The sequence below is a fragment of the Mixophyes fleayi genome, unplaced genomic scaffold, assembly GCF_038048845.1.
Source record: "Mixophyes fleayi isolate aMixFle1 unplaced genomic scaffold, aMixFle1.hap1 Scaffold_1599, whole genome shotgun sequence".
In the NCBI taxonomy this organism is placed as follows: domain Eukaryota; kingdom Metazoa; phylum Chordata; class Amphibia; order Anura; family Limnodynastidae; genus Mixophyes; species Mixophyes fleayi.
Genome location: NW_027445990.1, coordinates 12881 through 84969, shown reverse-complemented (window position 1 = coordinate 84969; position 72089 = coordinate 12881). Strand labels below are relative to the sequence as shown.

Below are 72089 nucleotides of genomic sequence, written 5' to 3'. Positions count from 1 at the left end.
GAGCCACTTAGTTATCACTTTTGCCTTATGGCAAGGTGCTCCATAATGCTGGAAAAGGCATTGTTCATCACCAAACTGTTCTTGGATGGTTGGGAGAAGTTGCTCTTGGAGGATGTTTGGTACCATTCTTTATTCATGGCTGTGTTCTTAGGCAAAATTGTGAGTGAGCCCTCTCCCTTGGCTGAGAAGCACCCCACACATGAATGGTCTCAGGATGCTTTACTGTTGGCATGACACAGGACTGATGGTAGCACTCACCTTTCCTTCTCCGGACAAGTGTTATTCCAGAAGCCCCAAATAATCTGAAAGGGGATTCATCAGAGTAAAAGACTTTACCCCAGTCCTCAGCAGTCCAATCCCTGTACCTTTTGCACAGAATATCAGTCTGTTCCTGATCTTTTTCTTGGAGAGAAGTGTCTTCTTTGCTGGCCTTCTTGACACCAGGCCATTCCAAAAGTCTTCACCTCGCTGTGCTTGCAGTTGCACTTACATCTGCCTGCTGCCATTTCTGAGCCCGATCCTACAGCTGAATCCACCTTCATCATCATCATCATCAACATTTATTTATATAGCGCCAGAAAATTCCGTAGCGCTTTACAATTGGGAACAGACATTAATAAGACAATACTGGGTAATACATACAGACAGAGAGGTAAGAGAACCCTGCTCGAAAGCTTACAATCTATGGGACAATGGGAGTTAGAAACACAAGGGCATGTGCTACATCATATTGCACAATGGCTAAGCTAGAATGCAAAGGTAAAAGTACTGAGTGGGCTGTGTGTGTTGCAATGTTTCTCGGAGGATTGCTGTCTTGTGTTAGCTGTGTAGAGGAAGGTAATAGGGTAATCTAGGGAAATTAAGATGATGGTTGAGGAATATCATAACCTTGTCTGAAGAGGTGGGTTTTCAGTGAACGCTTGAAGGTTTGAAGACTAGAGGAAAGTCTTACTGTGCATGGGAGGGAATTCCACAAAGTGGGTGCAGCCCGGAAAAAATCCTGTAACCAAGAATGGGAGGATGTGATGAGAGTGGATGAGAGACGTAGATCTTGTGCAGAATGGAGGTGTCGAGGAGACTGTCCTGGCGCTTGCTGGACGTTCTTGGGTGCCCTGAAGCCTTCTTCACAACTATTGAACCTCTCTCCTTGAAGTTCTTGATGATCCAATAAATGGTTGATTTAGGTGCAATCTTATTAGCAGCAATATCCTTGCCTGTGAACCTCTTTTTATGCAAAGCAATGATGAGTGCACGTGTTTCCTTGTAGGTAACCATGGTTAACAGACAAAGAACAATAATTTCAAGCACCACCCTCCTTTTAATGCTTCCAGTCTGTTATTCTAACTCAATCAGCATGACAGAGTGATCTCCAGCCTTGTCCCCATCAACACTCTCACCTGTGTTAATGAGAGAATCACTGACTTGATGTCAGCTGGTCCTTTTTTGGCAGGGCTGAAATGCAGTGGAAATGTTGTTTTGGGGATAAAATTAATTGTCATTGCATAGAGGGACTTTGAAATTAATTGCAATTCATCTGATCACTCTTCATGACATTTTGGAGTATATGCAAATTGCCATCTTAAAAACTGAGGCAGCAGACATTGTGAAAAGTAATATTTGTGTCATTCTCAAAATTTTTGCCCGTGACTGTAGATGTTTGCAGCAAGTGTATAGCGAAGCTATTGCCAGCGTCACCCCCTCCACCCTTTCCACTCCTCGGGCCCTATTTGGGGCCTATTCTTTATTGTACCAGGTACAATGAAGAATAGAAAATGTTAGATGACACATTTATAGGTGAAGTAATGTCCATCTTTGTTCTTTTTGAAAGCCTGAGATGGGCACATTGGGGTTTTGGGTTTTCAAAGGATAAAAGACCCCTTTCCTCCCTGGAGGCATAAAGAGGGCAAAGAGTTTTTGAAGTAAATGCATCAAGCTGAGAGTTTGCCGGCGAGTTTGAAAAACTAATCAGATTCTAGCTATCATTTATTTAGTACATTCTACAAAAATGACAGCTAGAATCTGATTGGTTGCTATAGGCAACATCTCCTCTTTTCAAACCCACCGGAAAACTCTCAGCTTGATACATTTACCCCCTTGGGCTCCTTGCTGCAAGGCTCTATAGTTTACAATGACTTTTGGGCACTTGTGTGCCCCAAGCTTTGGGGGACTGCCATATCATCAGAACAACATGACCCAGTAGCGGGCAATGGCCTTTGTACCCACCTTTGCTCCAAGGCTTGTGTAGGCCCCTTTTCCCTGAAGATGGCCAAGGATCTCCTCAGGGACCAGAATCTTCAGTTCCCCCTCAGAGAGCCTCCAATATCCCAGAGATAAGTAGTTGTGATTAGTGCAGGTAAGATAATAATAATTGGCTCATGCCCAGCGGTGTTGTGTTGTGTGATGGCGTACAGGAAAGGTGCCCTTTAGGGTACAATAAGGTGGGTTAGGAAGAGCCAGCACTATGATTAATGCAGTAAGCTCTTCAGTACTCCAGAAGGAGTTCACATCCAAAGAACCCAACAATCCCACAGAGGAATAAATGGTTAAAACCATATTTATCAAAGGGTGAAAACTGTGAGTATGTTTTTTTTTTAACTGGCGAATGGAGATGTCTTTGTTTTACCCCATATAGTAATGGGCATAGTGCTGGTACTAACAATCACCAAGAAGGTTCCCTCAATGTTATTTTATGGGGGAACTTATTTATTAAACATTACAGCAGTACTAGGACTATTACAGCCACTTTTCAGGACCTTATCCAATGTGAACCACAGAATATAATTATTTATTCTTGAAATCAATTTTCAGTGCAGGTCACTTTAAAAGGAATGGGGCCACTGTCCAGCACGCCAGGAAATGTAACTATAATTTATTTATCTCCCGCCTTATATTTCATGTATAAAATGTTTTTTTTTAAATAAAACTTTTTTTCTGCACTGGAAGTGAAAGCTAAAATCTGGTCTTCCAGTTCCGCGCTTGCGCCGGATCCCCGGGCATTGTCAGCAGGCTTCTCTGGATAACTTTTGCCATGACAATAAAATATTGTTAAATAGTAATACAAAATGGCCAAGTAATGTTAAATAGGCCTCTAGGAATTGTGGGAAAAGACATGCAAATTGCTCCTTACTGTGCCATATTGGCCAATGTTTGCGACTAGACATATGGATTTACTCCCATGCACACAACGTCTATCCAACCTGTTTCACTCATTTTAGATCTCATCATAGTAAGATATGTGTGTGACCTCGAGAGTAGTCACAGAGACCTACACTATGTGTAATGCAGCCAGACCTTCTGATGACGCGATCTTGTGCATGAATTCATGGCTAAATGGGATGGTAAAGAATACAAAATATTGTCTCAAATTTGGATATTATGCCCCTTTTTTTATACAGATTATTCTCAGATGAAATGTTTACCTGCCGATCAGATAAGTTACAGATCTAGGACAGATCCATAAATGACGTAGAAATACACCACAAACTGGAATTAAATATAGCAGGCCCGGTGAATTTGACACTCTTCTAAAGAGAGTATTAATAGTAATTTATTATTTCTGATATTGAAACCTTTGAGGATGCAGCAGTAGATTAGTTGGTATGAGTCATAGACAGGAGATGTTTCATTGGTTGAGTTTGTTTCTCTCTCGTTACAGCCAGTCTGCTGACCGTGGCCGTTCTGTGGAAGGGAAACCTGGACATGACCAAGTCCATTGTTTATTACTTAGTGTCATTAGCGGTGGCTAATTTCCTCCTCATCCTGGTGGTGACAGTTTTCCGGGATATCTTCTACTTCTATGTGGACATCACACTGTGGTGGCCCCAGCCATCCTGTGGTGTCAGTAACTGGATCTATTTCACGTGTGTCTACTCACTAACGTGGCTCACCGTTGCTTTCTCTGTTGATCGCTACGTCATTGTTTGTTGCATGAAGCTGAAGCTCAGGTACTGTAAGCCCTCCGTCACACGATGGATTATCATTGGTGTATATATAGCTGCTTTCCTGGTGGCCATGCCAACGTTCTGGATGTATGTTCCTGTCCGCACTACTCAACCAGATGGATCCATCTTCCACATTTGTACCCTCCATCGAAACCTGAGCTCAATTCCTTTTCTGTCGGTCTATGACCACATCCAGACAACTGTTTGGATAATCTTTCCTCTCGTCTCTTTGGTTCTGACCAATGGCTTGACCGTCTGGCACATCACTGTAACCACCAGAATACGGCAAAGCCTGAAGGGGGCGGCTGCTGGGAAACAATCCGATGACCCAGAGGTGGCTCGGAGAAAAAAGTCTGTAACTCTCCTTGCGATGATTTCCATCTCATTTCTGGCTCACTGGCTGCCGAAAATGGTCGTCAAGGTGATGGAGAGATTCACCTATCCACCGGTCAACCGCTACAACTTCTACCACCCAGTAAATGTGGTAAGAATGCTCTGCAACATGCTGATTGTCTTCAGCTCCTTCAGTAACGTCTGTATCTACTCACTCACCATCACTAAATTCAGACAGGAACTGCTTCGGGGAGTGAAGCTTGTCCTCTCCTCACTATGCCATAACCCTCGCTCACTCTTACCTTCTGACAAACCCATTAATGTTTTCACTATATGAGACACAGCTGATGGACAGTCACAACCTCCGACCACGGAGGAGACACCAGAAATATATGCACAGAGAGGAAGATCTTCTACTGAAATGAGATGTTACATTTTCTATGAGTAAAAAATGGTATTGTTTTCCCTTCTGTACTTATCTTTCAGTCCCTGCGATCTGCTACATATCAGTGACACAGTCACACGACGGTTGCTGCAGAACCCTTTGTGTCCAGGAGAGGACAGTGTAGATCTGTTTTGTTATTGGACCTGTGACTTGTACTCTACTGTCCTGTGTACAAAGCCGTAACTAACATAGTTGTAAGGGAGTCATTGCCTCTGTGTGTGATAGATACACCTTTCTGTGTATATTACGAGTTACTTTGAATAGAAGACGGCAGAAACAGAACTGATAGTTTTGTATACGTCATGAAACATGAGACAGACTCTTCTCTGTGGTAAAATGGGGATATTAATTATCATTTTAATTTTAATAAAGTGTTATTTCTTAGAAGCCTGTTTGACATGTGTTGTGTACAATCTGCCCAGCAGTGTATAATGTAACAGCCAGAAACCTCAGTGAAGTACAGACATAACTCTAATAACAATGATCTATCAGGTGCTCACATTATATAATATAAGGACCTATCATCGCTGCCTATCTTAGGGGGGCCAATCACTACATGGAAACAAAACCTGGAACAATAAGAAAAGTGTCCCAAGAGCTAGAAACAATCTTCAGAAATATGACGTATTTCTTGCGCTACTTTATATTAAAAAGAGTTTTTATTTCACCAATTAAATAATTATTAAAAATACTTGATATAAACAGATATCAATATCTGAAAAATAACTAATAATAAACAACTAGATTTAAATACTACTGAATAGATCTACAAGAATCAACAAACAGATTCAGAAACTACAACATACTCATTGCACCTTCAACAAAAATATATCTTAGTTGTCGGAACAATACTCTGTGTCTCTATTAATGAGCTTATCAAGGGATTATAATCATAACGGGTGGGTGGCCCGTCCACTCCTTTCTTAAAAACAATTAATGTCCACTGCATGCATGTCCTTTTTAAACACAATGACTTTATTCCATATTGATTGGCGCTCCACCTACTTCATCATAAGCTATTTATATAGCGCCACTAACTCCGTAGCGCTGTACAGAGAACTCACTCACATCAGTCCCTGCCCCATTGGAGCTTACAGTCTAAATTCGCTAACACACAGACACACACAGACTAGGGTCAATATGATAGCAGCCAATTAACCTACCAGTATGTTTTTGGAGTGTGGGAGGAAACCGGAGCACCCGGAGGAAACCCACGCAAACAAAGGGAGAACATACAAACTCCACACAGATAAGGCCATGGTTGGGAATCAAACTCATGACCCCAGCGCTGTGAGGCAGAAGTGCTAACCACTAAGCCAACATGCTGCCTCACTTGGATCTATACAAACAGCTTTATTTATGGAATTATTAGAAATAAAAAAAAACACAAAAAAGACGATCTCACCCAATGTAGCAGGTCGGCTGTTCGGGAAAGGAAATCCCCGCTTTTGATTTATAATACAGCCACAGATGTAATGATTCCAGAACGAAGGGTGTGATGATCCTCATACAAGTCCAATAGATCCTGTTACACTGTCTGGCATAGTAGCCAGAGCAGGCTCAGAGTAACCACCACAAGGAATAGTATATCAGAGTGATGAGCCACAGCTCAATCTATTATAGTCCACTGGTAGGTGGCTGCTGGGGAGAAGGAATCCCCTCTTCTGTTTTGTAATACAGCCAAAGATGTAATGATTCCAAAAAGGAGGGTGTAATGATCCTCATATGAGTCTAACAGATCCTGTTGTCTAACACGGTAGCTGTTAGGGAAAGGAAATCCCCTCTTTCGATCAGCAATACAGCCGTGATTGTAATGACTCCATAGCAGGGAATCCTCATACAAATACCGTGAATGCAGTTACACTATTCAAAAAAGACAAAAGAGGAATCCTAATTAGTCCTGGTTCATCTCAGTTATATAAATATCAGCAGTAAATGCTGGAAACAAAGTATTACTTACGCGTTTCGTCAGTCAGCAGCTGACTTGCTCAAAGATGCTCTACTTATACCAATGTTCACCTGCGGTGTCAATCAGTGCACCACTATGGTATCAACACAGGTAACAGTTTGTATTCATGATACTACTAAAAGGAAACTGTCACGAACGCCCGGTCTGTACCAGTTACAGCAATCTGAACAGCTGGTTATGTCTGGTGTTACCTTAGTTAATTAGCAATGAATACACCTTTTCTGCCAACCACTTATTAATGTTTCACACTTAAATCACATATACCTGTAGCATGAGCCTCTCTGGGCTTCGTAAGTTCACAAAGAATCATGGAGAGTGCGCTAGATAAAATATGTAATATTGGTTCTATTGTTCCTTGAGACCACACAGGTCTTACAGCTACAGATACACTACCTCTCTTTTTCAATACATATTTTTTGAAGTTTCACATTTCATTGCGCCAGGATTGTTTGGTATAGATAAAATATGTTTAATCTGAAAAATGTTTTCAAGGCTTATTTACAAAAATACAATAAGTTTTGCACAAAAGAGTTTCAGAAAATAAAATAGGAAATAAAACCAGAATCCCTACTTACAAGTTCAGGATTTGGCGTGTGAGGAATACACATTGAGAAGAGTGACACATTTCAGTCTTGACAGGCTCCCTCAAAGAAATGAACAATTTGATGTCTAAGAGCAGAAAAATTTAAACCCCTTTTTTCTCATAACCCCCATCCCCAACCATTAATCTCCCAAATGTCACAGGGCTTCAAAGTGAGCTAGGGATGTCTGGAGATCACAATGTTCACAAGACCTTGAGTTCTCACCTCTTCTCCTTCTTGCTGTGCTAGATAGTTTACAAACTCGCCCATGACCCTTATTATCCCAGGCCTGGCTAGTTTAAAAAGATTAATGGTACTTGCCTAAAAACAAACTAATGTCATCTAGCAAAGCACATGTTGAGATTACATTACAAGCTTACATACAATATACATTGTCATACATGAATTCAACAGAAAATAACAATCAGTCATTAGATACAGTCGCCACAGGAACTTTGTCTTCCTAAAACATAAAACCTTAAAAACTAGAGCAGTTGTGAACGATTAAAGAGGAGTATGTACACCCCTTCACAAGACCCAGTGTAACCCCAAAAACTACATATCTTATCCACAGGATTTCCGTAATATTTCTGAAGATTCTTTCTAGCTTCTGGCGCACCTTCCTTATTATTTCAGGTTTTATAGACATAAATCTGCATATTGGCCCATTGAGCTGTTATACATATTACATTAAAATATACTCGTTGTGTGAGGATGCAGAAGAAGTGGCCAACAGACTTCTACCCCAGACACCAGGAGACACTTACCTGGCCAACAGTCTTCTACCCCAGACACCAGGAGACACTTACCTGGCCAACAGACTTCTACCCCAGACACCAGGAGACACATGGCCAACAGACTTCTACCCCAGACACCAGGAGACACTTACCTGGCCAACAGTCTTCTACCCCAGACACCAGGAGACACTTACCTGGCCAACAGACTTCTACCCCAGACACCAGGAGAAACTTACATGGCCAACAGACTTCTACCCCAGACACCAGGAGACACTTACCTGGTCAACAGACTTCTACCTCAGACACCAGGAGACACTTACCTGGCCAACAGACGTCTACCCCCAGACACCAGGAGATACTTACATGGCCAACAGACTTCTACCCCAGACACCAGGAGACACTTACCTGGTCAACAGACTTCTACCTCAGACACCAGGAGACACTTACCTGGCCAACAGACTTCTACCCCAGACACCAGGAGATACTTACCTGGCCAACAGACTTCTACCTAACACCAGGAGACATTTACCTGGCCAACAGACTTCTACCCGACACCAGGAGACACTTACCTGGCCAACAGACTTCTACCCGACACCAGGAGACACTTACCTGGCCAACAGACTTCTACCCCAGACACCAGGAGACACTTACCTGGCCAACAGACTTCTACCCCAGACACCAGGAGACACTTACCTAGCCAACAGACTTCTACCCGACACCAGGAGACACTTACCTGGCCAACAGACTTCTACCCGACACCAGGAGACACTTACCTGGCCAACAGACTTCTACCCCAGACACCAGGAGACACTTACATTTACATGGCCAACAGACTTCTACCCCGGACACTGGAAGACACTTACGTGGCCAATAGACTTCTACCCCAGATACTGGGAGACACTTACGTGGCCAATAGACATCTACCCCAGACACTGATAATTAATGTTATAGTACCATGCACACTGCAAGCTAACTTGTGATCTGTTTCTGCCCTGTGTGATAGGACCCTGCTGTGGCCAGAGCAAGGTCGCGGGTACAAAGGAAATTGGTTTAAGCCGGGTGTCAGCTCTCGTCAGCCACTGCTACATCACTTTTGATTAATGTATTAAGTTATTGACTTATGTTACACAGCATTATTCTCTGCTGCCAGGTGGGATCACAGATACAAGGTGAGTCCTAATATTGGTTCATCGCGTCTGGTATGTCAGTGTAAGTACAGTAATCAGATTTTAGGCATTGGAATGTTTTAAGAGAACTTGACACAGGAAGTCCTATGGAAATTAATGGGGGGTGGAGTCATCTTCACAAACTGCATTCCTTTGTCTGCACGGAGGGATGATTATCACTTTGCATTCTGTGAGGCTGCTTTATGTGTTAGACTCTCCTCTATGAACCACAAAGGGGGAAAGTGTCACTTTGACAACTACATTTCAAGGGAGAGGGCTCCTAAGTGGACGTATTGTAAATCTTCAATGGAAGATTTTCCAGTCTTAAGGGTACAGCGATGAAGCATACAGTTCCTGTATAGTAATAAATTGTGGTTAAACCTTAATCTCAACCCCTTGTGTCCTGCTCTCAGGCTCAAAAGTGAAATCCAGTATCCCTGTGGTGAAAGCCTACTTGTTTGCTGGATAAGAGATCTGCCCTCTCTGACCTCAAAGGGAGAAATTAATTGAAGCGTTTAATAATTAGTCCAGTCAAATCTTTCCTGGATTGGTTGATTTAGTGCAGCCTCCAACCCCCTCTCCCCCCACCAGATTGGCTGCCCTGTTCAAACATCCTTCAAGATTAATGGGGAATTCCAAGTGCTTATTTAAATTCATAGCGGGGTGGAGCCTGGTTTTGGGTCTATAAAGACGTGTTGCTGCATTTCTCTCTTTCTCTCACCTGGACACTTATGACTATGGGTAATGGCTCATGTTGGGCTAATTAGAGCATCAGGCTTGCTACTTCCTCTCCCAGGATGCCACCAAATCTCTCGTCCACTCTCTGATTATCTCCCGCTTGAACTACTGCAACCTTCTCCTTATCGGCCTCCCCCTCTCTCATCTCGCTCCCCTTAGATCTGTACTTAACGCCGCTGCTAGGCTTATTTTCCTCTCTCGCCGTTCCACCTCTGTATCCCCACTCTACCAAGCCCTTCACTGGCTCCCCTTCCCCTACAGAATCCTTTTCAAGCTCCTCACTCTGACTTACAAGGCCCTCGCCAACTCCACTGCTCCCTACATCTCTAACCTTATCTCTATTCACACTCCCTCCCTCTCACTGCGATCGTCCAATGATCGTCGCCTCTCTTCCCCTCTGATTACCTCCTCTCACGCACGTATCCAAGACTTCTCCCGCGCCGCACCCCTCCATTGGAACAAGCTCCCCCGGCCCATCAGAACTTCCCCTAATCTGTCCTCTTTCAAACGAACATTAAAAACTCACCTTTTCCTTAAAGCCTTCCAGTCTCATGCCTAAACTCCCACCGGTTGGCTACCTCTCTTTCTCATCCCTTCTTCCCTTCTCCCCCTTCCTCGTCTCCGTCTCCGTTTCTCCCATCTCTCCGTCTCATCCATGTGTCTGTCTGTCTTCCCTTCCCTTTAGATTGTTCGCTCCTTTGAGCAGGGCTCTCCTACCTTGTTTCCATCACTTTTAACTGCGCTCTCCAGCTACTCAGCTCACCTCCTCTCAGTCCCTCTGCCCTCTGTCTCCTCTCGCTTCTCTCCGCTCCCCTCAGTGACTCTCAACCTGTCATCCGTGCCCACCCTCTTGGGCCATAGTTACCTGCCTGTACTCACTTTTCCCCTCCCTCCCTCTCTTTCATGCTGTGCCTGAGCCCCCAGAGTTATAGTGCTTACTGTTACTTGTACTGTGCTGTTTCACCTTGTACTGTGCCATTGTTTGTCCCTGTATGGCGCTACGGATACTTTGTGGCGCCCTATAAATGAAAAATTAATAATAATAATAATAATACTAGTCTTGTGGAAGTCTCTGTGGACATGGCTACTTTGTGTACCTGTTAGAAGCAGAAACACATTGGGCATGGTCCCTGCCCAGCTGTCAGAGAAGTGTATACTGTAGCTCAGTGATTAGGACAGTGCTCCTGGTGATTGTAGGGTTGAGCAGTAGGCTGTTTGTGGCTTTTGTTACCTGTACTTATTATTCCTGTGTGTTTGTATCAATATCTATCAATATCTATTTTTTATATAATTTTTATATACAAAATAAAATACACTTTCCCAGTCGTTTGCCTAATTGATTCTGAATGCATAGAGGTACTGGGTACCCTCAGCCAGCATATAAAGTTACTTCAGGGTGACCAATAAGCACTATGTGGACAAAAGTGCTAACGTAAGCAATACCCAAAGCCCAATAACATCACAAATCTCCCATTCCACATAACTCTAATCTGTTATACTGTGAGAGGATTATCACCCTCAGAAAGGCTGGGTACACACTACAGGCTGGGTACACACTACAGGATGGGTACACACTACAGGCTGGGTACACACTACAGGATGGGTACACACTACAGGCTGGGTACACACTACAGGCTGGGTACACACTACAGGATGGGTACACACTACAGGCTGGGTACACACTACAGGATGGGTACACACTACAGGCTGGGTACACACTACAGGATGGGTACACACTACAGGCTGGGTACACACTACAGGCTGGGTACACACTACAGGATGGGTACACACTACAGGCTGGGTACACACTACAGGATGGGTACACACTACAGGCTGGGTACACACTACAGGATGGGTACACACTACAGGCTGGGTACACACTACAGGATGGGTACGCAGTACAGGCTGGGTACACACTACAGGCTGGGTACACACTACAGGATGGGTACGCACTACAGGATGGGTACGCACTACAGGATGGGTACACACTACAGGCTGGGTACACACTACAGGATGGGTACGCACTACAGGCTGGGTACGCACTACAGGATGGGTACGCACTAAAGGCTGGGTACGCACTACAGGCTGGGTACGCACTACAGGCTGGGTACACACTACAGGATGGGTACGCACTACAGGCTGGGTACGCACTACAGGATGGGTACGCACTAAAGGCTGGGTACGCACTACAGGCTGGGTACGCACTACAGGCTGGGTACACACTACAGGATGGGTACACACTACAGTATGGGTACGCACTACAGGATGGGTACGCACTAAAGCAGCAGTGTCCATAGATCTCTATGGAGTGTACAGAGTCACAATGTTTTCAGCCAATGCTTATGAGGATGAGGAGCACAGATCTGAAGGTAAAACGTGTTTAGTGTGTACACATAAATCGGCTACTGATTGGGGCTTTTTTTTTATCAGTCGTTAGTAAAATCGTTAAAGATATCGCATCGGGAGAAATTTTCTGTAGTGTGTATCCAGCGTAACACTGACAGGAGTGCTCTGGAAAGAGACAAATGGATTATGGGAAAGAAAAGGCAAACAATGGCAGATAATAATATAGTGAACATCCTATACAAGCACTTATTGAGCTTTCTCTCCTCTCACTCCATTCTTGGCTCTCTGCAATCCGGCTTCCACCCCCAATATTCTACTGAGACTTCTCTCACAAAGTGATCAGTGATCTACTTACTACAAAGTCTCAGGGTTACTCTTCATACTTATCCTTCTGGATCTCTGTGCTGCTTTCATCCCCATTGATCACCCTCTTCTCCTACTCACCCTTCACTCTATTGGCCTTTGTGACACTGTTCTTTACATATTCACTTCCTATCTATGAAGTCACTCCATTTGTGTCTCTACCTCTAGCACAGGGGTGGGCAAACCAGTCCTCAAGGGCCATCAACAGTTCATGTTTTTAGGATTTCTGTCTGTAGAAACAGCTGGGATAATTACTGACCCAGCCAAATAGATTAACTCAGCTGTGCATGATTAAAAAAATCCTAAAAACATGAACTGTTGATGGCCCTTGAGGACTGGTTTGCCCACCCCTGCTCTAGCACATGCCTCCACTATCCCCATCTGTTGGGGTCCCACAATGCCCTGTTCATGGCCCACTCTTCGTCTCCCTAAAACCTTCCTCACCATAAATAACACTACAATTCCCTTGGTCTCCTAAGCCCACTGCATTGGTGTCACACTTAACTATGCCCCCTGTTTTGTTCTTCACATCCGTTCTCTCTCCCATTCCTGTTGCCTTCACCTTAGTAATATTGCCAGAATACGCTCTTTTTTATCCAAGATGCTCTTTCTCATCATCTCCAGTCCTGACTACTGCAACCTTCACATATCTACCATTCCCCTCATCCATCAATACTCATTCAATCCATCTTAGATGCAACAAGACTAGATTGTCCTCTCTCGAAGCTACATATCTTTGCCATTTTGCAAATTTATGCATTGGCTCCAACAGAATCCAGTTTCTCACCCTTTCCTACAAACCTTTCAACAACACCACCCCTTTATAAATCTCAAACCATGGCACGCAGCACCCTGTAGTCTGGCACGCAGCGCCCTGTAGTCTGGCACGCAGCGCCCTGTAGTCTGGCACGCAGCGCCCCGTAGTCTGGCACGCAGCGCCCTGTAGTCTGGCACGCAGCGCCACGTAGTCTGGCACGCAAGGCCCCGTAGTCTGGCACGCATTGCCCCATAGTCTGGCACACAGCGCCCTGTAGTCTGGCACGCAGCGCCCCGTAGTCTGGCACGCAGCGCCCCGTAGTCTGGCACGCAGCGCCCCGTAGTCTGGCACGCAGCGCCCCGTAGTCTGGCACGCAGCGCCCTGTAGTCTGGCACGCAGCGCCCTGTAGTCTGGCACGCAGCGCCCCGTAGTCTGGCACGCAACGCCCCGTAGTCTGGCACGCAGCGCCCCGTAGTCTGGCACGCAGCGCCCCGAAGTCTGGCACGCAGCGCCCCGTAGTCTGGCACGCAGCGCCCCGTAGTCTGGCACGCAGCGCCCTGTAGTCTGGCACGCAGCGCCCCGTAGTCTGGCACGCAGCGCCCTGTAGTCTGGCCCGCTAGACCGGCTGTCACTGCAGGACATTGCCGATACTGCGCAGTTCCTCCCGTGCGCCATTACGGAACAAATGACTCGCGAGGTGAGTCGCACACACAGCTGCCTAATGAGGCATTATATTAATTGGAGGTGCTTATGTGTGGCATAATGTGATTTGGGGGCACTTACATATGACATAAAATGAACTGAGGGCATTACTGCGGCATAATATGAAATGGGGGCTCTACTATGTGGTATGTTATGAAATGGGGGCACAACTATTTGGCATATTATGAACTAGGGACTCTACTGTGTGGCATAATACTAATTGATTGGGGGCACTTGTGTGGCAGGATATGAATTTAAGCTACTACTATGTGTAATAATGTGAATCGAGGGTACTACTATGTCATTATTATCATTTATTTGTTGGGCGCCACAAGGTTTCCGCAGCGCCGTACACCGTACAAACAGTAGTACAAAACAGGGTGACAAAGTACAGAACAATAAACACAAAGTACCAATGCTTCAGGATCTCCAGGGAGACATATGGAGTAAAGACAGAGCAGAAGAACCGGTCTGGAGACAGGAGGGGAGGGGGGGCCCTGCTCATAAGAGCTTACATCCTAAGGGAGGGTGGGCATACTATGTGGTATAATTTAAACATATATATATATATATATATATATACATTATATGGACAAAAGTATCAATCAGACCCAGTGCCAGAGGTGTATAAAATCAAGCACCAGCCATGCAGTCTCCATTTGCAACCATTTGTGATACAAAATGGGTCGTTGTGAAGAGCTCAGTGACTTCAGGCGTGGTACTGTGATAGGATGTGTGGTACTGTGATACTGTGATAGGATGTGTGGTACTGTGATAGGATGCGTGGTACTGTGATAGGATGTGTGATACTGTGATAGGATGTGCGGTACAGTGATAGGATGTGTGGTACTGTGATAGGATGCGTGGTACTGTGATAGGATGTGTGATACTGTGATAGGATGTGCGGTACTGTGATAGGATGTGTGGTACTGTGATAGGATGTGCGGTACTGTGATAGGATGTGTGGTACTGTGATAGGATGTGTGATACTGTGATAGGATGTGTGGTACTGTGATAGGATGTGTGGTACTGTGGTCCTGTGATAGAATGTGTGGTGCTGTGATAGGATGTGTGGTACTGTGATAGGATGTGTGGTACTGTGATAGGATGTGTGGTACTGTGATAGGATGTGTGGTACTGTGATAGGATGTGTGATACTGTGATAGGATGTGTGGTCCTGTGATAGGATGTGTGGTACTGTGATAGGATGTGTGGTACTGTGATAGGATGTGTGGTACTGTGATAGGATGTGTGGTACTGTGATAGGATGTGTGGTACTGTGATAGGATGTGCGGTACTGTGATAGGATGTGCGATACTGTGATAGGATGTGTGTTAGTGTGATAGGATGTGTGGTACTGTGATAGGATGTGTGGTACTGTGATAGGATGTGTGGTACTGTGATAGGATGTGTGATACTGTGATAGGATGTGTGTTACTGTGATAGGATGTGTGGTACTGTGATAGGATGTGTGGTACTGTGATAGGATGTGTGGTACTGTGATAGGATGCGCGGTACTGTGATAGGATGTGTGGTACTGTGATAGGATGTGTGGTACTGTGATAGGATGTGTGGTACTGTGATAGGATGCGCGGTACTGTGATAGGATGCGCGGTACTGTGATAGGATGTGTGGTACTGTGATAGGATGTGTGGTACTGTGATAGGATGTGTGGTACTGTGATAGGATGTGTGGTACTGTGATAGGATGTGTGGTACTGTGATAGGATGTGTGATACTGTGATAGGATGTGTGGTACTGTGATAGGATGTGTGGTACTGTGATAGGATGTGTGGTACTGTGATAGGATGTGTGATACTGTGATAGGATGTGTGGTACTGTAATAGGAGGTGTGGTACTGTGATAGGATGTGTGGTACTGTGATAGGATGTGTGGTACTGTGATAGGATGTGTGGTACTGTGATAGGAGGTGTGGTACTGTGATAGGATGTGTGGTACTGTGATAGGATGTGTGGTACTGTGATAGGATGTGTGATACTGTGATAGGATGTGTGTTACTGTGATAGGATGTGTGGTACTGTGATAGGATGTGTGGTATTGTGATAGGATGTGCGGTACTGTGATAAGATGTGCGGTACTGTGATAGAATGTGCGGTACTGTGATAGGATGTGCGGTACTGTGATAGGATGTGCGGTACTGTGATAGGATGTGTGGTACTGTGATAGGATGTGTGATACTGTGATAGGATGTGTGGTACTGTGATAGGATGTGCGGTACTGTGATAGGATGTGCGGTACTGTGATAGGATGTGCGGTACTGTGATAGGATGTGCGGTACTGTGATAGGATGTGCGGTACTGTGATAGGATGTGTGGTACTGTGATAGATGCCACCTTTGTAATAAGACGGTTCATGAAATTTCATCCCTGACGGATATTCTTCGTTCATCTTGAGTGATATTATTAGAAAGTGGAAGAGTTTAGGAACAACAGCAACTCGGCCACAAAGCAGAAGACCACGTAAAATCACAGAGCGGGGTCAACGACTGCTAAGGTGCATGGTGCGTAAAAGTCGCCATTGCTCTGCTGATTCCATAGCTGAAGAGTTCTAAACCTCCACTGACATTAATGCAAGAACAAAAACTGTGCGGCGGAAGCTTAATGGATGGGTTTCCATGACCGAGCAGCTGCATGCAGCCTCACATCACCAAGACCAATGCCAAGCGTCGGATAGAGTGGTGTAAAGCACACTGACACTGGACTGTGGAGCAGTGGAAACGTGTTCTGTGGAGTGATGAATCACGCTCCTCTGTATGACAGTAAGATGGGCGAGTCTGGGTTTGGCGGATGCCGGGAGAACGTTACCTGCCTGACTGCATTATGCCAACTGTGATGTTTGGTGGAGGAGGGATAATGGTATTGGGTTTCTCAGGGTTTGGACTAGGCCCCTTATCTCCAGTGAAGAACAATCTTAATGCTTCAGCATACCAAGTCAGGTTGGACAATGCTATGCTTCCAACTTTGTGGCAACAGTTTGGAGAAGGTCCTTTTCAATTCCAACCAGAGCCATAACGAGGGCGGTGCGGGCTGTGCGACCACCCAGGGCGCAACACTTGACCGCCCTTTACATGTCCCCAGTGAAATGGCAAAGTAGTCCTGCGGTGCTGGCACCACAGGTTTACTTTGCCCATTGCAGACAGCCAGCGCGAGGGTGCCGGCTTCCTGTTCTTGCAGCGTCCTGATGTACAAATAATGACGTCAGGACGCTGTCAAAACACAGGCGACGAGGAGCCGGCACAGAAGGAAGAAGAGGACAGAAGAAGACACGCTCAGGTGAATAAAATACTGCAGTGCTGGACAGGAGTGAGGGCTAGGGAGGACAGTATCAGGGACTGGAGAGGAAGGTGTGTGGAGTGAATAGGGGGGGTCTGGTGAGGAGGAGTGAGGGGTCTGGTTGGGGGGGGGTCTGGAGTTAAGGAGTGAGGGGTCTGGTGGGGGGGGTCTGGAGAGAAGGAGTGAGGGGTCTGGTGGGGGGGGTCTGGAGAGAAGGAGTGAGGGGTCTGGAAAGGAGTAGTGAAGGTGTGTGGAGTGAATGGGGGGGGTCTGGTGAGGAGGAGTGAGGGGTCTGGAAAGGAGTGAAGGGTCTGATGAAAAGGGTGTCTGGAGTGAATGGGGGGAGGGGGTCTGGTGAGGATGGTGTCTGGAAAGAAGGAGTAAGGAGTCTGGTAAGAAGGAGTGAGTGGTCTGGTGGGGGGGGGGGGTGGTCTGGAGAGAAGGAGTGAGGGGTCTGGAGAGAAGGAGTGAGGGGTCTGGAGAGAAGGAGTGAGGGGTCTGGAAAGAAGGAGAGAGGGGTCTGATGAAAAGTGTGTCTGGAAAGAAGGAGTGAGAGGTCTGGTAAGAAGGAGTGAATGGTCTGGTGGGCGGGTGGTCTGGAGAGAAGGAGTGAGGGGTCTGGAGAGAAGGAGTGAGGGGCCTGGAGAGAAGGAGTGAGGGGTCTGGTTGGGGGGGGGATCTGGAGTTAAGGAGTGAGGGGTCTGGTGGGGGGGGTCTGGAGAGAAGGAGTGAGGGGTCTGGTGGGGGGGTCTGGAGAGAAGGAGTGAGGGGTCTGGAGAGAAGGAGTGAGGGGTCTGGAGTTAAGGAGTGAGGGGTCTGGTGGGGGGGGGTCTGGAGAGAAGAAGTGAGGGGTCTGGTGGGGGGGTCTGGAGAGAAGGAGTGAGGGGTCTGGAGAGAAGGAGTGAGGGGTCTGGAGTTAAGGAGTGAGGGGTCTGGTGGGGGGAGGTCTGGAGAGAAGGAGTGAGGGGTCTGGTGGGGGGTTCTTGAGAGAAGGAGTGAGAGGTCTGGAGAGAAGGAGTGAGGGGCCTGGTGGGGGGGGGTCTGGAAAGAAGGAGTGAGGGGTCTAATGAAAAAGGTGTCTGTAGTGAATGGGGGGGCTGGTGAGGAGGGTGTCTGGAAAGAAGGAGTGAGGGGTCTGGTAAGAAGGAGTGATTGGTCTGGTGGGGGGGGTGGTCTGGAGAGAAGGAGTGAGGGGTCTGGTGGGGGGGGTCTGGAGAGAAGGATTGAGGGGTCTGGAGAGAAGGAGTAAGGGGTCTGGTGGGGGGGTCTGGAGAGAAGGAGTGAGAGGTCTGGTGGGGGGGGTCTGGAGTTAAGGAGTGAGGGGTCTGGTGGTGGGAGGTCTGGAGAGAAGGAGCGAGGAGGTTGTCTGGGGAGAAGGAGTGAGGGGTCTGGAGAGGGGGGTGTCTGGAGAGAATGGGGGGGGGTCTAGATAGAAGGATTGAGGGGTCTGATGAAAAGTGTCTGGAGTGAATGGGGGGGGTCTGGTGAGGAGGGTGTCTGGAGTGAATAGGGGGGGGGGTCTGGAGAGAAGAGAATATATTAATTATATAATAATAATTACTATTCAATATGGGGAAATTTGAAGCCATAATTTGTGGGGCTGATGGAGGAAATAGGATTTGTGTTAAATGGAAATGTTAATAATTTTATGTTGGGGCTGGTGAGAGTCTGATTGTTACATATGTAGGCTTTTAATTTAATGTTGTGTTTGGTGAGGAATAATTTAGTTTATTAAATGGGGATGCTATTAATTTAATGGTGGGAGCTGGTGAGGGGTGAAGTAGGTTTATTAATTAGATGGGAATGCTACTAATTTAATGTATGGGCTGATGCGTGGGGTATGTCTGTTTATTAAATGGGAATGTTATTAATTTAATGTCAGAACTGGTTGGGGGAGGCTTATTTATTAAATGTGAGTGCTATTAATTTGATGTTGGGGCTATATGGGGGAAATAGACATTTACTGTAAATGTTATTAATTAGATTATGGAGCTGATTGGGTGGAAGGAGGCTTGTTTTTAAACAGAAAAGGCTACTGATTTAGTTTTATTAATTAGATGGGAATGCTACTAATTTAATGTATGGGCTGATGCGTGGGGTATGTCTGTTTATTAAATGGGAATGTTATTAATTTAATGTCAGAACTGGTTGGGGGAGGCTTATTTATTAAATGTGAGTGCTATTAATTTGATGTTGGGGCTATATGGGGGAAATAGACATTTACTGTAAATGTTATTAATTAGATTATGGAGCTGATTGGGTGGAAGGAGGCTTGTTTTTAAACAGAAAAGGCTACTGATTTAAAGTCTGTCTGGTTGTGGGGGGGGGGGGGGGGAGACCTAGATTCTTCACTCACTGCTCAACTTTCCAGGAGATCAGTAATATCAATCTCTTTTCCAAACAGGCCCCCAATATTCCAGGATACGTTTAAGCAGCAACGGAGCATAAGACACCAGCAGACAGAAGACACAGGCAATGCTTAACCGCTGAGAAGCAGCATCTACTCTCATAAAGGTACATGGGGGTGGGCACCAAATTCTGTTTCGCCCAGGACACTAAAATGTCTAGTTACGGCACTGATTCCAACATGACTCTGCCCCAGTGCACAAAGCAAGGACTACAGAGACATGGTTTGATAAGTTCGGTGTTGAACAACTTGACTGGCCCGCACAGAGCCCTGACCTCAACCCCTTTGGGATGAACTGGAATGGAGATTGCGAGCCAGGCCTTCTCGTCCGGCATCAGTGTCTGACCTCATAAATGCTCTACAGAATGAATGGGCACAAATTCCCACAGAAACACTCCAACATCTTGTGGAGCCTTCCAAGGAGAGAGAAAGCTGTTATCACTGCAAAAGGGGGAATAACTCCATATTAAAGTAAATATATTTGAATACAATGTCATTACAGTCCCTGTTGTTGTAATGGTCAAGCGTCCGGATAATGATGTCCATATAGTGAATATACAGATTTAACATTTATTTACAGTTTATTTTCTAATGCTATCTTCACAGCTGTCACCCCACAAGCAAAATGGTTTGAGAAAATGGCTGAAGCATATAAAGTGTGGGATTCCACCTGGTTACTACCTCTTGTTGGATGTGATACATATGTTCACCAGTTACATCATCGACAGTTATACCTACCCTACTCCCACCTATACTACTCACACTGGTACACCCTCACACCTACCCTACTCCCACCTATACTACTCACACTGTTACACCCTCACACCTACCCTACTCCCACCTATACTACTCACACTGGTACACCCTCACACCTACCCAACTCCCACCTATACTACTCACACTGTTACACCCTCACACCTACCCTACTCCCACCTATACTACTCACACTGGTACATCCTCACACCTACCCTACCCCCCTATACTACTCACACAGATACACCCTCACACCTACCCTACTCCCACCTATACTGCTCAGACAGGTACACCCTCACACCTACCCTACTCCCACCTATACTACTCACACAGGTACACCCTCACACCTACCCTACTCCCACCTATACTACTCACACTGGTACACCCTCACACCTACCCTACTCCTACCTATACTACTCACACTGTTACACCCTCACACCTACCCTACTCCCACCTATACTACTCACACTGGTACACCCTCACACCTACCCAACTCCCACCTATACTACTCACACTGGTACATCCTCACACCTACCCTACCCCCCTATACTACTCACACAGATACACCCTCACACCTACCCTACTCCCACCTATACTGCTCAGACAGGTACACCCTCACACCTACCCTACTCCCACCTTATACTACTCACACAGGTACACCCTCACACCTACCCTACTCCCACCTATACTACTCACACTGGTACACCCTCACACCTACCCTACTCCCACCTATACTACTCACACTGGTACACCCTCACACCTACCCTACTCCCACCTATACTACTCACACTGGTACACCCTCACACCTACCCTACTCCTACCTATACTACTCACACTGGTACACCCTCACACCTACCCTACTCCTACCTATACTACTCACACTGGTACACCCTCACACCTACCCTACTCCTACCTATACTACTCACACTGGTACACCCTCACACCTACCCTACTCCCACCTATACTACTCACACTGGTACACCCTCACACCTACCCTACTCCTACCTATACTACTCACACTGGTACACCCTCACACCTACCCTACTCCTACCTATACTACTCACACTGTTACACCCTCACACCTACCCTACTCCCACCTATACTACTCACACTGGTACACCCTCACACCTACCCTACTCCTACCTATACTACTCACACTGGTACACCCTCACACCTACCCTACTCCTACCTATACTACTCACACTGTTACACCCTCACACCTACCCTACTCCCACCTATACTACTCACACTGGTACACCCTCACACCTACCCTACTCCCACCTATACTACTCACACTGGTACACCCTCACACCTACCCTACTCCTACCTATACTACTCACACTGGTACACCCTCACACCTACCCTACTCCTACCTATACTACTCACACTGTTACACCCTCACACCTACCCTACTCCCACCTATACTACTCACACTGGTACACCCTCACACCTACCCTACTCCCACTTATACTACTCACACTGGTACACCCTCACACCTACCCTACTCCCACCTATACTACTTACACTGGTACACCCTCACACCTACCCTACTCCTACCTATACCACTCACACTGGTACACCCTCACACCTACCCTACTCCCACCTATACTACTCACACTGGTACACACTCACACCTACCCTACTCCCACTTATACTACTCACACTGCTACACCCTCACACCTACCCTACTCCCACCTATACTACTCACACTGGTACACCCTCACACCTACCCTACTCCCACTTATACTACTCACACTGGTACACCCTCACACCTACCCTACTCCCACCTATACTACTTACACTGGTACACCCTCACACCTACCCTACTCCTACCTATACCACTCACACTGGTACACCCTCACACCTACCCTACTCCTACCTATACTACTCACACTGGTACACACTCACACCTACCCTACTCCCACTTATACTACTCACACTGCTACACCCTCACACCTACCCTACTCCCACCTATACTACTCACACTGGTACAACCCTCACACCTACCCTACTCCCACTTATACTACTCACACTGGTACACCCTCACACCTACCCTACTCCCACCTATACTACTTACACTGGTACACCCTCACACCTACCCTACTCCTACCTATACCACTCACACTGGTACACCCTCACACCTACCCTACTCCCACCTATACTACTCACACTGGTACACACTCACACCTACCCTACTCCCACTTATACTACTCACACTGGTACACCCTCACACCTACCCTACTCCCACCTATACTACTCACACTGGTACACCCTCACACCTACCCTACTCCCACTTATACTACTCACACTGGTACACCCTCACACCTACCCTACTCCCACCTATACTACTCACACTGCTACACACTCACACCTTCCCTACTCCCTCCTATACTACTCACACTGGTACACCCTCACACCTACCCTACTCCCCTCCTATACTACTCACACTGCTACACCCTCACACCTACCCTACTCCCACTTATACTACTCACACTGGTACACCCTCATACCTACTCTACTTCCACTTGTACTACATCCCCTGGTACCTCCTCACACCTACCCTACTCTCACCTTTACTACTCACACTGCTACACCCTCACACCTACCCTACTCCCACCTATACTACTCACACTGGTACACACTCACACCTACCCTACTCCCACTTATACTACTCACACTGGTACACCCTCACACCTACCCTACTCCCACCTATACTACTCACACTGGTACACCCTCACACCTACCCTACTCCCACTTATACTACTCACACTGGTACACCCTCACACCTACCCTACTCCCACCTATACTACTCACACTGCTACACCTCACACTTACCCTACTCTTACCTATACTACTCACACTGGCACACCCTCACACCTACCCTACTCCCACCTGTACTACTCCCATTGCTATACTATCACACATACCCTACTCACACCTACCCTACTCAAACTGGTATGCTTTCATTCCCACCCTACTTCCACCTATATTACTCACATTGAGATACCCTCACACCTATCCTACTCCCACCGGTACACCCTAATACTTACTCTACTTCCACCTATACTACTCACACTGGTACACCCTCACACATACCCTACTCTCACTGGTACAGCTAGCACTATCACATATAGCACATTACAGTGTATTAGAGGGAGCAGAGCTGTATGGAAACATGGGTCTATATGTGACAGGACAGTATAGAGCTATGGAATATTCTGGCGCTATATAAATAAATGTTTATAATGTTAATAATAGAGAAACACAGCAGAGTCACATATAGCACATTGCTAGGTATCTGAGTTGGGATGGAACCCAGTCTATATGTGACATGGGGTCTATATGGAAGTGTGATGAATGACTTGGTATCTATATTACCTTCTTCTTATGAAAAAATTTATTGTAATACAGATTATTCCCAGTTCTGACTATGGGAGACAGTCACAGTGTACAGACCGTGTAAACCCACCAGGTCCTCTTATAGGTGTAACGTAGGCACAGTCTTGTGTACACGATTAGACGGCAGCTATTGCCAGGACATCACGGTGGTGCTTCCAGTGAGACTGGGGTGATGGTCTCAAGATTTTCATCTCTTTCCTTCTCCTTGTGTCCTCTTAGATCATAGATGTGGAAGGGTGGAACCCATCTTTAACTTGCGTTGGACATTTCCCACATCCGTCCTACATTGCTGCTCACTCAGCAACTGCTTGTTTTGCTCCTTGAGCCTCTTCTGCTGAGCCTGCAGGACACGGAATCTGTGAATGAGATGGGACAGCTCCTGTCTAAGGCTTAGGTTCTCCTCATTAACCTTTCTACTCACTTCGTTCAATGCCTTTCTGGCTTCCTCTTGAGCCTTCTGGGACAGCTGGTTTAGCTGTTGCTCAGAGTCCTGCTGACATTGCACTTTTTCTCTCAGGAAGGAGCTCTTCACCCTTAGCAAGGACTCTGTGTGCTTCCCTCGGGTGGCCATAACCTGATCCTCCAGTCGCTTTATGAGTGAGACCTGCTCCTTCTGTAGCTCTTTCATTGGTTCCAACTCTTTCAGCTCTTTTCCCAAATTGGCCAGCTCAGTTTCCCTCTTGAGTAGTTGTTCCCTGAGCTTCATTTCTTCATTGTGGAACTGGGACTCAAGATCTGATTTTTGCAGTCGAATGTCCTCCAAATCCCGGCTATTCTGGTCGCTCAGACTGATTATGGCGTCCTGACGTCGTTGGCTTCTCTTGCTCATGTATAGCAAATATTCCTGGCTCTCCACCCGCACTCTCTCTGCCTCCTCCTGTAGCAGCTCATTCTCCCTGCGTAGCTGCTCTAGTCTTCTTCTCAGTCCCTTCTTCTTCAGCTACCAGATGGTTGTGTTCCTCTTGTAGATGAGCTTTCCTCTCACTCACAACTTCATTCCCATCTGCTCCCTCTTCTACTGGTTCAGGGGCATCGGTCACAGAAACCTTTGCAGCTTTGCCTGGTGACTTCTTCTTTGGTGGCATCTGTGAGATACATGAACAAAATTAGTCCTGGTCATTTTATAACATGATACCTGCAGCCCGTCAATGCTCTGTAAATAGGAGCTTACTATTCCTGTTCCTCACAGAACTCTATTGTAGCTGAGACAACATTGATGTGATCCCACTTTAAATCCATTCTAATTGTCTTCTACAATCTGGGTGACATATCTACAGTAGTGGGTGTGTGGTTTGTGCCTGTACCCCAGAGGTGTGATTATCACGGCTGACCTCAGGTTACAGACTATGAACGTGGGTTCCACTAATGGGGCTTGTTACCATTTCCTCGTACTAACCCTCCTTATCTTATCCTGACCTCTGTGCAGATCCCAACAAGATCCCGACGTTCCCAGATACTGTACCCATCAGTGGAACTACCTGCGCTTCTATGGGGCCTGGTAGCAATGGGGGCCACAAGCGGGGGAGGACTGATGGTCCATCTGCTCCTGAGACCCAGCGTTCTGCTATTAACCCCTCATATTCCAGTATGTCACAACCTACAAACTGTCACTATTAACCCCTCATATTCCAGTATGTCACAGCCTACAAACTGTCACTATTAACCCCTCATATTCCAGTATGTCACAGCCTACAAACTGTCACTATTAACCCCTCATATTCCAGTATGTCACAACCTACAAACTGTTAATATTAACCCCTCATATTCCAGTATGTTACAACCTACAAACTGTTAATATTAACCCCTCATATTCCAGTATGTCACAACCTACAAACTGTCAATATTAACCCCTCACATGCAGGGGTAAATTTTAGCCAGGTGTGAGACACTCGGCTCAGTAACCTATTAAAGGAAAATAAATGCAGGTAGGCCAGCGACCCAGCCCTAGGTAGCGCTCTATGGGATAGGCCTGGGGGGCAGATATTTGGAATTTGGACAATTTTTAAGCACAATATGTTGATTGATAAGGGTGTGACCAGAATGTGATGACGTATATGGCACAACGAGCAGCTGATGTATGTAAGTGTGACACTCTCATTACTGGACCTCGGAGAACTACAATCATGTGATCTTTACAGAACTGGAATAAAACATACTGGGCTACTTCTTGGGACTTTACAAGAGACGCAGGATCTGGATGGGGGGTCTCCTCTCCTACATCCAGAGCTCTCCCAGACATATTATATATATATATATATGTAATCTGGGTGACTGACTGCCCATGCAGGGCCGATGCATGCCCCCATAGACCTTGCGTAATGCGGGGACAGAGCTGTGACATCATAGCCGCACTACCCAACCATCACCAGGAGCAGCAGCCAGTGACTAGTGAGGGAGACTACAGACACCCCCTAGACCGTGGTGCCCCCGGTGACTGCCCAGTGGTAGTGCAGCCCTTCATGATACCAACGTCTACTTCTATAACATTACTATGAACATAGATCAGTAACAGGCTACATGGATAGATGCTGGAGGTCACAGCAGACACACGTGACTACAAGAGAACATATCTCATCCGTGTATGTCATGTATGTGTAGTGTTACCCACAGGCCATGTTTCACGGATCCCCCTGGCTGTACATAGATCAGGTCTCCTATGGGGACATAGCCATTATTTTAATACGTTTGTGTATCAGAATAAAATAAAAATGTGATATGTAAAATTATGTTTCACAAGGAAGCTGTAGAGATTAGTATGTAGTTATATCAATAACATTTATTACATATGTGTTACACGTACTGTAGACATGATTCCAGTCTGACCATTGTTATGTGTACGGCTCACTCTATGTGTGTGATACAGAGGAGCTGTAATAATATTACTGTCTGCTGACCTTACATCCCGCTTCTCTGATCATTACACTGTAACTTGTACAGAGTATATAATATGGGTATAACCGATATATTGTAACTCACCGTCTATCAGTCACACTTGTGTCCTGTGCTGCTCTCTATTCATCACACAGAGGTATCCTAGTGACTGTAAACATTCCTCAATACTCCACCCAGCTCCACCTCCTCCTTCACCCGACTCATAGAAGGCTGAACGGCCGATATCCTGACTCCCTTTACCCTCTGACTCTTACTTAACTATTAGAGATTGACAAAAGCAAAAGAAAGAAAACATGGAATATAAATCCCAGATAACAGTATCCGGCGGCACTACCCCTGGTATATCCAGAGAGTAGCGGTCCTTTCTCTAGGCTACTCCCAAGATCGCATCCATTCAGGAGTGACCGGATAACAGCACCCACCAGGAGGGGAGAAGCCTTTTATTCAGTTTAATCTCCGTACAGAGGCTGTAACCTCTATGGAGCCGTCTGCACTGGTGCAGTATATTTCTCATCGGCTTTTTCTCTTGCACCTAACTAATTCTCAGATATAATATTTAGTTATCTGTCAAGTTATAAGTAGCTAATGTTATATCATATCAAATATGTCATTAAAAGATATTATATAATCTTTATTGAGAGATTAACAATTTAGGATCTTATAATGATTTACTATTGTGACTATTGATTCCCCACTAATATATACCTAACATAGTGAGACGGGAGCAGCCGCTGACAGTTTTAATCACACATTTTGCACTTTTGACACAGTTCATTTTTGTTTTTAAATATTTCATTACTGGTGGCTCATTGGCCATTTAGTGATCATTTTAATATATATCCAATAAAGTATTTATTTTTAAATATTACTCTATCCCTCTAAGAGTCCCCTATTTATATGCCATGTTTTCTATGAGCTGTACACAGTAGGGGGCAGCACCCAAGCAATTGTTGGAAATTTTCAATTGAATTATATATTATATATAACATACAGGGCGAGTGACTGCCTGGTGCGTGGATACTTTCTTTACAACTCTTACTTAACTAAAACCTTAAATAATTGACACAAGACCTGAGTGTGGAAAAATTAAAATAGTTTATTTAAATATGGTGGTGTAGAAAAGAGCAGTCAGTACGTGTACCAGGCAGAACCAGAATGTCCCAGCTCAACCATCGGACCTCATCAACTGGGGACAATCAATCAAACCCCAGGTTCAAGTGGGGAATAACCAGTCAAACCCGATGTCACAACCTGCATTCTGCAGCTCCTGTCTGCAGGTATCTTGTTGGATCTTCTTGCATATATTTGTCCTGCCTGTAGTACCACTGTCCACCAAAGGGGCCACTGTGCTACTTGGACTGCTCTTACCTGCCTCATTATTGCTGGGAGCCTTACACCTGCTTCTGGCCTATATAAGCCTGTCTGTCCCAAGCAGCCTTTGCCAGATCATCAGGTCACTCTGGTTGATGAGTAGCTATCGTTGTATATTGTATTCATCTCATCTCTGCGTACCAGCTATTCTTCTACCGTAGTTCTGAGTTACCATTCAAAGGGATCAACTAGTTCTTCAACATATTTGTGTCTATTGAACTGCTGCTGTACCAGTAACTCACCTGTGGTTGCTCTGGGTTACCCATACTTGCCAACTGACTCCCGCATTTTGCGAGAGTCTCCCGGACTCCCGGGTGTATGTGGTAATCTCCCGAATTCTGTGCCCCACTTCCTAGTGAAGTGGGCAGAATTAGCTCCCAAACGGGGAGTCGGAGATTCCCTGGGAATGATGCGCATTTTGGAGCCCCGCCCCTGTCACGTCCACCTCCCATGACAGGCTCCCGGAAACAAAGTATTCAAAGTTGGTAAGTATAGCGTTACCATCTAAACGGATCAGCTTGTTCTTCATCACATTCGTTTCTATTGAACTGTCGCTGTATAAATGGTTCTGCTGTTGTTGCTCTGAGTTACCATCTGAACGAACCTAAGTCTTCATTATTGCTGTTTGATTGAACTATTATCTGTTACACTAACTGTGCCTGCATCATTGACTATTGTTGCTTACTCCATTGTTGCGAACAGTAGTCTGCCATTGTCTTACCACCTTTGCATCTTGAACCAGTGTTTTCAGTGTTTCCTAATAAATCACTTCAATCACTTACCCTCTCTTACCTTTGGGGATCCTGACACCCGCGCACACATATCTACCTTAGGGGAACCTCGCATCCCAGGCTTACAGAACCCACCAATCCTCTGGGCTAAACGTAACGCCACCACACCCACAGAAGTGGTACCTGTACTAAGACTATAGCCGATTCAGTCAGAGAGGCGGGTTCAGCGTGACCACTACCATAATGTGTGCCCCAACCACTGGCCGTTGACTGCACTGCATTTTCTGGCCACTCCCGGATCTCTAGGACCCAGGGCCCACCATCACACCTACACCGCAGCCAAACTCTCATAAACATCCTTCACAAACCAAACTATGCCCCCATCGCTTAAATGCACACAGTCACTTTTATAGATCAAGGGGCTCTGAAATCTGATCTGCGGGTGCTCAATCCTCAAACCCCCAATAGAGTGAGTGAAACACCAAATCCTCCTCGGCACTATATCAGTTCAACATGTCAACAAGGTAGGCCAGGAAGCACCAACCCACGCCACATCCGCCTGAATCAGTAAAATCCAGTCAACAGACTTACAGTGACCCAAATCGCTCTCCCTGAGATTTATCACCAAAACATGAGGAATCCATAGACTAGCCACATGAAAGCCCAAGAGCTCCATGAACCCTGGCCATCTTAAACCTATCCACTGGACTACCACCAACCCCCCCCCCCCCAAAAAAAAGGGTATCCCGAGCTGCCCTATTTAAACCAGTCTAATGAACATATGAGTGTCCCAGCAACCAAATCTGCAGAGGGGTCCGATGGTCTGTAAGGCAGGGAAGAAAAACAATTTGTTAGCACACCAAAAATAACTGCAATATTCCACCAGCAAGAGAAGTGGGAACTCCAAGTGGAGCACCCTGAAAAGGAAAATGAAAAAGAAAGGACAAAAGAAAGAGCCCCCCCTCCATGTCTTCCTTCACACAGCTCATACCTCCTCCTCCTGCTTCCAAATAGCCCACTCCTCCAACTCATTCTTCACCCCTCCACCTCCTGCCTCCACACAGCTCACCATTCCAACTCCTCCTTCAGCCCTCCACCTCCTGCCTCCACACAGCCCACCCCTCCACCTCCTCCTTCAGCCCTCCACCTCCTGCCTCCACACAGCCCACCCCTCCACCTCCTCCTTCAGCCCTCCACCTCCTGCCTCCACACAGCTCACCCCTCCACCTTCACTCCTTTAACTCCAGCCTCCACACAGGCCACCTTTCCATCACCTCCTTCACCCAACCCACCCATTCCCCTACTTCTTCCACACAACCCACTCCTCCACCCCCTTCTTCACCCTCTTGCCTCCATACAGCCCACCCCTCCACCTTCTCCTTCACCCCTCCACCTCCACACAGCCCATTCCTCAATCCCCTACTTCACTCATCTCATACCTCCTTCTCCTGCCTCCACACAGCCCATCCCTCCAGATCCTCTTTCACCCAACTCATACCTCCTCCTGCCTCCAAACAGCCCACCCTATCACCCCCTGCTTCCAAAGAGCCCACCCCTCCTCCTGCCTCCACACAGTCCCCCTCCACCTCCTTCTTTACCCAACCCACCCCTCGATCTAATACCTCCACACAGCCCATCCCTCCATCCCCTTCTTCAACCAACTCATACCTCCTCCTCCTTCTACCAACTCACAGCTCTACCTCCTCTCCTCCCAACTCACACCTCCTCATCCTGCCTCCATACAGCCCACGCCATCACTTCCTGCCTCCAAAGAGCCCACCCCTCCTCCTGCCTCCACACAGCCCACCCCTCTATCTCTTCATTTTCCCAACCATCCCCTCCACCTCTGCATCCACACAATTCCTCCTCCTGCCTCCAACCACCTCATATGTCTTCCTGTCACCATAGCTACTTCTGCCTAAACTCACCAAGTATTCCCCAACTCACTTAATGCCTCTACCACCCATTACTTCCTCCTGCTTTCCCACACATAATTCCTCCTATTTCCACAGTCCCCTGTTGCCTCCACCCACATCATACCTCCTCTTGCATTCACACACCTCACACCTCCTTCTGCCTACACACAGTTTTTACCCCCTCCAGCCTCCACACCCCTCCATCTACATCCACACACCCCATAACTCCAGTTACCTCCACTCACCTCATCCTCCCACTCCACAGCTCCTCTATGTAAGGTTCTGATGGCCGTCATACCTGGAGACAGGGCATTAACTAGGGCGGTGCGAGAGGTGCCCTGTAAAGGGGGAGGGGGGCGATGGGAGAATAAGGATTTTATTTATAAATAGAGGATCTGTCCCTGGTTTATGGGATCAGCCTATGGAGCTTTCTTAGTTCTGGTCTGGACAAGCCACAATATAATATTCTACTCCCTCAGTGTGTTCTTCAGAAGGACCTTTATTCAGGAAGAAGGTGATGTCCTTTCAAATAGCAGAATCCCTTCCTGGGCAACTGGAAGCAGCTCTATTAGTACAATCCTAAGGAAGACAGGACGCAGGAGAGAAGACTGTACCCTGTACATGGAACCACATAGGTCATACCTGTAACTGAGCACTGACCCGGCCACTTCATGGTTAAATACGCCAATATTCTCCATTCAGATTCCAGACTGTGCTGGAGAGCGCTTGCTCAAGGTACATGTTCCCTACACATTACATAGATGTACCAGTCTAAGAACAGTCCAGATACGGAAAATAATCCAGATTTAAAATATAATTTATATATAAAGCATTTTAAAGGTACGAGCTATAAAATGAAACTTATTTTAATACTTTACAACCGCTGCTTTAAAGAAATCCTACATATGTGTCTCTAATGTACACACATGAACTGTCAGGGGGCAGACCAAGGAGTCCTACACATGTGTCTCTAATGCACACACAATAAGACCTTCCGCCTAAGAGTACTTCCACAGACCCTGTCTTGGGGTCTGGCTCTCCCCAAATCCCGGTGCTCTATGAGCTCCAGTATGTGAGTCCACCAGCTGGGTCCCACAGGATGCTCTGTCAGGAACTGAAGCCAGCTGCCTGGGGGATCCACTCTGTGGGACCCCCTAGGTCATCGCTGGGCCTCCAGGGCACAGGTAAGAACATTTTCTTTTATTAGATACATGTTTAACATTTATTTTATACATGTGGTGCCTAGCGCCAGTGATTTCACATACCCTGTGTCGGGTTTTAACCCTCCTGGTGCCCAAATTAGGCAGCGTTGATTTATTGTTGGGTCTGTAGGCATTCTCTTGCAGAATGCTGGTGTTTTAGGGGGTATTAACCCTATGATTACAGTCTGCTCACAGCTGAGTGCACATTAGTCCAGCAGTTCTGATTGACTTCATGAAAGGTTCCCAGCACATCAGGTTAGTTGTGAACAGGTCAGTGTGTTGTTACAGGGATCAGTCATCTCTTAGACACATGCATGTTACAGGCGGTTTGAAGAGGCTTTGGCTGTTGGTAACGCACCTGTGGGCAGCTGTTTAATATAAACAGAGGTGGGGGCTAAGAGGGCACCGTGTGAGCCCTATCAAGGTGCCTAATATTTCTATATATTTGCAAATGAACACAGGTTGTGGATCTGATTGCAGAGCTGTAACATGTGCCTAACATCATCCCCACCTACAGTGGGGGCTGGTGAGGGGGGCACCAGCGTTCTACCTTGTTCTGGGCATTAAAATGTCTTGTTACATCTGATGAGATCTGGCTTCCTGAGATCATCACATGCTACAGGATTAGATGGGAGCTCATCCACCTTGTAGACACCTTCATACCTTGTTCAGAAATAAATGTATCCCCTGGCGTCATGTGGATTTAGTAATAGGTGACGTCAGCAGGAAAGGTAGCTAAAATAAAAGCAATTGTATTTATTAAAGCAAAAGCATAAGCTACATATAAACATATATATTATATATAAATAAACTTAATCAGTCCAAGTCTGGACCAGAAAAACAATTCCAAGTTAAACAATGAATAGAGAATACAGTGTGACAATGTCCTGAGTCAGGGGAGGGCTGGCAACTTTTAGTCCGAGGAGCAAGACTCGATTTTGCAGCCTATTTTAAAGGAAACAGTGCAGGTGGCTCAAGGTAGCCCAATATGGGACCGGCCCGGGCGGCGAATGCCCCCCAGCCTGGCCCCTGTTCTGGGTAATACAACCATAAAAACACCACATTTGTCTGTTTTCTGAATCACACTTGGATAGAACCAGTCGTAGCACATACACAATAAGACAAAGTTCCAAAGTTATTGCTGCTCTGGAATAGAACAGGTTAATGTCCAGAAATATATTTCTAACTCCAGAGTCCGAGATAAAGTCGCAATTCAGACCCCTAGAAGGGAGCCCAATACGACTAATGCTTACGTGTGAGAACAAGGGGCTGATTCATTAAGGATCTTAACTTTAGAAACTTCTTATTTCAGTCTCCTGGACAAAACCATGTTACAATGCAAGGGGTGCAAATTAGTTTTCTGTTTTACACAAAAGTTAAATACTGACTGTTTTTTCATGTTGCACACAAATATCAACTTTAAATGTCAGTGTACAAATAAGCTATCAGGTATTTGTGTGTTACATGACAAAACAGTCAGTATTTAACTTATGTGCAAAACAAAATCCTAATTTGCACCCCTTGTATTGTAACATGGTTTTGTCCAGGAGACTGAAATAAGAAGTTTCTAAAGTTAAGATCCTTAATGAATCAGGCCCAAGTAGATTAATCACAGTTCTGCTTACAGAATAACCTGCTGGGAGAAAGGAGTCACCGCCTGAAGCTCCCACCACTGGTGTAGTGAGAGGCCGATAGAGAGAAGGGTCTGCAACAGGAGAGGTCCAGGAGGATGAGGAGATCCATTCCTGGATACCAACTCACAGAGTTACCATTCTCTGCAGTACTGCAGCTCAGCTGTACCTGTGTGTCCAGTCTACAGTACTCAGCTCACAGAGCTCCCCTACCTGTTCCTGTATGTCTGACTCAGCCCTGCTTATTCCTGGATATCAACTCACAGAGTTACCATCATTTCCAGCAGCTCAACGAGACGCCTGCTGCCTGTCTCCCGCCTGCCATCTCCTCGGGACGCCCGCTGCCTGTCTCCCGCCTGCCATCTCCTCGGGACGCCCGCTGCCTGTCTCCCACCTGCCATCTCCTCGGGATGCCCGCTGCCTGTCTCCCACCTGCCATCTCCTCGGGACGCCCGCTGCCTGTCTCCCGCCTGCCATCTCCTCGGGACGCCCGCTGCCTGTCTCCCGCCTGCCATCTCCTCGGGACGCCCGCTGCCTGTCTCCCGCCTGCCATCTCCTCGGGACGCCCGCTGCCTGTCTCCCGCCTGCCATCTCCTCGGGACGCCCGCTGCCTGTCTCCCGCCTGCCATCTCCTCGGGACGGTCTCCTGGTGTCCCCTGCTGCCTGTCTCCCGTCTGCCTTCTCCTCGGGACATCTGCTGCCTGGTCTCCCGCTGCCTGATCTCCCGCTTCTGGTCTCCCGCAGCCTGGACTCCTGCCACCTGGTCTGCTTTCCTGGACATCTGCTGCCGACTCCCACCTGGACACTGGGCCTGCCCTGCCCTGCGACCCTCAGGAACTCCTGTCTTACTTGTTCCTGATCTGAACCTGTTCCTGGGACTGTCTCCGTGACCCACCGTAACTCCACACCTGTTCCTGAACTCTGGTCCCTCCGATCTGCTCCCACGACTACCTGTGGACTACCCTGATCTCTGGACTCCCTGGACTCTCCTGTTCCTCCAGGTATAGGCTCTCTGCGGCCTCCATTACATTTACTACCATGTGTTTTTCATTTTAAAATTTACCTTAAGTTCTTTTAACTTATTTTACTTCAATTTAATTTTATCTTATTGTAGTGTATTCTACCTTAATTGTATTTGCACTTTAATTAATTTATCTCCATTTCATTTTATCTTTACGGCACTTTAAATTGTGTTTGCCACTGCCCTTTGTTCCTGCTCCAGTTCATTGTTCTCTGCAGTCCTTCCTTTGTTCTTGTCTTACTCTGCTTTGTCAGCCCATATCTAACTTGACCGCTCTGGCCCACTTCTGGCGCCCGTTGCTGCCTTCACCTCGGCGCTAATTGCCCTTACCTTCTTCTTGCCCCTTCTCTCATTCCCAGTCCCCCCTGTCTCTCACCATGCTGCCCCGCTCCTTTCCTATACCCATCCTCTCCCCTAGCCCCTTTCTCTCGCCCAACTCTCACTGCCCCACCCCTCACCCTCCCCCTCCCCCTCGCTCCATCAACCCTGATAATCTCATCCGCATCTCCCCTCTTCCCTCCCTCCCTTTCTCTTGTGCCCTCTGGAACTCCAGGTCCATCTGCAACAAACTTTCCTCCATCCATGACCTCTTCATCTCCAACTCTCTTAATCTTCTTGCCATCACTGAAACCTGGCTTAATTCTTCTGATACCGTTTCACCCGCTGCTCTCTCCTACGGGGGCCTCCACCTATCCCCTAACTGCACTTTTCGTGTCATTCCTACTTTACCTTCCCTCTCCTTCTCCTCCTTTGAAGTACACTCCATCCGTCTCTTCTCCCCCATCCACCTCCGTGTCTCCGTCATCTACCGTCCCCCAGGCCCCTCCTCCCTTTTCCTTGACAACTTCGCTGCCTGGCTCCCTTACTACCTTTCCTCTGACCTTCCCTCCATCATACTTGGGGACTTTAATATCCCTATTGACAACTGTTCTGACCCCGTCACCATTAAACTTCTCGCCCTTTCCTCCTCCCTAGGCCTTACTCAGTGGACCTCTTCTCTCCCCTTACACTCACTCTCTCCCCTTACACTAGCTTTATCCTCTTACACTCGCTCTCTCCCCTTACACTCGCTCTCTCCCCTTACGCTCGCTCTCTCCTCTTACGCTCGCTCTCTCCCCTTACACTCGCTCTCTCCTCTTACGCTCGCTCTCTCCCCTTACACTCGCTCTCTCACCTACTCTAGCTCTATCCTCTTACACTCGCTCTCTTCCCTTACACTCGCTCTCTCACCTACTCTAGCTCTATCCTCTTACACTCGCTCTCTCCCCTTACACTCGCTCTCTCCCCTTACACTCGCTCTCTCCTCTTACGCTCGCTCTCTCCCCTTACACTCGCTCTATCCTCTTACACTCGCTCTCTCCCCTTACACTCACTCTCTCCCCTTACACTAGCTTTATCCTCTTACACTCGCTCTCTCCCCTTACACTCGCTCTCTCCCCTTACGCTCGCTCTCTCCTCTTACGCTCGCTCTCTCCCCTTACACTCGCTCTCTCCTCTTACGCTCGCTCTCTCCCCTTACACTCGCTCTCTCACCTACTCTAGCTCTATCCTCTTACACTCGCTCTCTTCCCTTACACTCGCTCTCTCACCTACTCTAGCTCTATCCTCTTACACTCGCTCTCTCCGCTTACACTCGCTCTCTCCCCTTACACTCGCTCTCTCCTCTTACGCTCGCTCTCTCCCCTTACACTCGCTCTCTCCTCTTACGCTCGCTCTCTCCCCTTACACTCGCTCTCTCACCTACTCTAGCTCTATCCTCTTACACTCGCTCTCTTCCCTTACACTCGCTCTCTCACCTACTCTAGCTCTGTCCTCTTACACTCGCTCTCTTCCATTACACTCGCTCTCTCCCCTTACACTCGCTCTCTCCCCTTACAATCGCTCTCTCCTCTTACGCTTGCTCTCTCCCCTCACACTCACTCTCTCCTCTTACGCTCGCTCTCTCCCCTTACACTCGCTCTCTCCTCTTACGCTCGCTCTCTCCCCTTACACTCGCTCTCTCACCTACTCTAGCTCTATCCTCTTACACTCGCTCTCTTCCCTTACACTCGCTCTCTCACCTACTCTAGCTCTATCCTCTTACACTCGCTCTCTTCCATTACACTTGCTCTATCCTCTTACACTCGCTCTCTTCCATTACACTCGCTCTCTCCCCTTACACTCACTCCCTACCCTTACACTCGCTCTCTCCCCTTACACTCGCTCTCTCCCCTTACACTCGCTCTCTCCCCTTACACTCGCTCTCTCCTCTTACACTCGCTCTCTCCCCTTACACTCGCTCTCTCCGCCTACACTCGCTCTCTCAACTTACACTCGCTCTCTTCCCTTACACTCGCTCTCTTCCCTTACACTCGCTCTCTTCCCTTACACTCGCTCTCTCCTCTTACACTCGCTCTCTCCTCTTACACTCGCTCTCTCCCCTTAAACTCACTCTCTTCCCTTACAGTAGCTCTCTTCCCTTACACTCGCTCTCTTCCCTTACACTCGCTCTCTTCCCTTAAAATCGCTCTCTCCTCTTACACTCGCTCTCTCCCCTTACAGTAGCTCTCTCCGCTTACACTCGCTCTCTTCCCTTACACTCGCTCTCTCCTCTTACACTCGCTCTCTCCCCTTACACTCGCTCTCTCCGCCTACACTCGCTCTCTCCCCTTACACTCACTCCCTACCCTTACACTCCCTCTCTCCCCTTACACTCGCTCTCTCCCCTTACACTCGCTCTCTTCCCTTACACTCTCTGTCTCCCCTTACACTCGCTCTCTCCTCTTACACTCGCTCTCTCCCCTTACACTCGCTCTCTCCCCTACACTAGCTTTATCCTATTACACTCGCTCTCTTCCCTTACACTCGCTCTCTCCCCTACACTAGCTCTATCCTCTTACACTCGCTCTCTCCCCTTACACTCGCTCTCTCAGCTTACACTCGCTCTCTCCCCTTACACTCGCTCTCTTTGCTTACACTCGCTCTCTCCCCTTACACTCGCTCTCTCCCCTTAAACTCGCTGTCTCCCCTTACACTCGCTCTCTCCCCTTACACTCGCTGTCTCCCCTTACACTCGCTCTCTCCGCTTATACTCGCTCTCTTCGCTTATACTCGCTCTCTCCTCTTACACTCGCTCTCTCACCTACTTTAGCTCTATCCTCTTACACTCGCTCTCTTCCCTTACACTCGCTCTCTCCTCTTACACTCGCTCTCTCCCCTTACACTCGCTCTCTCCCCTTACACTCGCTCTCTCCCCTTACACTCGCTCTCTCCCCCTACACTCGCTCTCTCCCCTTACACTCGCTCTCTTCCCTTACACTCGCTCTCTTCCCTTACACTCGCTCTCTTCCCTTACACTCGCTCTCTCCTCTTACACTCGCTCTCTCCTCTTACACTCGCTCTCTCCCCTTAAACTCACTCTCTTCCCTTACAGTAGCTCTCTTCCCTTACACTCGCTCTCTCCTCTTACACTCGCTCTCTCCCCTTACAGTAGCTCTCTCCGCTTACACTCGCTCTCTTCCCTTACACTCGCTCTCTCCTCTTACACTCGCTCTCTCCTCTTACACTCGCTCTCTCCGCCTACACTCGCTCTCTCCCCTTACGCTCACTCCCTACCCTTACACTCGCTCTCTCCCCTTACACTCGCTCTCTCCCCTTACACTCGCTCTCTCCCCTTACACTCGCTCTCTTCCCTTACACTCGCTGTCTCCCCTTACACTCGCTCTCTCCCCTACACTAGCTCTATCCTCTTACACTCGCTCTCTCAACTTACACTCGCTCTCTCCCCTTACACTCGCTCTCTTTGCTTAAACTCGCTCTCTCCCCTTACACTCGCTCTCTCCCCTTACACTCGCTCTCTCCGCTTACACTCGCTCTCTCCGCTTACACTCGCTCTCTCCCCTTACACTCGCTCTGTCCCCTTACACTCGCTCTCTCCGCTTACACTCGCTCTCTCCCCTTACACTCGCTCTCTCCCCTTACACTCCCTCTCTCCCCTTACACTCGCTCTCTCCCCTTACACTCCCTCTCTCCGCTTACACTCGCTCTCTCCCTTTACACTCACTCTCTCCCTTTACACTCACTCTCTCCCCTTACACTCGCTGTCACCCCTTACACTCGCTCTCTCCCCTTACACTCGCTCTCTCCCCTACACTAGCTCTATCCTCTTACACTCGCTCTCTTCCTTACACTCGCTCTCTCCCCTACACTCACTCTCTCCCTTTACACTCACTCTCTCCCCTTACACTCGCTCCCTACCCTTACACTCGCTCTCTCCCCTTACACTAGCTGTCTCCCCTTACACTCGCTCTCTCCCCTACACTCACTCTCTCCCCTTACACTCGCTCTATCCTCTTACACTCGCTCTCTCCCCTTACACTCGCTCTCTCAGCTTACACTCGCTCTCTTCCCTTACACTCGCTCTCTTTGCTTACACTCGCTCTCTCCCCTTACACTCGCTCTCTGCCCTTACACTCGCTCTCTCCCCTTACACTCGCTGTCTCCCCTTACACTCGCTGTCTCCCCATACACTCGCTCTCTCCCCATACACTCGCTCTCTCCCCTTACACTCGCTCTCTCCCCTACTCTCACTCTCTCCCTTTACACTCACTCTCTCCCCTTACACTCGCTCCCTACCCTTACACTCGCTCTCTCCCCTTACACTCGCTGTCTCCCCTTACACTCGCTCTCTCCCCTTACACTCGCTCTCTTCCCTTACACTCGCTCTCTCACCTTACACTCGCTCTCTCACCTTACACTCGCTCTATCCCCTTACACTCGCTCTCTATCCTTACACTCGCTCTATCCTCTTACACTCGCTCTCTCCCCTTACACTCACTCTCTATCCTTACACTCGGTCTATCCTCTTACTCTCCCTTTACTTCACCTCTGTCCTCTTTATCGCTTACTATCATCCCCTCTGTTGTCCCATTTATTGTTTTATTTACATTTACTTTTATTTGAATTTCAACAAGGTGGGGAGGGTACCGATAAGAGAATAGGAGGAGGAGTCTTCCTCCATCTGACCTGTATACTGCATGTACACACCTTGTTACCTGTCTGTCTCCTGCCATCCAATGCACACTGTGTACTAATGTACAGTTGTTATAGCCACGCCTATTGTGATGTCATCGTGGCCTTTATTATCTCACTGTGTACAAACTACAGCTCCAACACACACGACTTAAATATAGACTTTATTGCATATATATTCATATACTGGAAGCAGAGTGTAATCAAAGCACGGCTCTTAATATATGTCATTATCACATGGTAAATATATACTGTTTCTTAGCAGTGTGACCCAATAATCATTGTCTGCTGCCAAGTTCCCACATTCTCCAGCTGGTGGCGCTGTCTGACTCACTAATGTGTTCTGTAGCCTTAGCCTTTACTTCTTAATGCAGATTGTAAGACACAGAAGAGGGGTTCAGTGCAGCTATCAGGTCACCTTTATGTCTGGATTACTGTCAAGATATCCATTCCTGGCTTGCAGGGGTCTCCCACAAACTTCAGATGAGAAAACACATGTTCACCACCAATATTAGAAAGACTCAGATGTATGTAGGTTATCGGACAGCACGGTGGCTCAGTGGTTAACACTTCCGTCTCACACCACTGGCATCATGAGTTTGATCCCAACCATGGCCTTATCTGTGAGGAGTCTGTATGTTCTCCCCGTGTTTGCACGGGTTTCCTCCGGGTGCTCCGTTTTTCCTCCCACACTCCAAAAACATACTGGTAGGTTAATTGGCTGCTATTAAAATTGACCCCAGTCTGTGTCTGTGTGTTAGAGAATTTAGACTGTAAGCCCCAATGGGGCAGGGACTGATGTGAGTTCTCTGTACAGCGCTGCAGAGTTAGTGGCGCTATATAAATAAATAGATGATGATGATAGGACACTGTATAACCGTGCACACTGTCATACATGATATGTAAGTGTGATAAGTGGATTTGTGGTCACATATGGAAATTTTGTCCTCTTTAAAACATGATAGACGTGTCCTTCATATGTTGAAGCTGATGGTATTAGTTATGAACCCATTGTTGTGACACAACGGTCTGCAAGTCTGGGGTTACATGAACATAGGTACCTGCTGCAAAACCCCCCTCCGGACCCTCAGTCCTTACCTCCCAAACCCCCATCTCAACAGCCATTACTCTCTGTATGAATGTGTTCAGTGCCCCTTAATACAGATCCCACGCCCCCTACTGCTGGGCAAGAAGAACTACATGTACCACACTGGACATAGAACATCACATCCCCTCGACATGATCATATCACAATTCTATCAGATTTTAAATTACTCTCTGTCAATCATTTTTATATTGCATATACACTAAGTACAGCTACTGAGACTTAGCAGCCGGAGCTATAGTGTGGTAATATGAAGAATAAGAACATTCCTCTTACACAACCTACTCACAAGCTGTCCTTAGTCAAGGAATAGGGTGTAGATCCCGTCATCCTGAGGGAGAGATGCTCCTAATGATGTAAGATCAGACATCTCATTGTCACACTGCATGAACATTGTTAAGGTAGCAGAGAGACCTGCTTGAGAGAAAGCGATAGGACAGAGCTGAATGGACCATTAGAGTTTCTGCTGTGGATATTTCCTGTTTAGTCTTCACCAGTTCTTCACCTTTAACAAAACTAATCGGAAATTCCATCTCATCATTTCTTCCATAGCTGCAGAACATCTACTGAACATCATCTCCATGACCGATCACTCTACAGTATCATCGACAAGTATTGGGTCCAGGAGGTCCATGAGAAAGCGATTGATCTCGGAGAACGAGGGTCTTGTGTGTGACTGGTGCCTCCAGCACATTCTCATGATATCTGATACATCTTTGGGGATATCACTGGGAGGTTCTAGATGTTTCCTTTCTAGTATATCTTGTCGATACTGTCCATTTGTTTTATCTGTTAATAACAATTAAACTTTGGTTACAAAAGCCCCTCAGTCTATATAGTTGACTTTTTAATATTTAACTCTGTTAATAGCAAAATATGTTTACATTTCCTCCTTGAGCAAAGAACTGAACTAAGGAGACCGTCATACCTATCTCACTACCATGGAGACTACGACCTTTGTGTTTGTTTAGGTTTTCACCTGTTACTGGTATTCGACCTACTTGAATTGAGGGGGAATTCCACATTATAGAGACATTTTCCTTATTTGCTGATCACAAAGAGCAAATTCTATAACAACAAACTTATGGAGGTCACTCTGGGGATAACACTGCTGGGAGAGGTGGGGGGGTCACAATTGGAATATAACCAAATTACCTCACTAAGTGTTAAATAGGAAATGTACAAAGGAATTAGTTTTCATTAAGTTTACATAACTATGATTACTCTCTTGCCCCTCATTCATTATATTTTGTTGAGTATTACATACCTCGAATCCTGGTGGCTCGATCATTCTACGTGATAGAACTTGCAGAACTTGGATAGGGTTCCTTGATCTTTCACCAACAAGCTAAGTTAATGAGGTACATACGTGTGATCTATAATTTTAATGTTAAGTAAGATCGTCACCATACCTCATGTCGCTGCCTCCAACCACTTTTGAGAGTGGTGGATTTTTACCCCTGTCTTGCGTGGACTGAACGATGATGCCCTGAATGTGTCCCTCGCTGTTTGACAAACCCCCATCTCTCTGCGCTGGAAACTCTCATTAAATAAATCATTTCTTCTGCTTAGACCATAATCACTCACCTGGAAAAGGCATCTTCCCATAAGTCATAATCTCAACAAGCAGTACCCCAAATGACCACACATCTGACTTGCTGGAGTACTTCTGGGTCAGAAAAACCTCTGGTGCCGTCCACTTAATGGGAATATGAGTATCTGTTAATGAAAAAAAACTTATTAGATTAACAGATTTATAAGTATCGGTAATAAGAAGTTATCTTATTATCCTGCGTACAGCTGAAGACCTACAGAGAAGGAGATGTATCCTCAAGATAAGTGCCACGCCTGAGGATCTGTCTGTGGCTGGGCTGTGTCTCTGGAGCAGAACTGGTGACTATGTGCAAAATGGTGGATGTCTTGATTAGGTTCCTTTGCATGGAAGAGAAAGGACTGGCACAGATGGTGGTTGCTGTGAGTTCAGGAGACTAGAGAATATGAATGGCACTGGAGACTGGCAAGCGGTGAAGAATAGCGAGATGGTGGTCAGATTTAGCAAAGGAGACCAGACTGGAACCAGAATGCTGGACCAAATTGTGGACAGGACTTGAGCCAGATTGCTGTACTGGACTGTAACCGGACTGCTGGACCGGACTGGGACTGGGTTGCAGACTGCACTGTCTGAGCAGGAATAGCTGGGAAGACCGCAGACTGCTGGGAACCAGGTTGGCGTCTGAAGAATCAACGTTGCACTGGCAACAGGTTAAGGCTCCAGGAAGTCCTTTTATACTAACTGCCGTCTCCTGATTGGAAGCTGCGGTCAGCTGGGCTGAAGCAGCACTCTGACTAGCTGAGGGGGATCAGGTGACTGAACACAAGATGGCAGAGCCAGGAATTGATTTTGAATGGAACCCTGGAGTGGAGACTGATATCCCCTGATTGGAAGCTGCAGTCAGCTGAGCTAAAGCAGTACTCTGACTGGCTGAGGGAGAGCAAGTGACTGAATACAAGATGGCAGCACCCATGTACTGGTTTTGGAAGGATCTCTGGAGTGGAGACAGACTGGGCAGCATCCTGCAGAGAGATCTGAAACCAGCAGAGCATTCGGACCGAGTGGACAGCTTAGAAAGACAGGGAATTGGTAAGTAACAGGAACTGAGAGCCTGGTTGATGATGTTTCCAATATCTCTACATAATGAGCCTGATTCATTCATACCGCAAGGCCAGTCCTTCCTCCTCATGATGTCATCACGCTGGGCCTGCCAGTCCTTCCTCCTCATGATGTCATCACACTGGGCCTGCCAGTCCTTCCTCCTCATGATGTCATCATGCTGGGCCTGCCAGTCCTTCCTTTTTATAATGCCATCACGCTGGGCCTGCCAGTCCTTCCTCCTTATGATGCCATCACGCTGGGCCTGCCAGTCCTTCCTCCTCATGATGTCATCACACTTGGCCTGCCAGTCCTTCCTCCTTATGATGCCATCACACTCGGCCTGCCAGTCCTTCCTCCTCATGATGTCATCACGCTGGGCCTGCCAGTCCTTCCTCTTTATGATGCCATTACGCTGGGCCTGCCAGTCCTTCCTTCTCATGGTGTCATCACGCTGGGCCTGCCAGTCCTTCCTCCTCATGATGCCATCACGCTGGGCCTGCCAGTCCTTCCTCCTTATGATGCCATCACGCTGGGCCTGCCAGTCCTTCCTCCTTATGATGCCATCACGCTGGGCCTGCCAGTCCTTCCTTCTCATGATGTCATCACGCTGAGCCTGCCAGTCCTTCCTCCTCATGATGCCATCACGCTGGGCCTGCCAGTCCTTCCTCCTTATGATGCCATCACGCTGGGCCTGCCAGTCCTTCCTGCCCAAGTTGTTGTCACACTGCTTCCTCTTTTCCTCCTTCCTCTGCCCATTATACATTGCCACAATCATATCACAATGGTTCTACCATCCTTCCTCCCTATTATGTTATCACACTGGTCCTTCCCATCCTTTTTCTGAAAAATGAAGCTGGCAGTCACAGAAACTGGTTAGTAACAGGCAAGAGAACCGCTGACTATTGTGAGTCTTGTTCCCACATCTGAAATATTGAGTCATTTGTAGGTTCATCTAAGCAAGAAATGTCGCTAACCTGCTGATACAGCGATGGAAGTACTGTCCATGAAACGCGCCAGCCCAAAGTCTCCAATCTTACAGGACATCATGGCGGAAAGTAGTATGTTCTCAGAGCGCAGGTCCCGATGTACACAGCCCATCCGCTCCATGTAATCCATTCCCTGGCAAATCTGAGAAAGTAATCACAGATTACACCTCCTGACCAGACATTCACCCGTCTAAAATATACATATTGCTCAAAAGTACACAGTCGAGAGACAGAAATTAGTGTAAATACATTATATATATTTATATATACACACACTACCATTTACATATCAGTCATTACTGCATCTTAGTCATTATACACCGTCTGGAAACAGAACCCCACATGTAACACAGATATATGTAACACAGATATATGTAACACGGTATTGCCATCATGTTAAACAATAGAGGGTTCCATTTACTTACCTGTACAGCAAAGTCCACCAGCTGGTGATACGAGATGTCCCTTTTTTTCTCATGAGCTGAAGATAGAAGAGAGAGGGTAAATATAAATAAATATATATATATATATATATATATATAGTATGACCAATCCACCAACATGACGTGTACAGATGTAACATGACCAATAATCAGGGGCTGGCTGGCAATTTTTAGCCTGGGGGGGAAGAGACTTTGCTCAGCAACTTGTTAGGAACATTTAAAAGGAAAAAACATGCAGGTAGCCCAGTGACGCAGGTCAAGATAGTCCACTGTGGGGCTGACCTAGGGTGAGTATGGCCCCCTGCCAATAATCCAATATAGCACATATATAGATATACCATAATATGGGACTATAACAGCGTGGACCCAATCTCCTCAGTCATGCCCTATGAGGAACTATAGACATGGGGACCCACTCTCCTCAGTCATACCCTATGAGGAACTATAGACATGGGGACCCACTCTCCTCAGTCATACCCTATGAGGAACTATAGACATGGGGACCCACTCTCCTCAGTCATGCCGTATGAGGTACTATAGACATGGGGACCCACTCTCCTCAGTCATGCCCTATGAGGGACTATAGACATGGGGACCCACTCTCCTCAGTCATGCCGTATGAGGGACTATAGACATGGGGACCCACTTTCCTCAGTCATACTCTATGAGGGACTATAGACATGGGGACCCACTCTCCTCAGTCATACTCTATGAGGGACTATAGACATGGGGACCCACTCTCCTCAGTCATACTCTATGAGGAACTATAGACATGGGGACCCACTTTCCTCAGTCATACTCTATGAGGGACTATAGACATGGGGACCCACTCTCCTCAGTCATACTCTATGAGGGACTATAGACATGGGGACCCACTCTCCTCAGTCATGCCCTATGAGGGACTATAGACATGGGGACCCACTCTCCTCAGTCATGCCGTATGAGGTACTATAGACATGGGGACCCACTCTCCTCAATCATGCCGTATGAGGTACTATAGACATGGGGACCCACTTTCCTCAGTCATGCCCTATGAGGGACTATAGACATGGGGACCCACTCTCCTCAGTCATGCCGTATGAGGGACTATAGACATGGGGACCCACTTTCCTCAGTCATGCTCTATGAGGGACTATAGACATGGGGACCCACTCTCCTCAGTCATGCCGTATGAGGGACTATAGACTTGGGGACCCACTCTCCTCAGCCATGCCCTATGAGGGACTATAGACTTGGGGACCCACTCTCCTCAGTCATACTCTATGAGGGACTATAGACATGGGGACCCACTTTCCTCAGTCATGCCCTATAAGGGACTATAGACATGGGGACCCACTTTCCTCAGTCATGCCCTATAAGGGACTATAGACATGGGGACCCACTCTCCTCAGTCATGCCCTATAAGGGACTATAGACTTGGGGACCCACTCTCCTCAGTCATGCCCTATGAGGTACTATAGACATGGGGACCCACTCTCCTCAGTCATGACCTTTGAGGTACTATAGACATGGGGTCCCACTTTCCTCATTCATGCCCTATGAGGGACTATAGACATGGGGACCCACTCTCCTCAATCATGCCCTATGAGGTACTATAGACATGGGGACCCACTCTCCTCAATCATGCCCTATGAGATACTATAGACATGGGGACCCACTCTCCTCAATCATGCCCTATGAGGTACTATAGACATGGGGACCCACTCTCCTCAGTCATGACCTATGAGGTACTATAGACATGGGGTCCCACTTTCCTCAGTCATGCCCTATAAGGGACTATAGCCATGGGGTCTTTATTTTACCAGTGACCTTTGTACTAATGGGTGCTGTCTGCATGATTAGAATTCTGGGTTTCTTCCTACTGTCAGGTAAGGCAGTAGTTAAGCTCAGGTATCACCCAGCTTTAGGAGAACCCACATTCAGGATCAGCTGCTGAATTAGAAATTGTAATCTCCAGCCAGTCCTGACTCCAACAACCCTGCTCCAGTACTGTTATGTTCGGCAGTATTTCTGCCCTCTGAGTATGGGTGTTGGGTTCCTTGGAGATGGACTGCAAGTGGTCTAGGGGGACTGGTTATAGGGGATGGGACCATTTCACTCTCTCTCAGCCCACTGAGTCCTACAAGTAGGAGCGACCTACCCAATGTGGGCAGGACGGGGGGGTCTGCTGTAGGAACAAGCAGAACTAGGGACATCTTGCGTCCCATTGGTGAGGGAGCCCACTCACAGAGAAGTCACATAATACTTACAGGTGATAAAGTGTCATTGGTGAGTGTGAGAAGCTCCAGTGACCATCAGTATAAAGATAGAGATTGATGCATTATACACATTGGCAGAGGTGTTACATCTGGAGGGGACTCTGTAGTGATGGGACATATGGACATATGGAAGTGCTTCTCTGACAGAGTGGGGGGGGGGGTGAATGGAGCAGGAACAGTGATGTAATTGAAAGAAAACATTACTTAATGTAATGACCATACAACACCTAGAAAAGGAATCCAGTTGTCAGAGGAGGGAGGGAGCATCGTAAGACACAGAAGAATGAACATAAAGTAGTATAACTGGTTTCACAGAAAGACATCAGATGAAGGCTCATGCTGAAGTCAGTAAGCAAATAGCACAAAACATTTTCTAGATATATCAGTGAAAGGAGGGAGAGAGCAGTTCATCTACATAATGACTGCACTGAATGGGTAGAACATAGGTGGGATAGGCTCCAACAGAGCTGGTAGAGGCTAATCATGCTTGGAATACATATAAGACTATCTTAAACCTGCATAAAAGCTAACGATCAAATAGGGTCTAGAACAGGGGTCAGGGAGCTTTTTTACCTTTTACCCCTAAATATATTTAGATACGCAGACGTTACCCCCTTGATTTGAAAGGAAGGAAATCATATATTATTAATTATTGGAAAAATATTACGGTTGCTATAGGCAACATCTCCACTTTTACAAACCCGCAGTTTGCTAAATATACTCGATAGTGTGCAGAGTCTTTGACGATACAGAGCCGGTCTGATGAGAAGGAGAAATTGTCCTCCCCTTCTTAGCCGGGATTGCCCTCCACTCACTTGAGATGCATAACTGAGCGGATACTTCTGCAAGTTCCAGACACTAGTTTACAGGGGGCTTTGTATAAGAGAATGTCCTTATGATCCACCATGAGCCTGCAGCTATAACTGTGAGAGTACAACATTGTTTTACATAAGTCAGCAAGTTCCTTTGTGTGAGGTATTCAGAGACTGAAACTAGTAGAACTAATCAGAGGGATTGTCAGCATCAGAGTTATAACAACATCTTAGTATGTTCCTATAGAGACTGAAGAGAACAGTCAGAGATCTAGTTACTAGGAAAACATTGGATTCTGTGGTTATCACAGAGCTCCAGCCTGTTGATTGTTATGTCATTGTTACATCATAATAATGAATGACTACAGTCGCTACATGCACAACTATATCTTTCTGACAATGCACTGCCTTTCAGCCATGCCGATATATCATAAATAATGATGATGGTCACCCTACAGAGGTAATTATTTCCACAACCCCGGGATAAGGTAGAAAGCTGCAACATGAAGAGAGCATGGAAATCGTGTCCCATAGTTGTGGAAATAACCCACCTGGTCTGATGCTGTAACGGCATGGATAAAAAGCACAGAAGGAAACCAGACAGATGTATTTACTGAAAGTTGCAGGATGCCATATAAAAGCTGATAAAGTCATCTGATGGTGACACCCACTTTAATGATTTTCATTCTTGTTTGTTTATCGTTTCAGCTTCGTCCAGCTCAGGGTAATCAGTCTTTTTCTGACTGTGTAGTGATGGGTGGTATTGTTGTATTGCTTTGCTGACATATGATTAAACAATATCAAAATGTGTCCATATCTGAAAGTAGAAGCAGTGTCTACGTCGGGGGCTCAGGGCTGGTAGGTAAGAGGCAGCACAAGGGTTAAGAGTAGAGATGGGCGGGTCCGGTTCTCCGAGAACCGAACCCACCCGAACTTTGGGTATCCGAGTACCGAGCTGAGCAGCTCGGTACTCTCCCGCCCATTCCGAATCCAAATCGAGGCCGAACGTCATTGTGACGTCGTCGGATCTCGGGACTCGGTTCTCGCGATACTTCAACTTTATAAATACACGCCTCCACAGCAATCCATCGCCATTTGACAGAGGGAGAGAGCAGGGTGTAGTCATAGGCTAATTAGAGCAGGGACAGAGAATACCATATTGTTCTTGCAATTGCTCTAACCAAAATCGCTAGTGCAGAGAGGAGGATAGAGGTTTATTATTTTTTCTTCATATTTGGCACTCCCCAGCGCTTTTGGGGTGTCCCCCATAATTGTGCATTAATATTTCTGGCTGTCAAAAGTCATATCTGTCAGCAGTATCTACTCAATAATTTGTAGCACACCTCAGTGTTTTTGGGGTGTCCTCCCTAATTGTGCATTAATATTTCTGGCTGTCAAAAGTCATATCTGTCAGCAGTATCTACTCAATAATTTTTAGCACTCCTCAGTGTTTTTGGGGTGTCCTCCCTAATTGTGCATTAATATTTCTGGCTGTCAAAAGTCATATCTGTCAGCAGTATCTACTCAATAATTTTTAGCACTCCTCAGTGTTTTTGGGGTGTCCTCCCTAATTGTGCATTAATATTTCTGGCTGTCAAAAGTCATATCTGTCAGCAGTATCTACTCAATAATTTTTAGCACTCCTCAGTGTTTTTGGGGTGTCCTCCCTAATTGTGCATTAATATTTCTGGCTGTCAAAAGTCATATCTGTCAGCAGTATCTACTCAATAATTTTTAGCACTCCTCAGTGTTTTTGGGGTGTCCTCCCTAATTGTGCATTAATATTTCTGGCTGTCAAAAGTCATATCTGTCAGCAGTATCTACTCAATAATTTTTAGCACTCCTCAGTGGTTTGCGCTCAGAATGGATTCAAAGCAGTCCACATATGATCTAAATGAGCAACCAGGTTCTGTCACCAGTCCTGATGTTAGTGTTCCCAGTACGTCATCTGGCCAAGGCGATGTCAAACAACAGAGTGTTTTCAAATTAGTGCAAAAAACAAAAACCAAAAAAAAATTTACTGTATTGAAGCGAAAAAGAAGTGTAACTGAGCAAAAGTTAAGTGACGATAAAAAAAAAATTGCAAGCATGCCATTCTACACACGCAGTGGCAAAGAGAGAATGAGGCCTTCATCTTTGGCTATTAGTGGCAGATCCCAAAAAGTTACCCAGGCTACAATTGGTGCACAACTACTGTTACGCGTCAAAGCTGAGCTGCAAGATACCAGTGAGGCATTACAGGAGAATATTTGCTCTGATTCACAAATGACAACAATCCCTGTGGAGAGTCCATCCAACAGTGGGATGTCTAATCGTGAGCATTCTGCTGATGTGTGCCTTAATAGCCCGAGTGTAGCCGGTGATACCCAAATTGAGGATGCCACTTTGGAATTAGAAGAGGATGAGGGGGAGATTTGTGTAGGCGACGAGGGCGCTAATGAGGATGTTGATGAGGATGAGGTTGTTTGTGTAAGTCCTGCACCAGTGGCAGCAGTTCTGGCACGTGACAAGAAAAAGGCCATTGTCATGCCTGGGCATAAAACAAAAAAATCCACTTCTTATGTGTGGAATTATTTCTACCCAAATCCAGACAACAATTGTATAGCCATTTGTAGTGTATGTGAAGCCACAGTCAGTCGAGGGAGGGACCTTAACCATCTTGGAACCTCGTCTATGTTACGCCATTTAACGAGAGTTCATGGCAAAGTGTTGGGAAAAGCTGAAAGTTCTTCCCAAAAGAATACAAGCACTCCCTCATCAGCTAAGACCCTCCGCTCACCGACATACCGACGGCTACAAAATACACCCACCACACCATCCTCATCAATATCCTCAGTAGCGCTCGGAGTTAGCCCGGCATCCCACTTAAGGCTGGATGACTCCGGCACTATTATTGATTCCTCTGAAGAAAGCGTTAGTCCTGCTGCTGCTGTTGCTGCTGCTGGGGGTGAATCGTCATCCCAGAGGCAGGTGAATAAAATGAGCAGTCCTACATTTCAGCAATTAACTGTGAAACAATCATTTGCGAGGGGAAGCAAATATGACAGCAGTCACCCAGTCGCCAAGCGAATCACAGACGCCATGGCTGCAATGTTAGTGTTAGATCTGCGTCCAATCTCCACAATAAACGCAGCTGGTTTTTCACAGTTAATTGAGGTTTTGTGTCCGCGTTACAGAATTCCATCGCGACACCATTTCTCCCGTAAAGCTATTCCACAACTATACCAAAAAGTGTGTAAAAATGTAGAGATTGCGCTGAAAAATGCCATTCTGCCCACTGTTCACTTAACCACAGATATGTGGACAAGTGGAAGTGGCCAAACCAAAGACTATATGACTGTGACAGCCCACTGGGTTGGTCATTCACCTTCACCAGCAGGAACAGCAGCAGCATGTACACCACTACGTAACATTTGTCACAGGCAGGCCACTCTTTGTATCACCGGCTTCACTAACAGGCATACGGCTGACAATTTGTTACGCAAACTGAGAGATGTGATTGATGCATGGCTTATACCACTCGGACTCTCCCCAGGGTATGTCATTTCAGATAACGCCAACAATATAGTGCGAGCATTACAGCTGGGTGATTTCCAACATATTCCCTGTTTTGCTCACACCATCAACTTGGTGGTGCAGAGCTTCCTACGAAATAACCGTGAGGTGCAGGAGATGCTTTCGGTGGCCCGTAAAATTTCAGGCCATTTCAGGCATTCAGCCACAGCATGTAGGAGATTACAGCAGCTCCAAGAGCAGTTTAACTTGCCCTGCCACCAACTTAAGCAAGAGGTGGTAACTCGGTGGAATTCCACCCTGTACATGCTTCAGAGGATGGAGGAACAGCGCAAAGCCATCCAAGCATATTGCACAAGTCATGACATTGGGAAAGGAGGGGGGATGTATTTCACTCTTGCACAGTGGGGAATCCTTTCAGTGCTGTGCAAGGTGCTGAAACCATTTGAAGTTGTGACATGTGAGGTCAGTGCAGACTCTGCTAGTTTGAGCCAAGTCATTCCTTTAATTAGACTATTGGAAAAGCAGCTTGAGAAAATGAAGGAGGAGCTGAAAGCAAGCAATTCAGCAAAGTATGTTGGCCTTGTCGATCAAGTACTTAATTCGCTTCACAATGATCCTCGAGTTATTAAGATCTTGAACTCGGATCAGTACGTTTTGGCCACTGTGCTTGATCCAAGGTTTAAAACCTACATTGAGTCTTTACTTGTAAATGAGCGAGATGTGAACTTTTGCAAGGAGCTATTGCTCAGCAAGTTGGCCGCTGAACTGGGCCTCGGCTTGACGACGTGTCCTCCTTCACTTTCTCAAGCTGTTGCTCGTAAAAAATTAAATTTCCAAAAAAGAAGCAGGGAAGACACAGGGGGCAGACGAGAACAATTTAACATCTGGGCTGGTTTGAAGGATTTTTCAAAAAAATGTGTCACTTTGCCCATAAGTCCATCCAATATGAGTATAAACATGCAAAGGATGGTGGAGGATTACTTTCAAGAGGTAGTTGATATGGAAATGTCAGACAGTCCCTTTCCTTACTGGGAAGAAAAGCAGGCCATTTGGAAACCCATGTACAAACTTGCTTTGCAATACCTAAGCTGCCCACCCTCCAGTGTGTACTCTGAACGAGTGTTCAGCACAGCAGGGAACTTAGTCAGTGATCGCCGTAGAAGGTTACTTCCCAAAAATGTGGAGAAAATGATGTTTATAAAAATGAACTACATCTTCCACGAGGAAGGCCTTCACCATCCAAGACATCCAAGCACTGACTGTTCTCTAATGGCGGATTCAAGCGGCGATGAATTGATAGTCTGTGATGATGACGTACACACTGATGAGGGTGAGGATGAAGCTGAAGATGATGCCGATAACATCTTTTTAAAACTTTCTATGTAAGTGTAGGGTGCAATCTACCCCCAAAGAGGAAAGGGACTTGTGGCATTTCCATATCACATACCATCTTGAAAGGCTGCTGTTAGGGCAATTTATCCTTAAGGGTAGGGTGTCATAGACAGAGTGACCCTAAACTGGCTTTGTCCATTTTTCATAATATTGTACAGTCTATAATGGCTGAATTTTTTAGTATTTTATACAAGTGGAGGGGGGCCTAGAGAGACAGAAACCAAACTGGCTTTCTCCATGTCAATTAATATTGTACAGTCTATAATGGCTGAATTTTTTGGTATTTTATACAAGTGGAGGGGGGCCTAGAGAGACAGAGTGACCCCAAACTGTCTTTCTCCATGTCAATTAATATTGTACAGTCTATAATGGCTGAATTTTTTAGTATTTTATACAAGTGGAGGGGGGCCTAGAGAGACAGAAACCAAACTGGCTTTCTCCATGTCAATTAATATTGTACAGTCTATAATGGCTGAATTTTTTGGTATTTTATACAAGTGGAGGGGGGCCTAGAGAGACAGAGTGACCCCAAACTGTCTTTCTCCATGTCAATTAATATTGTACAGTCTATAATGGCTGAATTTTTTAGTATTTTATACAAGTGGAGGGGGGCCTAGAGAGACAGAAACCAAACTGGCTTTCTCCATGTCAATTAATATTGTACAGTCTATAATGGCTGAATTTTTTGGTATTTTATACAAGTGGAGGGGGGCCTAGAGAGACAGAAACCAAACTGGCTTTTTCCATTTCTTTACATATTTAACTATAAGTGTAGGGTGTAATATACATTCAAAGACGATGGCTGCATTGCCAATATGCATAGATGGAGAGGAAGACAATCTGTTTTGTGTGTAGAATAGGCCTACCAACGAAGAATTAAACTGTTTTTTTGGATGATTTATTACCTCAACAATTAGATTACTTGTCTCTAAAACAGTTGGAGCACTAAATTGGGTTAATTTAGGCCCAAAAACATGGATTTTCCCAAAAAATAACAAAACAAAACCAAACAAAACCAAAACCAAAACCAAAACACGCAATGGCGGTTTTGCAAAACCAAAACCAAAACCAAAACACGACGGTAATCCAGATCCAAAACCGAATCCAAAACCAAAACACGGGGGTCAGTGACCATCTCTAGTTAAGAGCATGATACAATCTCACCTCGGGGGAGCAATGATTTACTGACCTTGACATTTTTCTCAATCACTGGAGAATTTTTTGCTACTTTTCTATTATCAGAATATTTACCGAAAGTTGGCCTGGTCCAGTTTTCAGAAATAATGCTGCCCCTCACACTAACCTGCATTCCTCCACTCTGTGAACACTAACCTGCATTCCTCCACTCTGCTGACACTCTGCCAACGCTACCCTACTTCCCCCCCTCTGCCGACGCTGCCCTGCATTCCTCCACGCTGCAAGCACCACACTGCATTCTTCCACTCCTCCTAAACTAATCTACATTCCTCCCCTCTGCCAACACTAAGCTGCGAGTTTCTACTTTCTGAAGTCTTGGTCTGAAGTGTTTTGTTCAACATACTGCTGCCCACATACAGTCAGACAGGTGTAGCCTACATGAGTTCTGCCTGTTGCTGCAACACCTTCCTGCCCTTGGCTGTAACATTTCCCTGTCCTTGGCTGTAACACTTCCCTGCCCTTGGCTGTAACATTTCCCTGTCCTTGGCTGTAACATTTCCCTGCCTGTGGCTGTAACATTTCCCTGCCCTTGGCTGTAACACTTCCCTGTCCTTGGCTGTAACATTTCCCTGCCCTTGGCTGTAACATTTCCCTGTCCTTGGCTGTAACATTTCCCTGCCCTTGGCTGTAACATTTCCCTGCCCTTGGCTGTAACACTTTCCTGTCCTTGGCTGTAACATTTCCCTGTCCTTGGCTGTAACATTTCCCTGCCCTTGGCTGTAACATTTCCCTGCCTGTGGCTGTAACATTTCCCTGCCCTTGGCTGTAACACTTCCCTGCCCTTGGCTGTAACATTTCCCTGTCCTTGGCTGTAACATTTCCCTGCCCTTGGCTGTAACACTTCCCTGTCCTTGGCTGTAACATTTCCCTGCCCTTGGCTGTAACACTTTCCTGCCCTTGGCTGTAACATTTCCCTGTCCTTGGCTGTAACATTTCCCTGTCCTTGGCTGTAACATTTCCCTGCCCTTGGCTGTAACATTTCCCTGCCCTTGGCTGTAACATTTCCCTGTCCTTGGCTGTAACATTTCCCTGTCCTTGGCTGTAACATTTCCCTGCCCTTGGCTGTAACATTTCCCTGCCCTTGGCTGTAACATTTCCCTGTCCTTGGCTGTAACATTTCCCTGCCCTTGGCTGTAACATTTCCCTGCCCTTGGCTGTAACATTTCCCTGCCCTTGGCTGTAACACTTTCCTGTCCTTGGCTGTAACACTTTCCTGTCCTTGGCTGTAACATTTCCCTGCCCTTGGCTGTAACATTTCCCTGCCTGTGGCTGTAACATTTCCCTGCCCTTGGCTGTAACACTTCCCTGCCCTTGGCTGTAACATTTCCCTGTCCTTGGCTGTAACATTTCCCTGCCCTTGGCTGTAACATTTCCCTGCCCTTGGCTGTAACACTTTCCTGCCCTTGGCTGTAACATTTCCCTGCCCTTGGCTGTAACATTTCCCTGTCCTTGGCTGTAACATTTCCCTGTCCTTGGCTGTAACATTTCCCTGCCCTTGGCTGTAACATTTCCCTGCCCTTGGCTGTAACATTTCCCTGCCCTTGGCTGTAACATTTCCCTGTCCTTGGCTGTAACATTTCCCTGTCCTTGGCTGTAACATTTCCCTGCCCTTGGCTGTAACATTTCCCTGCCTGTGGCTGTAACATTTCCCTGCCCTTGGCTGTAACATTTCCCTGTCCTTGGCTGTAACACTTTCCTGTCCTTGGCTGTAACACTTCCCTGCCCTTGGCTGTAACATTTCCCTGTCCTTGGCTGTAACATTTCCCTGCCCTTGGCTGTAACATTTCCCTGCCCTTGGCTGTAACACTTTCCTGCCCTTGGCTGTAACATTTCCCTGTCCTTGGCTGTAACATTTCCCTGTCCTTGGCTGTAACATTTCCCTGCCCTTGGCTGTAACACTTTCCTGCCCTTGGCTGTAACATTTCCCTGCCCTTGGCTGTAACATTTCCCTGTCCTTGGCTGTAACATTTCCCTGTCCTTGGCTGTAACATTTCCCTGCCCTTGGCTGTAACATTTCCCTGCCCTTGGCTGTAACATTTCCCTGCCCTTGGCTGTAACATTTCCCTGTCCTTGGCTGTAACATTTCCCTGCCCTTGGCTGTAACATTTCCCTGCCCTTGGCTGTAACACTTTCCTGTCCTTGGCTGTAACATTTCCCTGTCCTTGGCTGTACCATTTCCCTGCCCTTGGCTGTAACATTTCCCTGCCTGTGGCTGTAACACTTCCCTGTCCTTGGCTGTAACATTTCCCTGCCCTTGGCTGTAACATTTCCCTGCCCTTGGCTGTAACATTTCCCTGCCCTTGGCTGTAACATTTCCCTGTCCTTGGCTGTAACATTTCCCTGCCCTTGGCTGTAACATTTCCCTGCCCTTGGCTGTAACACTTTCCTGTCCTTGGCTGTAACATTTCCCTGTCCTTGGCTGTAACATTTCCCTGCCCTTGGCTGTAACATTTCCCTGCCTGTGGCTGTAACACTTCCCTGTCCTTGGCTGTAACATTTCCCTGCCCTTGGCTGTAACATTTCCCTGTCCTTGGCTGTAACATTTCCCTGCCCTTGGCTGTAATATTTCCCTGCCTGTGGCTGTAACATTTCCCTGTCCTTGGCTGTAACATTTCCCTGCCTGTGGCTGTAATATTTCCCTGCCCTTGGCTGTAATATTTCCCTGCCTGTGGCTGTAACATTTCCCTGCCCTTGGCTGTAACACTTCCCTGCCCTTGGCTGTAACATTTCCCTGCCCTTGGCTGTAACATTTCCCTGCCTGTGGCTGTAACACTTCCCTGTCCTTGGCTGTAACATTTCCCTGCCCTTGGCTGTAACATTTCCCTGCCTGTGGCTGTAACATTTCCCTGCCTGTGGCTGTAACACTTCCCTGTCCTTGGCTGTAACATTTCCCTGCCCTTGGCTGTAACATTTCCCTGTCCTTGGCTGTAACATTTCCCTGCCCTTGGCTGTAATATTTCCCTGCCTGTGGCTGTAACATTTCCCTGTCCTTGGCTGTAACATTTCCCTGCCTGTGGCTGTAATATTTCCCTGCCCTTGGCTGTAATATTTCCCTGCCTGTGGCTGTAACATTTCCCTGCCCTTGGCTGTAACACTTCCCTGCCCTTGGCTGTAACATTTCCCTGCCCTTGGCTGTAACATTTCCCTGCCTGTGGCTGTAACACTTCCCTGTCCTTGGCTGTAACATTTCCCTGCCCTTGGCTGTAACATTTCCCTGCCCTTGGCTGTAACATTTCCCTGCCTGTGGCTGTAACATTTCCCTGCCTGTGGCTGTAACACTTCCCTGTCCTTGGCTGTAACACTTCCCTGTCCTTGGCTGTAATATTTCCCTGCCTGTGGCTGTAACATTTCCCTGTCCTTGGCTGTAACATTTCCCTGTCCTTGGCTGTGACATTTCCCTGTCCTTGGCTGTAACATTTCCCTGTCCTTGGCTGTAACATTTCCCTGTCCTTGGCTGTAACATTTCCCTGCCCTTGGCTGTAACATTTCCCTGTCCTTGGCTGTAACATTTCCCTGTCCTTGGCTGTAACATTTCCCTGTCCTTGGCTGTAATATTTCCCTGCCTGTGGCTGTAACATTTCCCTGCCCTTGGCTGTAACACTTCCCTGCCTGTGGCTGTAACATTTCCCTGTCCTTGGCTGAAACATTTCCCTGCCCTTGGCTGTAACACTTCCCTGCCCTTGGCTGTAACATTTCCCTGCCCTTGGCTGTAACTTTTCCCTGCCCTTGGCTGTAACACTTCCCTGACCTTGGCTGTAACATTTCCCTGTCCTTGGCTGTAACATTTCCCTGCCCTTGGCTGTAACACTTCCCTGCCCTTGGCTGTAACATTTCCCTGCCCTTGGCTGTAACATTTCCCTGCCTGTGGCTGTAACATTTCCCTGTCCTTGGCTGTAACATTTCCCTGCCCTTGGCTGTAACATTTCCCTGCCCTTGGCTGTAACATTTCCCTGCCCTTGGCTGTAACATTTCCCTGTCCTTGGCTGTAACATTTCCCTGTCCTTGGCTGTAACACTTTCCTGTCCTTGGCTGTAACATTTCCCTGCCCTTGGCTGTAACACTTTCCTGTCCTTGGCTGTAACATTTCCCTGCCCTTGGCTGTAACATTTCCCTGCCCTTGGCTGTAAAATTTCCCTGTCCTTGGCTGTAACACTTTCCTGTCCTTGACTGTAACTTTTCCCTGTCCTTGGCTGTAACATTTCCCTGTCCTTGGCTGTAACATTTCCCTGTCCTTGGCTGTAACATTTCCCTGCCCTTGGCTGTAACATTTCCCTGTCCTTGGCTGTAACATTTCCCTGCCCTTGGCTGTAACATTTCCCTGTCCTTGGCTGTAACACTTCCCTGTCCTTGGCTGTAACATTTCCCTGCCCTTGGCTGTAACATTTCCCTGCCCTTGGCTGTAACATTTCCCTGCCCTTGGCTGTAACATTTCCCTGTCCTTGGCGGTAACATTTCCCTGCCCTTGGCTGTAACATTTCCCTGCCTGTGGCTGTAACATTTCCCTGTCCTTGGCTGTAACATTTCCCTGTCCTTGGCTGTAACATTTCCCTGCCCTTGGCTGTAACATTTCCCTGCCCTTGGCTGTAACATTTCCCTGTCCTTGGCTGTAACACTTTCCTGTCCTTGACTGTAACTTTTCCCTGTCCTTGGCTGTAACATTTCCCTGTCCTTGGCTGTAACATTTCCCTGTCCTTGGCGGTAACATTTCCCTGCCCTTGGCTGTAACATTTCCCTGTCCTTGGCTGTAACATTTCCCTGTCCTTGGCGGTAACACTTCCCTGCCCTTGGCTGTAACACTTTCCTGTCCTTGGCTGTAACATTTCCCTGCCCTTGGCTGTAACATTTCCCTGTCCTTGGCTGTAACACTTTCCTGTCCTTGACTGTAACATTTCCCTGTCCTTGGCTGTAACACTTTCCTGTCCTTGGCTGTAACATTTCCCTGCCCTTGGCTGTAACATTTCCCTGTCCTTGGCTGTAACATTTCCCTGCCCTTGGCTGTAACATTTCCCTGCCCTTGGCTGTAACATTTCCCTGCCCTTGGCTGTAACATTTCCCTGTCCTTGGCTGTAACACTTTCCTGTCCTTGACTGTAACATTTCCCTGTCCTTGGCTGTAACACTTCCCTGCCCTTGGCTGTAACACTTTCCTGTCCTTGGCTGTAACATTTCCCTGCCCTTGGCTGTAACATTTCCCTGTCCTTGGCTGTAACATTTCCCTGTCCTTGGCTGTAACATTTCCCTGCCCTTGGCTGTAACACTTTCCTGTCCTTGGCTGTAACATTTCCCTGTCCTTGGCTGTAACATTTCCCTGTCCTTGGCTGTAACATTTCCCTGCCCTTGGCTGTAACATTTCCCTGCCCTTGGCTGTAACATTTCCCTGCCCTTGGCTGTAACATTTCCCTGCCCTTGGCGGTAACACTTCCCTGCCCTTGGCTGTAACATTTCCCTGTCCTTGGCTGTAACATTTCCCTGTCCTTGGCTGTAACATTTCCCTGTCCTTGGCTGTAACATTTCCCTGTCCTTGGCTGTAACATTTCCCTGCCCTTGGCTGTAACATTTCCCTGCCCTTGGCTGTAACATTTCCCTGCCCTTGGCTGTAACATTTCCCTGCCCTTGGCGGTAACACTTCCCTGCCCTTGGCTGTAACATTTCCCTGTCCTTGGCTGTAACATTTCCCTGTCCTTGGCTGTAACATTTCCCTGCCCTTGGCTGTAACATTTCCCTGTCCTTGGCTGTAACATTTCCCTGTCCTTGGCTGTAACATTTCCCTGTCCTTGGCGGTAACATTTCCCTGCTCTTGGCTGTAACATTTCCCTGCCCTTGGCTGTAACACTTTCCTGTCCTTGGCTGTAACATTTCCCTGTCCTTGGCTGTAACATTTCCCTGTCCTTGGCTGTAACACTTCCCTGCCCTTGGCTGTAACACTTTCCTGTCCTTGGCTGTAACATTTCCCTGTCCTTGGCTGTAACACTTCCCTGCCCTTGGCTGTAACACTTTCCTGTCCTTGGCTGTAATATTTCCCTGTCCTTGGCTATAACACTTCCCTGTCTGTAACATTTCCCTGCCTGTGGCTGTAACACTTCCCTGCCCTTGGCTGTAACATTTCCCTGTCCTTGGCTGTAACATTTCCCTGTCCTTGGCTGTAACACTTCCCTGCCCTTGGCTGTAACACTTCCCTGCCCTTGGCTGTAACATTTCCCTGTCCTTGGCTGTAACATTTCCCTGTCCTTGGCTGTAACACTTCCCTGCCCTTGGCTGTAACACTTTCCTGTCCTTGGCTGTAACATTTCCCTGTCCTTGGCTGTAACATTTCTCTGTCCTTGGCTGTAACATTTCCCTGTCCTTGGCTGTAACATTTCCCTGTCCTTGGCTGTAACACTTCCCTGTCTGTAACATTTCCCTGTCCTTGGCTGTAACACTTCCCTGTCTGTAACACTTCCCTGCCTGTGGCTGTAACATTTCCCTGTCCTTGGCTGTAACACTTCCCTGTCTGTAACACTTCCCTGCCTGTGGCTGTAACATTTCCCTGTCCTTGGCTGAAATATTTCCCTGCCCTTGGCTGTAACACTTCCCTGCCCTTGGCTGTAACATTTCCCTGTCCTTGACTGTAACATTTCCCTGTCCTTGGCTGTAACATTTCCCTGTCCTTGGCTGAAACATTTCCCTGCCCTTGGCTGTAACATTTCCCTGTCCTTGGCGGTAACATTTCCCTGCTCTTGGCTGTAACATTTCCCTGTCCTTGACTGTAACATTTCCCTGCCCTTGGCTGTAACACTTCCCTGCCCTTGGCTGTAACATTTCCCTGCCCCTGGCTGTAACATTTCCCTGTCCTTGGCTGTAACATTTCCCTGTCCTTGGCTGTAACATTTCCCTGTCCTTGGCTGTAACACTTCCCTGTCTGTAACATTTCCCTGCCTGTGGCTGTAACATTTCCCTGTCCTTGGCTGAAATATTTCCCTGCCCTTGGCTGTAACATTTCCCTGTCCTTGGCTGTAACATTTCCCTGTCCTTGGCTGTAACATTTCCCTGCCCTTGGCTGTAACACTTTCCTGTCCTTGGCTGTAACATTTCCCTGCCCTTGGCTGTAACACTTTCCTGTCCTTGACTGTAACATTTCCCTGCCCTTGGCTGTAACATTTCCCTGTCCTTGGCTGTAACATTTCCCTGCCCTTGGCTGTAACATTTCCCTGTCCTTGGCTGTAACATTTCCCTGCCCTTGGCTGTAACATTTCCCTGTCCTTGGCTGTAACATTTCCCTGCCCTTGGCTGTAACATTTCCCTGTCCTTGGCTGTAACATTTCCCTGCCCTTGGCTGTAACATTTCCCTGTCCTTGGCTGTAACACTTCCCTGCCCTTGGCTGTAACATTTCCCTGCCCTTGGCTGTAACATTTCCCTGCCCTTGGCTGTAACATTTCCCTGCCCTTGGCTGTAACATTTCCCTGCCCTTGGCTGTAACATTTCCCTGCCCTTGGCTGTAACATTTCCCTGCCCTTGGCTGTAACATTTCCCTGTCCTTGGCTGTAACATTTCCCTGCCCTTGGCTGTAACATTTCCCTGTCCTTGGCTGTAACATTTCCCGGCCCTTGGCTGTAACATTTCCCTGTCCTTGGCTGTAACACTTCCCTGCCCTTGGCTGTAACATTTCCCTGCCCTTGGCTGTAACATTTCCCTGCCCTTGGCTGTAACATTTCCCTGCTCTTGGCTGTAACATTTCCCTGCCCTTGGCTGTAACATTTCCCTGCCCTTGGCTGTAACATTTCCCTGTCCTTGGCTGTAACACTTCCCTGCCCTTGGCTGTAACATTTCCCTGTCCTTGGCTGTAACATTTCCCTGTCCTTGGCTGTAACACTTCCCTGCCCTTGGCTGTAACATTTCCCTGTCCTTGGCTGAAACACTTCCCTGTCCTTGGCTGTAACACTTCCCTGTCCTTGGCTGTAACACTTCCCTGTCCTTGGCTGTAACATTTCCCTGCCCTTGGCTGTAACTTTTCCCTGTCCTTGGCTGTAACATTTCCCTGCCCTTGGCTGTAACATTTCCCTGCCCTTGGCTGTAACACTTCCCTGCCTGTGGCTGTAACATTTCCCTGTCCTTGGCTGAAACATTTCCCTGTCCTTGGCTGTAACACTTCCCTGCCCTTGGCTGTAACATTTCCCTGCCCTTGGCTGTAACTTTTCCCTGTCCTTGGCGGTAACATTTCCCTGCCCTTGGCTGTAACATTTCCCTGCCCTTGGCTGTAACATTTCCCTGCCTGTGGCTGTAACATTTCCCTGTCCTTGGCTGTAACATTTCCCTGTCCTTGGCTGTAACATTTCCCTGCCCTTGGCTGTAACATTTCCCTGTCCTTGGCTGTAACATTTCCCTGCCCTTGGCTGTAACATTTCCCTGTCCTTGGCTGTAACTTTTCCCTGTCCTTGGCTGAAACATTTCCCTGCCCTTGGCTGTAACATTTCCCTGTCCTTGGCGGTAACATTTCCCTGCTCTTGGCTGTAACATTTCCCTGTCCTTGGCTGTAACATTTCCCTGCCCTTGGCTGTAACATTTCCCTGTCCTTGGCTGTAACATTTCCCTGCCCTTGGCTGTAACATTTCCCTGTCCTTGGCTGTAACTTTTCCCTGTCCTTGGCTGTAACATTTCCCTGTCCTTGGCGGTAACATTTCCCTGTCCTTGGCGGTAACATTTCCCTGCCCTTGGCTGTAACATTTCTCTGTCCTTGGCTGTAACATTTCCCTGTCCTTGGCGGTAACACTTCCCTGCCCTTGGCTGTAACACTTCCCTGCCCTTGGCTGTAACACTTTCCTGTCCTTGGCTGTAACATTTCCCTGCCCTTGGCTGTAACATTTCCCTGCCCTTGGCTGTAACATTTCCCTGCCCTTGGCTGTAACATTTCCCTGCCCTTGGCTGTAACATTTCCCTGCCCTTGGCTGTAACATTTCCCTGTCCTTGGCTGTAACATTTCCCTGTCCTTGGCTGTAACATTTCCCTGCCCTTGGCTGTAACATTTCCCTGTCCTTGGCTGTAACATTTCCCTGTCCTTGGCTGTAACACTTTCCTGTCCTTGACTGTAACATTTCCCTGTCCTTGGCTGTAACACTTCCCTGTCTGTAACATTTCCCTGCCTGTGGCTGTAACATTTCCCTGTCCTTGGCTGAAACACTTCCCTGTCCTTGGCTGTAACACTTCCCTGCCCTTGGCTGTAACATTTCCCTGCCCTTGGCTGTAACATTTCCCTGTCCTTGGCTGTAACATTTCCCTGCCCTTGGCTGTAACATTTCCCTGTCCTTGGCTGTAACATTTCCCTGTCCTTGGCTGTAACATTTCCCTGCCCTTGGCTGTAACATTTCCCTGTCCTTGGCTGAAACATTTCCCTGCCCTTGGCTGTAACATTTCCCTGCCTGTGGCTGTAACATTTCCCTGTCCTTGGCTGTAACATTTCCCTGTCCTTGGCTGTAACACTTCCCTGTCTGTAACATTTCCCTGCCTGTGGCTGTAACATTTCCCTGTCCTTGGCTGAAACATTTCCCTGTCCTTGGCTGTAACACTTCCCTGCCCTTGGCTGTAACATTTCCCTGTCCTTGGCTGTAACTTTTCCCTGTCCTTGGCTGAAACATTTCCCTGCCCTTGGCTGTAACACTTCCCTGCCCTTGGCTGTAACATTTCCCTGTCCTTGGCTGTAACATTTCCCTGCCCTTGGCTGTAACTTTTCCCTGTCCTTGGCTGTAACATTTCCCTGCCCTTGGCTGTAACATTTCCCTGCCCTTGGCTGTAACACTTCCCTGCCCTTGGCTGTAACATTTCCCTGTCCTTGGCTGTAACATTTCCCTGCCCTTGGCTGTAACTTTTCCCTGTCCTTGGCGGTAACATTTCCCTGCCTGTGGCTGTAACATTTCCCTGTCCTTGGCTGTAACATTTCCCTGTCCTTGGCTGTAACATTTCCCTGCCCTTGGCTGTAACATTTCCCTGTCCTTGGCTGTAACATTTCCCTGCCTGTGGCTGTAACATTTCCCTGTCCTTGGCTGTAACATTTCCCTGTCCTTGGCTGTAACATTTCCCTGCCCTTGGCTGTAACATTTCCCTGTCCTTGGCTGTAACATTTCCCTGCCCTTGGCTGTAACATTTCCCTGTCCTTGGCTGTAACTTTTCCCTGTCCTTGGCTGAAACATTTCCCTGCCCTTGGCTGTAACATTTCCCTGTCCTTGGCGGTAACATTTCCCTGCCCTTGGCTGTAACATTTCCCTGCCCTTGGCTGTAACATTTCCCTGTCCTTGGCTGTAACATTTCCCTGCCCTTGGCTGTAACATTTCCCTGTCCTTGGCTGTAACATTTCCCTGCCCTTGGCTGTAACATTTCCCTGTCCTTGGCTGTAACTTTTCCCTGTCCTTGGCTGAAACATTTCCCTGCCCTTGGCTGTAACATTTCCCTGTCCTTGGCGGTAACATTTCCCTGTCCTTGGCGGTAACATTTCCCTGCCCTTGGCTGTAACATTTCCCTGTCCTTGGCTGTAACATTTCCCTGTCCTTGGCTGTAACACTTTCCTGCCCTTGGCTGTAACACTTCCCTGTCCTTGGCGGTAACACTTCCCTGCCCTTGGCTGTAACACTTCCCTGCCCTTGGCTGTAACACTTTCCTGTCCTTGGCTGTAACATTTCCCTGCCCTTGGCTGTAACATTTCCCTGCCCTTGGCTGTAACATTTCCCTGCCCTTGGCTGTAACATTTCCCTGTCCTTGGCTGTAACATTTCCCTGTCCTTGGCGGTAACATTTCCCTGCCCTTGGCTGTAACACTTCCCTGCCCTTGGCTGTAACATTTCCCTGTCCTTGGCTGTAACATTTCCCTGCCCTTGGCTGTAATTTTTCCCTGCCCTTGGCTGTAACATTTCCCTGCCCTTGGCTGTAACATTTCCCTGCCCTTGGCTGTAACACTTCCCTGCCCTTGGCTGTAACATTTCCCTGTCCTTGGCTGTAACATTTCCCTGCCCTTGGCTGTAACATTTCCCTGTCCTTGGCTGTAACATTTCCCTGCCCTTGGCTGTAACATTTCCCTGTCCTTGGCTGTAACATTTCCCTGCCCTTGGCTGTAACATTTCCCTGTCCTTGGCTGTAACATTTCCCTGCCTGTGGCTGTAACATTTCCCTGTCCTTGGCTGTAACATTTCCCTGCCCTTGGCTGTAACATTTCCCTGTCCTTGGCTGTAACATTTCCTTGCCCTTGGCTGTAACATTTCCCTGTCCTTGGCTGTAACTTTTCCCTGTCCTTGGCTGAAACATTTCCCTGCCCTTGGCTGTAACATTTCCCTGCCCTTGGCTGTAAAATTTCCCTGCCCTTGGCTGTAACATTTCCCTGTCCTTGGCTGTAACATTTCCCTGCCCTTGGCTGTAACATTTCCCTGTCCTTGGCTGTAACATTTCCCTGCCCTTGGCTGTAACATTTCCCTGCCCTTGGCTGTAACATTTTCCTGCCCTTGGCTGTAACACTTTCCTGTCCTTGGCTGTAACATTTCCCTGTCCTTGGCTGTAACATTTCCCTGTCCTTGGCTATAACATTTCCCTGCCTGTGGCTGTAACATTTCCCTGTCCTTGGCTATGACATTTCCCTGCCCTTGGCTGTAACATTTCCCTGCCCTTGGCTGTAACATTTCCCTGTCCTTGGCTGTGACATTTCCCTGTCCTTGGCGGTAACATTTCCCTGCCCTTGGCTGTAACATTTCCCTGTCCTTGGCTGTAACATTTCCCTGTCCTTGGCGGTAACATTTCCCTGCTCTTGGCTGTAACATTTCCCTGTCCTTGGCGGTAACACTTCCCTGCCCTTGGCTGTAACACTTTCCTGTCCTTGGCTGTAACTTTTCCCTGTCCTTGGCTGTAACATTTCCCTGTCCTTGGCTGTAACATTTCCCTGCCCTTGGCTGTAACATTTCCCTGCCCTTGGCTGTAACATTTCCCTGCCCTTGGCTGTAACATTTCCCTGCCCTTGGCTGTAACATTTCCCTGTCCTTGGCTGTAACATTTCCCTGTCCTTGGCTGTAACATTTCCCTGCCCTTGGCTGTAACATTTCCCTGTCCTTGGCTGTAACATTTCCCTGCCCTTGGCTGTAACATTTCCCTGTCCTTGGCTGTAACACTTCCCTGTCCTTGGCTGTAACATTTCCCTGTCCTTGGCTGTAACATTTCCCTGTCCTTGGCTGTAACATTTCCCTGCCCTTGGCTGTAACATTTCCCTGCCCTTGGCTGTAACACTTCCCTGCCCTTGGCTGTAACATTTCCCTGCCCTTGGCTGTAACACTTCCCTGCCCTTGGCTGTAACATTTCCCTGCCCTTGGCTGTAACACTTTTCTGTCTGACTGATTATTCATTCCACCTTATTAAATCTATTTCTGCCTGAAGGGATTGTATTCCCTTTAAAACAGCATTACAAATAGAATGACATGTGCAGGACACTGTACAAAGCGATAGTTAGAGTTTGACAAGTAATGTATATAATATATAGGGTGAAGTAATATGGAAGTGATGGTGTTTCCTGGATTACCCACCTCGCAGGTACCTCTTGATGGTGCCATTCTTCATGTACTCAGTAACGATGAAGACGGGTTGAGTTTGTAGACAAACTGCGTATAGCTTCAACAGCTTCTCGTGGCTCAATTTCCACATGGTCTCCGCCTCCCCATACAATGATTTCTGCAATGACTCTGGAGTCACTGAAACAACAAACTGAAAGTTACATAGGAGTTACCACAGTATGTGCCCCGTTGTCTGTACCTACCATGTTGTAGAATCATGTTTTGATGACAGACAACAAAGCTGATACATTTCAATTTGCTGATTGGTTTGTTAACTAACTTGATTGTTCGTGTTTTGTGAACCATCAAAACAAATGTATAGCACTAGTGAAGTCCTGAAGTGGCCTAATCTGGACAGATGTAAACATCACAGTCTGCTCATAATCTCCTGATCCACATTATTAACCTAATAAGTTCTCTGCATTCTAACAGGTTCAATATACCCAAAATTTGTTCAGACCCGATATGTTGTAAATAGTCCTTCAGAATCCATCATTATCCTAACGATCTCTAGCTGGAGGAGGAAGAGGTCAATAACAGCTGAGTAAAGAGTTGAACAAGATCAGCACATTGAGATGAAGATTGGGGTTGGAGAGGGCTGGAATATTGGTATCACCTTGAAGTTCCTTCACAGCTACTTCTGTGGTTCCATTCCACAGTCCCAGCCACACCAAGCCGAATTTCCCACTCCCCAGCTTATCCACCCTCTGTATGGAGCTGGGATCGATCTCCAGTTGGTCTACTGTTGTGTGGGATATACTGGTCACAGATGGAAGGTCCAGCTTTAAAGAGGAAATAAAAGCTGAGCATATTTCTCCTAAAACATTTTTAATACGTATGGTCAGTTTACATTTAACGAAGTAAAGACTGCTATTATTATTCTCTAATGAGAAGAAATTGCTTCTCATCTCCTATTGACCCAGTTACCTTCCAAATTCCATATATTTAAATTTACTGTTTCTTTTAGTTTAACCTCCAAATTAAGACGCGTCAACACACAACTCAAGACCTGGAAAATATTTAGTGGAGCTGGGGACAGAAGTTGGGGTGACAAGGGGCATTGACTGGGCGATGTTGAAGAAGGGTTTAGAGACGATTGAGGTTCTGGTGATACAATCGTTAAATTGCAGTTTGGCTTTGCCCTCCCTCACTGTATTTGTGTAGTCTATTAATAGAGCTGGGATAATGAAGGTCAGCTCAGTCCGGTGTGGTGGTGACGTTGGGATAGGACCGAAAGCATATAAGACCATATTCCATGGCCAAATACGACAAATATGTTGTGGAATGGTTTTCAAATTGTTGCTCATGAGATGGCAAATAGGAATATACTGTATGATACAGACTCATATCCTCTATATGTTTGTGGGTGACTATGCTGGAATACTTGAAATAGGGGTGAGCTAGGACTTGTCTAGGAGGAGGATAGCGTTATTTAGTATATAATTATTGGATGTATAATGTAGGCTCCGGTCTGCCCCATTAGCTCACCTTAACGCACGGTTCCTCCAGCCTGGCACAGAGCCCATTGGATGATTCCTGGTAATATTGGACAAGTTCCTTTATGTTGGAGAATGGTCTTTGTTCCACCAGATAGAAGGAGACATCAGACTGATGGACTCTGTAATGTCTCACCAACTCACCAATGCGCACTGTGAGGAGAGAGGACAGTAATTTGTGCCATATTGTGACGCATATTTCACTATACTTAGTTCTGTAGTGAAGTCTTTACTTACTATGCCCAAAGGTGAAAATCAGCACTAAGACACAGCAACCAATCAGTCTGCCCAGGGCAGGTTAGACAATGGAAGTAAAAGTCTAATTGGTTGCCACGGTTTGAATGAAGATCTGCACCTCTGAGCAATGTTAGTACATAACCATCCTTAGCTGAAAGTCTTAATTTACAATTTTGGTAACAGCACCACCTACAGGCTGTAAGAGGCAATGACCCAAAACAATGATTAAAAGTAAAACTAATAAGCATTAGAGGACAGTAACATAGAACGGATTCCAATAATGGCCAACATCATAGAAGCTGCAGCTGTTGTAACAGAACATGGCCAGTAACTTATGTTCCACTATGACGGATATCACAACTCTATAGAATTTCACCCAATGGGGGTCAGCATGGTCCCAGAGACAAGGCCAAGATAAGGAACAGGCCCCTATAGTTTTATCATGTCTCCCTGTGTGATTCCACTCGCTCAGCACCTTATATCACATTATGCCATATGACGGTGTGTAATTATAAACCACAGTTTCACAACTGTAGATCACACCTGAAGAAAAGACCATTGTGTGCTGGAAACTTGGAACAAACTATCTTAGTAATTAGAGTAAAACTTATATAGTATAATGGTATAATGACAAAGCCCATCCACACTAACTATTGTTGGCTGAACCTGGACTGACCAACTCTACCAAGCTGACTGTACCAGTAAGTACGTTCTGGACTGACCAACTCTACCAACCCGACTGTACCAGTAAGTACGTTCTGGACTGACCAACTCTACCAAGCCAACTGTACCAGTAAGTACGTCCTGGACTGACCAACTCTACCAAGCCAACTGTACCAGTAAGTACGTTCTGGACTGACCAACTCTACCAAGCCAACTGTACCAGTAAGTACGTCCTGGACTGACCAACTCTACCAAGCCAACTGTACCAGTAAGTACGTCCTGGACTGACCAACTCTACCAAGCCAACTGTACCAGTAAGTACATTCTGGACTGACCAACTCTACCAAGCCAACTGTACTAGTAAGTACGTCCTGGACTGACCAACTCTACCAAGCCAACTGTACCAGTAAGTACGTCCTGGACTGACCAACTCTACCAAGCCAACTGTACCAGTAAGTACGTCCTGGACTGACCAACTCTACCAAGCCGACTGTACCAGTAAGTACGTCCTGGACTGACCAACTCTACCAAGCTGACTGTACCAGTAAGTACGTCCTGGACTGACCAACTCTACCAAGCCGACTGTACCAGTAAGTACGTTCTGGACTGACCAACTCTACCAAGCCGACTGTAGCAGTAAGTACGTCCTGGACTGACCAACTCTACCAAGCCGACTGTACCAGTAAGTACGTCCTGGACTGACCAACTCTACCAAGCTGACTGTACCAGTAAGTACGTCCTGGACTGACCAACTCTACCAAGCCGACTGTACCAGTAAGTACGTCCTGGACTGACCAACTCTACCAAGCCGACTGTACCAGTAAGTACGTCCTGGACTGACCAACTCTACCAAGCTGACTGTACCAGTAAGTACGTCCTGGACTTACCAACTCTACCATAAAACTTATATAGTATAATGGTATAATGACAAAGTCCATCCACACTAACTATTGTTGGCTGAACCTGGACTGACCAACTCTACCCAGTCAACTGTATCAGTAAGTATGTCCTGACTGACCAACGGTACCAAACCAACTGTACCAGTAAGTACGTTCTGGACTCACCAACTCGACCAAGCCAACTGTACCAGTAAGTACGTTCTAGACTGACCAACTCTACCAAGCCAACTGTACCAGTAAGTACGTCCTAGAATAGAATGTCCTAGATTAGTAGAGCATATCTGGTACCGAGAAGGATTAGTACCACCTAGCTTACAACATTGTCAAGACTAGCATTGCCATGAGACTGGTGTTATAAAGGGACGTTTAATGGAATTCAAGTTAATGCAGTTTTACTTACAGACTATAGAAGAGATAGCACAGTACTCCAGTTAATGGACTTTATTGGGAAGCTGTATTTTGGGAACTATCATGGGAATATTACAATACTTCTTCCTTAGTCCTAGCTGGTGTAAAATGGACACAAAGAAGTGAAGTAAAGACATACCGGAGACATAGTAGCAACGATCTTCTAACTTTCTCCACACCAGGTATGAGCCGGTCTCGTTCTGTTCCTGCAGGAGATAGCGCTTGGCATCAAGCTTTGTTAATGGACCAAAATACCAGCTGGAAATACAGAGGACAGAGTTAAAATCAGCATTATAAGAGAGTCTACCTGGCACATATACTCATATTACGTGAGAACTTGGTATATACTTGGTATATATACTCATATAGCAGCAAGATTACTCAATTGTTAGCAAGATTTTTTTTTTTCCCCACCGTGTTAAAAAAAAAAAATCTCCCGCGGGTTTTTGCGGCAATAGCGACCGTTTTGAGTTAGCGCAGCGGAAAAACTTGCGCAACTCAATTGAAAAAAGGAACGCTGCCCCCGCGCATTAAAAATTGTGTTTACAAGATTCTAGGGGAGTGAAGGTGAGTTTTAACACTGTCATGTATAACACAAAAAAAATGTTTTGCGTACATTTCCATACATTAGATTGCATTACACATTGATACACATTGATAATATCCACATTACAGTACTTTCTTTTAACATATTTTTTATTGAACTATTTTTTACCATACAATCATCTATACCATGTCAAAACACATTACTATGTTCATATTTGTACCAAAAACCTACATAAATCTAATTAATTAGTGATTTTTTTTTAAAAAATTTTTTTAATGTTTTTTTTATTTCAATATTTTTTCACAAGAAAATGAACTTACACAAGTTAGGCATTAGTGATGAACATAAGTTTAACTTTTTGCAACATTTTTACATGATTTCAAATACTTTTCAGAGGTTTTTTATTTTTAACACACCCCAAGGAGGTGCGAGATAAAACAGCATATTTTCCTGTTTAACGCTCTGCGTTAAAATTTTTTTAATTACTTTTAACACGGCTGCCTCTCACACACCCTATACTTTCAATAGACCTTCTACTGGAGCGTGAGAGGACCGTTTCAAGAACAAAAAGGTAGCGTTAAAAATGGAATTGAATTGAAGGTAAAGTTAACCCACTCGAAAATTATATATGTATCTGTGTTGTCTCGCGTTACTGACTGTCTTTCTGCCATTTCATCTTGGATGTCTTCTCGCCAACTCAAACTCAATCTTTCAAAAACTGAATTAATAATATTCCCACCCAATAACAGTAGCTTCCTGCCTGACATTTCTATTTCTGTTGATAACATGACCATAAATCCCACCCCACAAGCTCGCTGCCTAGGTGTAATCCTTGATTCACAACTGTCGTTTATTCCCCACATCAACTCTATATCTAAATCATGTTACATACACCTAAAGAACATTTCCAGAATACGCACATATCTGACACAAGACACCGCAAAAACATTAATTCATGCACTCATCATCTCCCGCATCGACTATTGCAATTCCCTCCTTACTGGTCTTCCCAAAGTCAGAATTGAACCCCTACAATCTATTTTGCACGCAGTGGCTAGACTGATTTTCCTTACAAACCGTTCTTCCTCTGCTGAGCCACTCTGTCAGTCTCTACATTGGCTGCCTGTATTTCAACAAATCCAATATAAAATTCTTCTACTAACATACAAGGCCATCAACAAAATTGCACCGACATACATCTCCTCACTTGTCTCAAAATATTTC

At 46.8% G+C, this 72089-nt stretch overlaps 3 protein-coding genes across 3 annotated transcripts; 1 reads left to right on the top strand and 2 right to left on the bottom strand.

Annotated features, from left to right (window-relative positions):
- Positions 1-3593: 3593 nt before the first annotated feature.
- LOC142115246 (putative G-protein coupled receptor 139) lies at positions 3594-5054 on the top strand. The gene has a single exon (XM_075194113.1). The coding sequence runs from the start codon at positions 3700-3702 to the stop codon at positions 4609-4611; it is 912 nt and encodes a 303-aa protein (XP_075050214.1). The 5' UTR covers positions 3594-3699; the 3' UTR covers positions 4612-5054.
- Positions 5055-23694: 18640 nt separating this feature from the next.
- CCDC166 (coiled-coil domain containing 166) lies at positions 23695-25472 on the bottom strand. The gene is given in 3 exon segments (XM_075194114.1): positions 23695-24857; positions 24859-25014; positions 25408-25472. Coding segments are annotated over 2 exon segments (864 nt in total). The 5' UTR covers positions 25408-25472; the 3' UTR covers positions 23695-24149.
- Positions 25473-39854: 14382 nt separating this feature from the next.
- LOC142115248 (tyrosine-protein kinase FRK-like) lies at positions 39855-70576 on the bottom strand (the record flags this gene model as incomplete). The annotated part of the gene is made up of 8 exons (XM_075194115.1): positions 39855-41597; positions 42396-42527; positions 44436-44589; positions 44873-44928; positions 66589-66753; positions 67232-67397; positions 68104-68264; positions 70458-70576. Coding segments are annotated over 8 exons (1153 nt in total), but the record flags the coding sequence as incomplete, so codon positions are not given.
- Between the last annotated feature and the right edge of the window lie 1513 nt (positions 70577-72089).

Coding starts and splice junctions, on each gene's coding strand:
- LOC142115246 (XM_075194113.1), top strand. CDS start 3,700: ATGACCAAGTCCATTGTTTATTACTTAGTGTCATTAGCGGTGGCTAAT.